This window comes from Bidens hawaiensis, unplaced genomic scaffold (genome assembly GCF_021521415.1).
Source record: "Bidens hawaiensis isolate Kalapana, Puna unplaced genomic scaffold, B.hawaiensis_p1.1 tig00027401_1, whole genome shotgun sequence".
In the NCBI taxonomy this organism is placed as follows: domain Eukaryota; kingdom Viridiplantae; phylum Streptophyta; class Magnoliopsida; order Asterales; family Asteraceae; genus Bidens; species Bidens hawaiensis.
The window spans coordinates 224,467-284,559 of NW_027494441.1; the positions used below are offsets into that span (position 1 = coordinate 224,467).

At 35.9% G+C, this 60,093-nt stretch overlaps 3 protein-coding genes and 1 pseudogene across 3 annotated transcripts; 3 read left to right on the forward strand and 1 right to left on the reverse strand.

The window, feature by feature from the left end:
- Positions 1 to 13,345: 13,345 nt before the first annotated feature.
- LOC143575448 (uncharacterized) lies at positions 13,346 to 13,552 on the forward strand. The gene has a single exon (XM_077059825.1). It carries the CDS (start codon positions 13,346 to 13,348, stop codon positions 13,550 to 13,552), a length of 207 nt encoding a protein of 68 aa, XP_076915940.1.
- Positions 13,553 to 16,452: 2,900 nt separating this feature from the next.
- On the forward strand, positions 16,453 to 19,309 carry LOC143575434 (polyubiquitin). The gene is made up of 2 exons (XM_077059816.1): positions 16,453 to 16,526; positions 18,024 to 19,309. The coding sequence occupies exon 2, from the start codon at positions 18,024 to 18,026 to the stop codon at positions 19,167 to 19,169; it is 1,146 nt and encodes a 381-aa protein (XP_076915931.1). The 5' UTR covers positions 16,453 to 16,526; the 3' UTR covers positions 19,170 to 19,309.
- Positions 19,310 to 37,133: 17,824 nt separating this feature from the next.
- On the reverse strand, positions 37,134 to 39,174 carry LOC143575449 (vesicle-associated protein 4-1-like; annotated as a pseudogene).
- Positions 39,175 to 44,717: 5,543 nt separating this feature from the next.
- LOC143575436 (lysine-specific histone demethylase 1 homolog 2-like) lies at positions 44,718 to 47,903 on the forward strand. Its single transcript, XM_077059817.1, has 2 exons — positions 44,718 to 46,245; positions 47,126 to 47,903. The coding sequence occupies exons 1-2, from the start codon at positions 44,718 to 44,720 to the stop codon at positions 47,821 to 47,823; spliced, it is 2,226 nt and encodes a 741-aa protein (XP_076915932.1). The 3' UTR covers positions 47,824 to 47,903.
- Positions 47,904 to 60,093: the final 12,190 nt, after the last annotated feature.

A 60,093-nucleotide genomic window follows, 5' to 3' on the forward strand; every position in this document is an offset into this window, starting at 1 on the left:
AGTACAAAAGATTATGAAAATAAGTCAAGTAAACTCATTAAGGTTAAAATACCTGCTCAAGGATGGGAATTGGAGTATTCAGGTACTTCTCCCCCACCTCAGCCATGTCAGCGCAGACAACGTCGAGCAGATAAGGATAGTCGGATGGATTCTTCTTTATCATGTCATATTCATAGCCATCCTTAAACCCTTCAGCTTGACCCACCAAGCGCGACGCTGCATTACAATCCATCACAAGGGTCTGAAACTCGTCTGAGTATTTCATCGCATAAGCGCAACGAGTCACACCCTGTGAAATTAGCCATTGACGGTCCTGTGCAAGGGAAGAAACAGACGTCTCAAGAGCAGGAATCTGAGAGTTTAACAACTCAACAGTTTCCTTGGCTTGTTTTAGCTCTTCTTTGTCAGACGCTGCTGCCGCCAAGGCTTCATTCTTTTCCGCTCGCGCAGCATCGAGCTCTTTCTTCAGGCGCGCAACCTCACTCTCCAATAAGGATTTGTCAGTATTAGCCTGCGCAATAGTTTGGTCACGCGCCTCTGCTTCCAACTCCAAGTCACGCGCTCGACGCGCGTACTTGGCTGCGTCTGCCTCTGCCGCCTGCAGCTTCTCTCGCGCAGCTTGCAGCTCATGTCCGCGCTTCACAAAAGCAGCGTTGGCACTTGCCCGGTTCTCGCTAAGTTCTGCTTGGAGTTTCTCAGCCCTCTCTCGGGCATCAGAAAGATTCCAAGCAGAAACCTTAGCCTCTCGCTTGGCCTCCACAAGGGCATCACGCACTTTTATATAATCATTGCGAAGCTCTTGGGAGGCAGCAAAGAACACAGACCCAGCAAAAAGGTGGTCATTAAGCAAGTCCACGCGAGCGTGGTCCTCTTGAAACCTCCTTTCAGCTGGGGGAACAGAGTGAGCCCAAAAGTCTTCACATACGCCCATGGATTGGAATGAGCTCTCTTCAGTGATATTCCAGCTCGGGCGGTATATGTGATCGGCTCCCTACAAACACAAAGCAACGCAAAAAACGTTTTAGTTATCTAAACACTAATTTGGAAGTCTGCGCAGCGGAGCAAAACAAACTTATATCTGCGGAGAACCAGCAGAAAGGTTAGCGCCAGCCGATGGGCTCCTGCCTGCCCAATGGGAAGAAGGCTGCGCCATGAAATCTCGTGGCGCTATAGGGCTTACGCGGCCACCATCAGAATCTTCAAAATTGACCTCCTCATCATCCTCTATAACAGGTCTCTTCTCCTGCGACTTGGAAAAATAAAAAACAGTCTCACGAGGAGGGCTGCGCGCAGGAGGAGGTGAGGGAGGTCTTGACGCTGTTAGATCAGCGCGTAAAATAGTCTCCTGCTCCTTAGTGATCCCAATGAGGGGAGATTCAATCCTTGTCGGAGCAGGAGCTGAACTAACGGCGCCAGCGCTAGCGGTGTCACCAGCAGCTTGTGTGCCAGCTATAATTCCTACGAAAAAGCCAACAAGGAGAAATGATTCATGACTTGGAACTAAAGAAAAAAAAGAACCAGGCAATCAAAGCGCAATAAATACCTTGGCGCACCGCAGTCCGCGAATTAAGCATCGCCATGAAGTCCATTTTCCCCCTTTTTGAGGGTAAAACAGGGGACTTCAAGACAACCTTCGGCATAGCCTGGGCACCTTGCTGCGCCTGAGGTTGAGCCACCAACGTTGCCGGCTCTACAAACATTTGAGTAAACAAAGCTTTATTAATAACTATCAGAATCACGCTCATAAAACCACAAAATATAAACAAAGTATACCCGCCTTAACATCGAGCGGGCGCATTTGAGTAAACAAAGCTTTATATATTTCTAAATTTTAGTTATTGAAGGGGTATGCACCCGCCTTAACATCGAGCGGGGCGGGTCAACCCACAAGATATAGACAAGAGGCTTGAAATCAGGATGTCATGAAGACACAAAGCCAAAACCTATGCGCGTGGCGCATATCACATATGCTCACGCATCACATATGCTCACGCATATCACATCTGCGCGTGGCGCATATCACATATGCTCACGCATATCACATCTGCGCATGAAACATCTGCGCGTGAGAATAAAGAGAAGACCTCGCGCATCCCCAGGATAGGCGCATATCACACATGCACACAATCAACCACGTCCTTATCCAAATCAGGATAAGGACAACCATGATTGTGCTCATCAGACAACCTTCCAGAAGGTATCTTTTAAGGAATAAAGAATATGCTGATGTTGACAGCTGCCAATGAAGGGTGGACAACTCAGCAAAGCCCATGTGCTACCACGTGATGGCACATGGGTCAGGTGAAATACCTTGGTCAGAGAATAATCAATAAAAAAGCACCAGGTGTCCTAAGTACACGTGGCGCGAAGCAATAGGAGGAGGCCTAAAAGGCCCTAATTGGGTCTGAGCCCAATCATTGGAAACCCTAATACTATAAATACCACACCACCTCCACAGTGGGAGGTAAGCAAGAAAATATATTCTAAGTCCTTACTCATTTTCACATTCTCATTATCTTCTCCCACAATATCTTATTCTCACACCGGAGGGTTACCCCAAAGAGGATCCCTCTGTTCCTTTCTGAGGGGTAAGTTCACGGTGCTGTTCGTTTTGTAGGTGGAAGAACTCATATTCCGGAAAACCATCGGTGATATAGCACACTCACACCCGAGGAACGTAGATCGAATACAAGTAAGTCGATCCACGCTTCTTCAGTTATAATTAACGATGGATAGTTTAAAACTTAATCAATTTTAAGCAGGGAACAAAAAGAACCGCACGACCATATGTACTTGTTTTTCTTGACGTGTTACATACGATGATTATATAATCGCTTAGCTATTTATTTTCTCTCTCATTACATCTATCAAAGACTATGTTAGTATAACTGGATTACTCTCATAGTTTGCTACTTAAATTTGATAATGTATTAAACATGTTCGCTAGTCTATATAGTTTTTATATTTTTATATTGTTTGTTTTAATCTTAAATTATTTTCATATAGTTCAAATTTCAAAAATTAAACCTTAATTCAATAAAAAAATACATTGAATTGTTATGTTTACTTATAATATTAAAGCAATACTATTTTTTCATATGTAATTCAACTAGAGTAACTAACTAATACTATTTTTATTTATATAATTACTAATAAATTTACAAATATAACTTTAAATGTTGTATTAAATGAAGATTTTAATATTTATGAATTTTAAAAATTTATTTATCATTATTTATAACTTACAAATCCACTGGGATATAGCCCGTGTGATACACGGGTGGTTAAAAAATACAACAAAAAAGTTAAACTAAATAATATGTATCATAACATACTTTATGAATTCATAAGATATAAATAATTTTCTAAAATACATATATTAGTAAGAATAATTTGTATTTGCATTAGAAAATAAAAATGGAAGGTTGTGAATCTTACCAATTAAGAAAAAGAGAATGTTACTATCAATTCATTTTAGTTGAGTTGGTAAGTTACAAACATTTTAAAAGCAAGGTAATAAGTTTGATTTTCACCAACAACATATTTTTCATTTTATCATTCATAAAGTGGAAATTGTAAAAATGAAAACTTGTACACTTGACAGTCTACGTGGAAGGTCTAGTTGAATGACATGTAGAAGGATTACGTTGCTTTAATAATATAGGTAGATAAGGTATGTTAGTACGTATATTATTAAATTTAACTTGTTTGCTGTATTTTTTAACCATCAATGTATTAAAGGGCTATATCATAGTTATCCCATTAAATTGAAATTATTATTAAATTTAAAACCAGGATATTTTGACAAGTCACTAAATTTCGACAAATTGATCGTATTACCGTTGACAGGTTCCGGCAAATTAAGGTGCAAAGTCCGGTAAACGAAATTAAAAAAAGATTAAAAGAAATGGTATTTTGAAAAATAAAGAAAAACAAAGAAAAACCAACCAAAAGATGACTGAAAAGACGTTTAATGTTGAATCTTTAGATATCGCATTAAAAGCACCCAACACAAAATTTACGACCCTCAGGATTTATGAAACTACCATTGAACCCTTGATGTTTTAATACATTGTCAATATAGTCCGATTACTAATTATTGTCTTCTAAAATATGGATTAAGTGCAAAACACAAAGACCTTATTTTCTAAAATATCAAAACGTGTTTAAAATCAATATTTTAAGGTACTAGATTTTATTTCATCATATAATTATCCACACATATGATGTGCAACTCAAACATTATTTTAAATGTAAATATATTTAAAGTATCAAAGATTAAACTGAATTCAATTTATTATTAAACACCGTTATTTGAGGAAAGAAAATTTATGGCAAGCGTTTATAACAGACTATTTGTGTAAATTCCATTTGAGGTTTGTGACTAGGTTTCCAGGAGACATATCTTTTCAAAGAACTTATGATAATATTCAATCAACTCTTAAATAGCTAAAAGAATGATTGGAGTTATTAACCTGGGTAGCATAAGATTTTAAAATAAAATATATATCTGTATTTTAAAATGATAATTATGCAAGCGTCTATAAGAAATTCGTTATACAATTAAAAAAAACTCGACTTTCAATAATTTAATTGTTCATTACCGATGTTTTGATCGAAAACATTGTTTTTTTCTATTGTTTTATATTCTTCGGTATTACCCCAAAATATACCCCCGACACACATCATTAAAACCAAATGAGTATAGAAAGGTTCAAAACTTAATATATTTGAAACATGATTTCGAACAAAACACACCATGTGATCTAAGATCATATACGCATGCAAGACTTGGATTTCCTTTTTCAGGATGAAAGGACACAACACTAAACAGTGATGGTCATCGAAGATGTTTACATAAGAAAGGTTTGAAGAAGGGTTTGAACAAGGGTCTCTTGACCATCTTGTGATGGTCAAATGCCATGATTTCATGAGGTAATATGACACTTCAGGGTCTATAAAACCAATATATGTGTATTTGTGGCTCATCACCAAAATCAGTTCCGAATCCCATAGCATAGACGAAAATTAGAGTGTACCAAAGTTTATATGCATTACATATTCAGCTAATGACAAATACATCAGTGTCATATACTTGCACCTTATGCCCTTAAGTAATTCAAGTCATGGATCACCACCTTGTTTTGAGCTTATTGGATGTGGGTGAGGAAAAAACTTGGTAATCAAACATACTCAAGTATGGGTAAACCAATAATTAATGATCAATAAGAAGTCTTCATCCAGGCAACAAAAAACAAACATGTGAGTTCCTCACAAACAAAGGGAACAATAATGGCTGGTACGAGAACTCGATGTCATAGATGGTATAAGAATCACCCTTTTTTTGTTAATTGTTATTTTAAAATAGTTGGACAACCACCACAACCCTCGTCAAAGGCGATGACTACCAATTGGATGTGTTTGTGGTATTTTAAGCAAATTACACATAGTTTTGTTATATCCATAGTAGATATATCGGGCCATAAGAAATGTCACCCCTTGAATATCTCCTATGCGTTTTGAACGCAATGGTTATGGATGGTATGATATGAGAACTCCCGAGTTAAGAGCGCTTGATTGAAGGTAATCTAAAGATGAATGACCTCTGGAAAATCTCAACTAAAGTAATTAAAAAAATCGTGAGCTCTTCATGGCAAAACAACAAAATTGAAGAGTAAGAGAGACCGAATGTTACAAAGTGTATAAGAGTCAATCTTATGTTTATATGGTGAGACAAATCTCATTGTGGACGATGAGTCCCAAATGAGGTGTTTTTGAGGCCTTAAGTGAATCACATGTTGATATGTCCATTTGATATGAGAAATACTCCGACATAAATAATATCATCGAGAGGTTTTGAGCACATTAAGTATAAATGAGAGAGGAATTCCACATATTCCGTGTATAGAAAAAGAGAACAATATTTTTTTTATAGTTACACCCCAACATCACTTATTTGAAGGTTAAATTCCAAAGTTTGGTATGTCACCTCGCTCCATTTTTGATATTTTATTTCTTTTGATATATTTGTCAAACTTTCACAACTATTAAACCGAACAATGTTTATGACTTTAACGAGAATTTATATACGTTTTATAAATATGAATAATATATATTCTCAAACTAATATATTAAAATTTTTAGATATTATATCCATCAATCCATGGCTTGTTTCCTTTTCTTGAACATCTATTCCATAGATTTCATTATATAAAACTTTATAGGTTTATAAATGAAATATAGTAATATACACTAGTGGTTGTTATGAAAGCATTCATTATTTCATCATAACTTGCAAACTAAAACATTAAAATGAAACGGTATTTAATTTCATAGAAAATGATGTTTTTAAACAAGTCAAAATTTTGCCGGTAAAATGCCCAATTGTGTGATACCTTTATTTGCGAACTTAATTTGACTTTTTGGTCTCCAAATTTGACTTTTCTAACCCAAAAGTCATTAAAATTTTAAACCGAGTCTCACTCAAACACAACAGAATGTGGCTTTAAATATTGCATATTCAAAAGTCTTCTTTAGAAACTTTAAAAAAATATATGTATACTATAACTAGGAACTAACTAGGAATTACAAATATAACCCTCAGATGACAGAAATCTCAGCTTGCATAAACAGCCCCTATGATTTTCTCATGCAAATTCACCCAAGATATACATCATATACTTACTTATGACCACTACCCCCCGGCCGCCACCATCTGGCGCAAGACCGACAACTTTCCACGCAATCACCATGTGCAAGTGACAATAAAATTTATATCAAAATGGTCCCTACTAGGGACACCCAAACACCCCCCCCCCCTATACACCCTGTATAGCCATATACGGGTGATGGATTTTTTTAGCAAAATGAGACGGTGTCCCTAGAATTCCCCTATCGAAATACAGACAAATAAACGTATTTCCACACATACGATGATACGAATATATGATATGTCTACATCTCTGTCGAAACACGAAATGAAATCTGACCTGATCCATGACGATGTTCCCACGGATTTTGAGATGAACGAACCACGTCTTGATCTTCTTCTTCAGCTGCTTGATACCTGCAATGGTTTTTCGGGGGTGTGGAGGTGACTGCTAAGAAATCCTGAGGATCTCTTGTTTACAGACACAAAAAAGTGGTGGTGGCTCTTGTTGAGCATGACCCTCTAATAAGGAGGTGGAGACCTCCTTATATAGAGAGCCTCATGGCCACCATCATGATACCCTAATGGGCCTAGCCCAGTTAGGGTTACCTCCACAAAACCCCCTCAGCCCAATAACATTGTATTAGTCCATGTAATAAAATAAGCCAAACATAATAGATTTAGGGTCGTAGAACCGGGTTTTAGTACCATACCCCTACAAGCCCCCCAAGTCCAGCGTTGCTCCTGGGCGCGCAAGCGTCTAGGTGGAACGCTGGACTTTATAAGGTGTGAGGCAGTTTTTTCCCTTTTCTTTGGCCTTGTCTTTATTGTCTTTTGAGTTTTGGGAGGTTTTCTTCATGATGGTGACATGTTGTAATAAAAGCCTGCGCGCGAGGCGACTTACAAGCTATGAGAATAATAAAGCTTGCGCGCGAGGCGACTTACGAGCTATAAGAATAATAACAGCTTACGCGCGAGGCGTCTTATGGGCTGTATGAATAATAACAGCTTGCGCGCGAGGCGTCTTATGAGCTGTGAGAATAATAACAGCTTGCGCGCGAGGCGTCTTATGAGCTGTATGAATAATAACAGCTTGCGCGCGAGGCGTCTTATGAGCTGTATGAATAATAAAAGCTTGCGCGCGAGGCGTCTTACGAGCTATAAGAATAATAACAGCTTACGCGCGAGGCGTCTTATGAGCTGCATGAATAATAAAAGCTTGCGCGCGAGGCGACTTACGAGCTATAATAATAATTAAGCTTGCGCGTGAGGCGACTTACGAGCTATAATAATAATAACAGCTTGCGCGCGAGGCGTCTTATGAGCTGTATGAATAATAATAACAGCTTGCGCGCGAGGCGTCTTATGAGCTATAAGAATAATAACAGCTTGCGCGCGAGGCGTCTTATGAGCTGTAATAATAGTGGAGCTTGCGCGTGAGGCGGCTTACGAGCTACTTTATGTCCCGCGCCACGCGCAGATGTTGCATGCGCGTGCGCGTATACTTTGGTTTTGTGTTATGCGCCACGCGCAGATGTTGCATGCGCGTGCGTGTAGGCTTTATGTCCCGCGCCACGCGCAGATGTTGTATGCGCGTGCGCGTAGACTGTGATATGTGTAAGCATGTGATGCGTAAGTATGTGTAATATGCGTGAGCATATGTGATGCGTGAGCATGTGGTATGAGGATTCCCAACTTTTAAGTATGGCGCGTGTCCATATGGAATATTATGAGGATTCTCAACCCTTGAGTTTGGCGCGTAGCCATATGGGATATTATGAGGATTCCCAACCTTGAAGTCTGGCGCGTAGCCATATGGGATATTATGAGGATTCCCAACCGTTAAGTTTGGCGCGTGGCCATATGGGATATTATGAGGATTCCCAACCTTGAAGTCTGGCGCGTAGCCATATGGGATATTATGAGGATTCCCAACCTTAAAGTTTGGCGCGTAGCCATATGGGATATTATGAGGATTCCCAACCTTGAAGTTTGGCGCGTAGCCATATGGGATATTATGAGGATTCCCAACCTTGAAGTTTGGCGCGTAGCCATAAGGGATATTATGAGGATTCCCAACCTTGACGTTTGGCGCGTAGCCATATGGGATATTATGAGGATTCCCAACCTTTAAGTTTGGCGCGTAGCCATATGGGATATTATGAGGATTCCCAACCTTTAAGTTTGGCGCGAGGCCTGATGCGCGCATGCACGGCGATGGAGTGGTGACTCGTGAATGCGCGTGCATGGCGGAGGTCTCTTGCGCAAAACCCAGATGGTGGTTTCCGCGGCGGCACATGCACGGCTGCGGAGTGAGAATCCGCGGGCGCGCGTACATGGCGGCGGAAGTCTGGTAATTTCTGGATCTGCAATTTTAGAGTCAGACCTGCAACTTTAGACCTAAAATCCAGGTCTGTAATCTAGATCTAGATCTGTAAATCAGATCTAGGTAGATCTGAAGCTCGGAGCAGATTTAAAACCATCACAGATCCGGAGATCTGATCATTCGAATCAGGTTGTTTCTTTTTGTACTGATCTGGAAGCCTCTTTTAGATCTATGGATCTTTTTGAACTTTAATAGAACAAGCCTTGAAGCCTTTTTCTGTAAACTTCCAGATCTGGGTTTTTCCTGGGAGAGATCTGACAGCCGAGATGAAGATCGAAGGGTAGTTCGTTGCCGTCCCACGGATGGCGCCAATGTCGAAACACGAAATGAAATCTGACCTGATCCATGACGATGTTCCCACGGATTTTGAGATGAACGAACCACGTCTTGATTTTCTTCTTCATCTGCTTGATACCTGCAATGGTTTTTCGGGGGTGTGGAGGTGACTGCTAAGAAATCCTGAGGATCTCTTGTTTACAGACACAAAAAAGTGGTGGTGGCTCTTATTGAGCATGACCCTCTAATAAGGAGGTGGAGACCTCCTTATATAGAGAGCCTCATGGCCACCATCATGATACCCTAATGGGCCTAGCCCAGTTAGGGTTACCTCCACAAAACCCCTCAGCCCAATAACATTGTATTAGTCCATGTAATAAAATAAGCCAAACATAATAGATTTAGGGTCGTAGAACCGGGTTTTAGTACCATACCCCTACAATCTCCATGTTCAACCGCTGGTATGGTTGCTTTCTGAAATCACTAAAGTACTATAAAACATATTTTACGTGGAAGGATTGTGAAACTTGAAGGTGCCAAATGAATGAATAAAAAACGGTTAATATTTGTTTATTTCAAAACTTATCCAGTCGGGTTGGGGAAAAGCCAACATACATTTTCTCGAAATTTAATAGTAGTTTATCTTATTAGATAAAAATATAATAGGATGTTATTTATGCATTAAAATAAACCTCGTGCCATTAGGCGTGCCCTTTTTAACTTTTACTTAAAAGTAAAGCATACACTTTTGAATGAACGATTTATAAATAACTAGATTTTATCTCTTGTATTACGGGAGTTGTTTTATATTATTCGTTTTTAATATATATATATATTTGGATTTTAATTTTATTTATTGTAAGAAAGTTAATAATTAATATACTTGAGGTTTGATGATAAAATAGTTTCACAAATAAATGATATGTTATAATATGGTTTAAAAGCTATATGGGTTTGGTGATACTCATTACCCGTTTATTTTCTTTATTATAAAATTGTTTCTTAATTATAAATAATATCTTTTTTTAAAAATAAAAATAGGATATTAATTTTTAGTATATCCATATTTTATAGGATTTTCATATCAAATATTTGATGATATTAATTTTTAATATAATGAGATGTTATAACTCGTTTAAGAGCTATCTGAGTTTGGTGAGACATTTACCCGTGAATTCGGGTCAAATGCGTGAGAAGCCTTCATTTACAAATAAAGCAATCTGATGGCTTGAGAGAATGGTTATTTTACATTTTTCGTTTTTTTAATATTTATTTTTTGGATTTTAATTTTCTTTATTGTAAGAAAGTTAATAATATACTTAGGGTTTGATGGTGAAAGGGTTTCATAAATAAATGATATGTTATAACCCGTTTAAAAGTTATCTGGATTTTAGTGACCCATGACCTGCTTATGTTTTTTACTATAAAATTGTTTATTAATTATAAATAATATCTTTTTATTTTTAAATTGGATATTAAATTTTAGTATATCCCTATTTTATAAGATTTTCATATCAAATAATTGGTAAGATTAATTTTTAATTTAATTAGATGTTATAACTCGTTTAAGAGCTATCTGGTTTTGGTAAGACCCATACCCATGAATTTAGGTTAAATCAATGAGAAGCATCCATTTAAAAATTAAGCAATCTGGTGGCTTCCATAAAAAGGAGGGGGGAGGGGAGGGCGACCACATCACGACACGTAGGATTTAAGGGATTTCATTTATATATATTATAGATATAGATATATGATTTAAAATACACCTTTGACTTTATGTTCGTTTGACTCTTTTAGGTAACTAGCACTATTTACTTTTAGGTTGATCCTTTTTTTTTTTTTTTAATTTTTAGTCTTTTAGTACTAGCTGTTGTAGATAAAGACCATTTATAAATAAGTGAATCAAAACACCAAGGTTTATTGCACACGATATGGGTGTTGTAGGGGAGTCGGGTTATTCAGTTATTGATCTTAATGTTGACGATGAGAGTTTCACCAATTTGAGGAGACGACAAGACCACAACAAAAAGGAAAAAGCCGTCATAATTACACTAAGAAGAGTTGATAAAGATCATTTCTCATTTTACCACTTTCAGTTCCAAGGAAAAAAAACAACTAGAGCGAATAAGTTGTGCATCAAGCAAAAGAAGCTACAAATTAGAGCATGCATGTGACAAACACAAGAAAAGGTGTTGCAAGAACAAAAGGAAAAATATATGGACTTCTTCCTAAAAACGCACAATCACTTGATGGGAGTGATTGCAGGCGGTGCAAGCGCGTAAACAAATATTAAAAATAACATACACAAAAAAAAAAAAAAACATTGAAACAAGAAAGTGAGAATTTGATTTCACCAAGCAATTTTATCCCTAAAAGAACAATTAGGGTGGGCTATCATTTAAAGAATCCTATATTACACTAGCCCAATTAGGATATGCAAATGGGCCCATCACTCTAAGATTGGAAATAGTAAAAAGTTTGTTTGGTCAATTTATTGGGTTCCCTAAAGTTCAATTTATTTAGATGGCTGGTGGCTTTAAACAAATTACAAGGGAGGCTTTGGAAATGAGAGTACAAGTAACCTCCTCCTTGTGTACGTATTGTGGACTGTGGGGTAACCAATGCGTGAAATGACAGAGCACATCATATTAGTTCATGGGCCTTAGGTATTCATCTGTTCACATATAGGTTTATTCGATTTTGATTTTTTTTTTGCCCTAAACAAAAACTGAATTGAGACGAACTAAAATGTGTTTAACCGAACCAAATTCAACCGATTTATTTGGTTTATTCGGTTCGGTTAACCGATTATAGATTATTCGGTTTATTTGATTGAGTTTAATTCAGTTGTCCGAATAAGTAAGATTTGTGGAACCGATAACCGAATTCACAAATCGGATATTTAACCCAGATTGATCTTGTCTCAATCTAACATACAAAACAAATAAAATTATATCAGAAGTAATATTATTATTTTTCAATATTATTTGTTTATTGAATTGAAATATTCATACATTTCAACATATTAACGGTTAATTTTCTTTTTTTTTTTTGAAATAATCCTTACCATAGTCATACAAACTCTAAAAATGATGATTCCAACATATACAATGACCCAATAGTAAGCATCCCTTAAAAGTTATTAACATGAGTTATCCCATTCAACCATTGGGACTTTAGGAGTAGAGGTGTACAAAACCGATTTTAAACCGAACCGGTTTGGTCAACGGATGGTCAAAACCAGTTTGACTCAAATCGGTTTGGTTTATAAACAGATTTAGAAGCAAGCTAGACCGGCTTTGTCCAGTTCAGTTTGGTTTAGAACCGGTTTAACCGGATTTAAACCGGTTTTTCTCAAACCGGTTTAGTTGATCTTAAGGGGAACCAGTCCTGGAACTGGCTGTTTGGGAACCGGTTTTATTGTCAAACCGGTTCGGTTCAGTTTGCATAAAACTGATTCCCAACCGGCTTTTTTACATCTCTATTCAGGAGTTTAGTCCCCATGAATGACCTATTAAACTCCATTTCTTCTGGTCCAACATAAGAGCATTCTCATCCTGCCCTGCTATCCCTAAACAAAAAATTACACTAAAACTCACTATATTTTCTCTCTCCATTTCAATTAAATATACTTTTTATAACTTTTATCATTACCTTTTCTCTTTCCTTAACTCACAACAATTCTCAAAATATATTAAAAAATTATATGGGATGAACAGTAACTTTTTAAATATACAAAAAAATCATTGCTTTTTCTAAAATATAAAAACTCTTCACTCACAACACACTGAATCATTCTCTAAATTATAAAAACACCACTCATAATAAGTGAGGGGTTGGATGATAATGCTCTAAAGCATCATTTTTGCAACATCATAATACTATTTTGGCCCAATCCAATTTATCCCATCAAAACATTGTTGTAACACTCATTGCACTCTTCAAACATCAAAACATATTCTTCACTTCACTCCTCTTGTATTCTCTCTCTACTACCTTTACCTCTCTCTAAACATATAGATAGATACACATATATGGTGGTGTTTTGCTTTCTAGTGGATCAAAAACGAATGGTTAAAGGCACAAAACCAGTCGCAGGATCGTGCTCAAGATGCCGACGAGGAGCCAGTGTCGCTGACATCAAAACCAAAACAAGATTCTGTTGTGTTACAATTTACTGGAGATCTCACAAGGCTATTATTTGCACATTTTGTGGTGCCACTCTTAAAACCTACCCATGATGATGATGACCATCATCATCATATTACATAAATGCATGCATCATATATAGATGATTATGATTACGATGAATCTATGTGTTTTTGGTTTGAAAAGCATTTAGTTAGTTATTTAGAAGAATTGAATGTTGTTTTCGAATATCAACCTACCCCATGTTAAATAAACTGTGACATTATGAAAGCAAGTAAGTTATATTAAATGTTCCATCTTTTTACTGTTCATTTTATCATAAAGGTACTGTTAGGATATGAAACATAAATACGATTCTAGTACTTGAACTCGAATATAAAGGATCTTTCACCGCAAAAATGTACAACATCAACGATGTTTTTGCTGATACTATAAATTTTCGTACCATGATTGTCAATTTGTCATGTTACTTTTGGAAATAATTTACAAGATAATTTAAGAACATGGGTGGGATTTAGTTAGATGTCTATTGGAAATTAACAAAAGTAGTGCTATAGTTAATGCCTTGTTGGTTATTGCTTAGGTTATTAGGTCTAAATTAGTTATTTTTCTTTCCAAAGGCTAAACATATATTGTGAAGTTGTGACATCCTCGGCTAGCTTTCACCAGCACCGAAGGCGGTTATTAGATCTATCGGTTGAGCACCCGATTCTTCATTTGGGTAGAAATTAAATCTTTAAGGTGAAGTTAATCTCTTTTACATGTTAATTTATCGGTTTAAGGATCAATGTTTTCGAGGTTTAAGAAGGTTTCTTCGGTTCTTATTTCCTTGTTTCACTACACTGTTCTTAAATGCACTTTGCTTGCATCATCTTTGTAATTACCAATCATTCAAAGATCAATATGTTTCTTAAATCTCTAAGGTGAAACTAGCCTCTTTAATTATTATTATTATTATTATTATTATTATTATTATTATTATTCTTTCTAGTTAGTATAGGGATCGATTTTGAGCGTCATGGTTTCATGTAAAACTAGTGTTTTACCCGGCGCGTTGCACCGGGGCAAGTTGGTAAAACATGAGCTGTGATAAATCGAAGTGTTGTAGGTCCTGGGCGGTGAGTCGATGCGAAATCGGACACTATATGTTACGAGCCTGAATGTATAACCTAAAAACTAAATTTGTTAAAGTCGCATATAAAAAGTTTAATACATAAACAAATAAATTTTCAACGCTTGTTAGTCCCGGGCATTAAGCTAGTGACTCGACACGATTTCACTAGAAACTAAGACAGTGAAAAAAATATAAAAAACAAGGGCAGACTAATGGGGTGGCGTCGATTAGTAAACTCAGGCATTGGTAAATTCTCGAGCCTTGTCGGTCCCGGGTGTTATGGCTGTGAGTCTATGCGAATTCGGCCGATTTCCGTTATTTCATCATGGCACCGGAATTAAAATAAAATAAAAACATAAAATGGCATAGACCAATATGTCGCCGCCAAGTAGCCCAATCGGGACTTAGCAACCCTTAAAATAATAAAACCATAGAATTTTAAGTACACTTTTCAAGACTAATCTATCAAATTCTCATTGACTAATTAATCTCCTTCGTTAATCTGAATTTCATACTTCCTACTATATAACTTCCTATAGGAATACTGTTCTATATGCAAATTGATAGTTGTCAGACTTTATCCGAGGCAATACTATATCATGGTTTTTACGAACACGCTTAACTTTGAAAATAAGAATCGTCTCTTTTCTTTGTCAATCAATTCTATGGTGATACACAATATAATATAACAAGTTTGTACCTAAGTAAGTCTTCTTGAAGTTTTGATCAAAGTTATAGAGATTGCCCTTGTGAATACGTCTCATTGAGTCATAATACTCCTCGGGTTTTTGAAGATTTTTTATTGCAAGAACTTCTAAATATTTCATGGAGAATATTGGCTAGGTGTGTAAAATATTGTGTATATTTTGGTGTTTATTAAAATAGTAAAAAGTTCTTATATATTGGAATTAACCCCCAACAATGAGTTGCTCGCGTTTAGGGGTGCAAATGAGCCGAGTTGCTCGCGTGCTAGTTGAGATCGGTTCGTGAAAAAGCTTGATCGAGCCAAGCTTAAACAAGCCCGAGCTTCACTTATTGAGCTCGACCCGACTCGCCAGCCTAAACGAGGCTTATCATCTGCATAATTTTTATAATATATATACATATATATTTACATGTATATATATGTATATAATAATTGATAAATTACAAAATAACTAAATAATATATATTATGTTATATATTGAATTTTAATTGAAAAAATATATAAACATAATTAAAAAAATATAAAAATTAATTAATAAATAGTAAACGAGCCGAACTCGAGCTTGAAAAACTACTCACGAGCTGAGCTCGAGCTCTATGTAAGCTAAACGAGCCGAGCTCGGGCTGGACTGGGCTCGTTTGCATCCCTATCCATGTTTAAGACAATAACCCGCTTATGGTACATGATTCTGCAACAATGGTGTTTCTGATTCGAGTATGGTACCCGATGACGCCCCTTTCTTTCTTGAAACTTTCTATAAACAATATAATTCTAGGTTTTTATACAACCAAATTCATGTCAACTCGTATTTATACTGTGCGGGTTTTACTAACCGACTACACATCGTTTTATATATGTTTTTTTTTATAAACTATACATGTACTCATACTATTATATGTTTTCGCTCTCCTGAGTTTTTTCTTGTTATCGTTAAAACTTAACTCAAATGGATCGAATTTAACGATGAGTTTTGTATCTAGTTATATTCCGATACAAATAGAAGACGCCAACCCAGAATTCAGCACCTCCATTCAACATCGTTATCCATCAACGCCTCTTACTCTAACACTTTGTACACGTGTCAAACTCTCATTCAACGGTTACCTAACAGCGCCTTTAACGTGCACCACCAATCAATATCTTCTTATCCTATTTAATTAAACTCTAATAATTCACCCTCTTTCATTCATCAAAACAATTCACCAATTTCTTCATCAAATTCTCTGATTCCTTCAATTCACTCAAGGTAATATCGTTTAATCTTCCTTAAAGAGTTATATAATCGTCAGATCTGGTTCTAGTTTGTATGAATTTGTACGAATTAACTTCTGATTCGATATGATTATCAACACCGGTTGACGTTAGGTTTAGATCTAGCAATCCTATAGATTATTAATCTGTTTTAGAGTTATGTAATCGTTAGATCTGGTTCTAATTTGTATGAATTTACGTCTGATGATGAACGACGGTTGACGTTAGGTTTAGATAATTAGATCTAGGAAGCGTATGGATTATTAACCTGTTTAGAATTATGTAATCGTTAGATCCGGTTCTAATCTGTATGATTTGATCTGATATGAACAACGGCTGAGTTTAGGTTTAGATCTAGCAATCGTATGGACTGATAATATGTTAGAATTATGAAATTGTTAGATCTGCTGTTATTTGCACGTTTTTATGTCATATTATACAATTTTACATCTAGTTTGATCTGATTATTATTATACAACGATTTAGTGTTAATTTTGAGCAGTTTTGTTAAGATATGTGATCTAATTGATTATGAATCAGTTTTTTTGTAAGAAAGAAATTCTGTTAGATCTAACGATTACGAAACGATCGATGTGCTATCATTTTGATTTTAAGTTATTTTTTATGTTATGCTTAGATCTAGCTGTTGAATCGAGTATTAATATGTTTTTGTATCAAATTTCACCGGTAGGTAGCGTTCGCGTTGTGCAATTTTTAGTCTAATTCGATATGATTATACACAACAATTTAGGTGTTGTTTTGTTGATTTTGAACAGTTTTATTCAAATCTTGTGATCTAATCGATTCTAAATCTGTTATCTGTAAGTAAAACGGTTAGATTTAACGATTATACAACGATTTATGTGTTTTGGTGTTGATTCTGAACAGTTTTTATTCAGATCTTCTGTTCTAATCGATTATGAATTTCTGTTATTGTAAGAAAATCTGTTGATCTAACGGTTGCATAACGATTGTGGTGTTTTGAACTTGATTTTAAACAGTGTTTTGTATGGATCTTGCAATCTATTTGATTACATAACGATTGAGGTGTTTATCATGATGCTAAGTTGCACTTTTGTGAATTAATTGGTTCTTGTGTCTGATTTTGGTAATTGGTTAAAGTATTGTATTTTAATTGTATATAGGTTTAGTGAATTATATGAATCTCTGTGTGTATTGTAGTATTAAAATTTAGATATTGCTACTTTATAATTATATGTGAATTATACGGATCTCTGTGTATTGTAGCATAAATAAAAATTTGTTTAGATATTGCTACTTTATAACTATATTTGAACTATATGGATCTCTGTGTGTATTGTAGTATAAATAAAAATTTGTTATAGATATTGCTACTTTATAATTAGTTATTGTGTCTGTTGGTTATAAACTATAAATTAACTGGATCTAGCTTTAGCTAATTATGTATATTGTAGTAGATGAATTTGTTTAGATATTGTTACTTATTCTTGTTTTTATTGTTTTTGAGCAGATGCAAATCTTTGTTAAGACTCTTACTGGCAAGACCATCACTCTTGAGGTCGAAAGCTCGGACACAATTGATAATGTCAAGGCTAAGATCCAGGACAAGGAAGGAATTCCCCCAGACCAGCAGCGTTTAATCTTTGCTGGAAAGCAGCTTGAAGATGGCAGGACTCTTGCTGATTACAACATTCAGAAAGAGTCTACTCTCCACCTTGTCCTCCGTCTCCGTGGTGGTATGCAAATCTTTGTGAAGACTTTGACCGGAAAGACGATTACTCTCGAGGTTGAAAGCTCAGACACAATTGATAATGTTAAAGCCAAGATCCAAGACAAGGAGGGTATCCCACCAGACCAGCAAAGGCTGATCTTTGCTGGAAAACAACTTGAAGATGGCAGGACTCTTGCTGATTACAACATTCAGAAAGAATCTACTCTCCACCTTGTTCTCCGTCTCCGTGGTGGTATGCAAATCTTCGTGAAAACCTTAACCGGCAAGACTATTACTCTCGAGGTTGAAAGCTCGGACACCATCGACAATGTTAAAGCCAAGATTCAAGACAAGGAGGGTATCCCACCGGACCAACAGAGGTTGATATTCGCCGGCAAGCAGTTGGAGGATGGCAGGACTCTGGCTGATTATAACATCCAAAAGGAGTCGACTTTGCATTTGGTGTTGAGGCTTAGGGGAGGTATGCAGATCTTTGTTAAGACGTTGACTGGAAAGACCATCACTCTTGAGGTTGAAAGCTCGGACACGATTGATAATGTCAAAGCAAAAATCCAAGACAAGGAGGGTATCCCGCCGGACCAACAGAGATTGATCTTTGCAGGTAAGCAGTTGGAAGATGGCAGGACTCTGGCTGATTACAATATCCAAAAGGAGTCTACTTTGCATCTGGTGTTGAGGCTGAGAGGCGGCATGCAGATATTTGTGAAGACGTTGACTGGGAAGACGATCACTTTGGAAGTGGAGAGTTCGGACACCATTGACAACGTCAAGGCGAAGATTCAGGATAAGGAGGGGATTCCCCCGGATCAGCAGAGGCTGATCTTTGCTGGGAAGCAGCTGGAAGATGGACGCACGCTTGCTGATTATAACATCCAGAAAGAGTCCACCCTTCACCTTGTCCTTCGTCTGCGTGGTGGGTTTTAGATGGGTTTCAAGTGTTTGTGGTGAATGTTATCATGGGTTTCAAAAGTGGTTCTGGTGAAGGGTGTTGGGTATTCGGGACAAGTGTTATGATACAATTTCTATGGTTTGCTTTGTTTGAATAAATGGTACTTTTCGGTTTATTTTCTGTCATTGTTTTGTTTCTTTGGTTTATTTGGAAAAAACCTTTTGCTTTATTTAGTCCAACAAAGATTCAAATTAGGTGATCCAGCTGCTAGCGATAGTTAGTCTTGATCTGGTTTAAATTTGATAATTTGGTTTTTGTTTACTACGATCAAAAAATATTGGTAATGGTTTGATCTAGTAATTCTTATGATAAGACTTATTTCAAAGCTTCTACTTTGTAGCTAGATCGGCGTTCCACAACTGTAATTTTTGGTTAATCGGTTATGGCGGCTTAACTGAACCATTACTTAATTGTTCAGTTCGGTTCTTTTAATTTGGCTAGGTTCAGTTACATCAGTGAATTTGGGTTTCGGTTAACAATTAATTGAAGCTGGTTCGGTTTGGTTAATAAAGCATCAAAATTGAACCACAATTTGCAGCTTATCGTATCTTTACCCGAATTATCAGTTGATTGCTCGATTTGGTTAACTCGGTTGCTTTTCGGTTACGGTTCTTTTTTGCTCATGCGAGCTAAGCAAGTAATAGATTTTTGGAATCATACTTGACATACCAACTATTAATAGAAGACAAAATTTAGTTCAACCCAACCCAAGCTAAACCAACCCGTTTTATCCAGTACCTACACGTTTTGACCCGAACCCATTTTACCTTGTTTCAGCTTGCAGAAGGCTTGATTGGGACACTCTTTCGGTTGATATGAAACCCAAAACAAAATGCGCACTTATTCAAAGATCATGCAGTTATTCTTGGTGTAAAAGTTAGGGGTGTTTGGGATTGCTTATTTTCACCAACTTATAACTTAAATTAACTTTTTAAAAAGTAATAAGGTGTTTGGGATTGCTTATATTGTGAGACAAAAAGTTCAATAAGTTACACTTTTGTAACCTATTAACTTAATGAAAAGTTATAAGGAGGCAAAATAAGGAATCCCAAACACCCCCTTAACGTGAATGAAATTTTGTAGAGCAATACACAATTACACATCATCAAGGTGTGTAAAGTATTAATTTTATGATATCATTACTGTATGTTTCATTACAGCATTAAAAGCTATTGCAGTCACAAAATCCAAATTGTGTGGTTATGGTGAATTCACCGAATCCATTGAACCTCAAATGGTTGTATGTTGTTAGTTTATCATTTTATTTATTTTTTTTCTCAAACGAATTGTTTTTTATTTGGGTTGTAACGGATAAAAGGGTGGATCTTAACGGGGTATTTAGGATTTCTTATTTTACCTCGTTATAAACTTTTTTATCAAAAAGTTAATAAATCAGAATAGCAAAACTTATTAACTTATGAATCACAATATACTGACTTACCAAACACCTTATTAGCTTTTCTGAAAAGTTAATAAGTTAAATAAGAGCCTACATAAGCAATCCCAAATACCCCTTTATTTCTGGAAGTTTAATTAAAAATTCCTATGGAATGATTGCGCCATGTGATGGGTATGCTATGGGGAAAGAAAAATGGATGAAAGCCGTAGCAGCCCGTTTTTCTGCGCTAAGCCTCGTGGCTGACTCTGGGTCAGCTCTAGATGATATTATGAGAACATTCTTTCAAGGATTTTTTTCGTTCGCCTCAAATGGTTGGGGAAATTAAGGTATGTAGTTCGGTTTCTTGTTTTACGGGGCATCTAGATTTGCGTTTTGAAGGTGATTATCAACGTTTTGAAGCTTGGAGCATGATCTTTTAGTTATAAATTTATAATTCTATATTATTTTGTTTTCTACTCACTGGACTTTTTTTGTGAAGAAAATAAAATAAATGATGTATACACCTAAGTTATATACTTGACATAACGCATAGGGCTATTTTAATTTTTAAGCCAACTAAAAAAAATTGTGCAAAAGCCCATGAGGTAAAAAAAATTGATATATAAGGCCCAACAACGAACTAAATATAGACAATGATAATTGATAACAATAATAACATCAACAAGTTTTAAAATAATCAAATTTTGATAATATAAAACTTATAACTAAGGGTGGCAAAACAAACCCATTTGGGTTGTTTTGAGTCAATTTGGATAACTTTTAAAATTGAGATGGGTTAGGATGGATCAAAAGAATTTTGCAAGAAGCACCTGTTGTGAAGCGGCCTCCCTACAACTCCGTTGCAAAGCGTGGCTCACTTCAATCCTATTTAAAAAAAATCATTAAATAAAACTACCTCGCTGAAGATATGAAGAAATGCCAGATAGTAAAATTATAAAAAGTAAAAACACGATGCTCTTTTTGTTAAAGTACTGGAGTGAGACGTATTTCCAAAGCATAGTAGGGTAATTGTAGACTTGCATCGGTCAAGGTGGGTCCCATGGTTCAGTTATTTTGGCTACAGTTCATGTAAGTCTATTAATTCGATTTCGGGTAATCAGTTATTGAAGCTGGTTCAGTTAAGTTAGTTAAACACCAAAACCGAACCATAGTTTACAGTTTATCGATTATTCCTTAACCGAATTATCAGTTAATTGCTCGATCTGATTAACTTGGTTACTGTCGTCCTATGGTGGTTTGGTTAATTCGGTTATTTGCTCAGCCAAGCTAAACAATCAATATATTTTTGTAGACATACCAACTATTGATAGAAAAATTCCTTTTAATGGTCAAAATTTAGTTGACCCAACCCAACCCGTTTTATCCAATACCAAACCACACGTTTTGACTCGAACCTGTTTTATTCTTGGTGTAAAAGTTCAAGCGTGAATGAAATTTATAGAGCAATGCACAATTACACATCATCAAGGTGTGTATTAAAGTATTGTTTCATGATATTATTATTACTATATGTTTCATTACAAAATTAAAAGTTATTGCATTCACAAAATCCAAATTGTAAAGTTTACGGAGGATAATTCACCGAATCCGTTGAACCTCTAATGGTGGTATGTTATTACTTTATCATTTCTTTTCCTTTTCTATTTTTCTTTCTTTTATTTATTTATTTATTTTGTTTTTTTTTTTTGGAGAATGAACTGTTTTTATTTGGGTGGTAACAGATAAACAGGGTGCGAATCTTATTACTGGAAGTTTAATTAAAAATCCCGGAGGAAGGATTACGTCATATGACGGGTATGTTGTGGGGAAAGAAAAATAGATGAAAGCCGCAGCAGCCCGTCTTTCTACATCAGGTCTTAGGGTTGACTGCGGGTCAACCCCTGGTGATATATTATAAGAATATTCTTTAAAGGATTGTATCTCTCGCCTTAATGATTTGGGAAACAATTAAAGGTATGTAGTTTGGTTTCTTGTTTTACGGGGTGTTTGGATGTGTATTTTGAAGTGATTATTATTTTATTAACGTTTTGAAGCTTCAAGCATGACCTTTTAACTAGACTTTTCTTGTGGCATAACGCATAGGCTATTTTAAGCCTACTAAAAAATTTTACATGCAAAAGTGCAAAAGCCCATGAGGTAGTAAATGCATATAAAACCCCAACAAGGAACTAAATATAGACTATGATAACAATAATAGCATCAACAAGTTTTAGAATAATCGAATTTTGATAATATCTACATCTACAATATATATAAACGAAAACCCAAAAATTTTATGTGTCACGATGTGGTCGCTCCCCCCTTTCATGGAAGTCACCAGATTTTTTGATTTTTAAATGGAGGCCTCTCATTGATTTAACCCAAATTTATGGGTATGGGTCTTACAAAAACCAGATAGCTCTTAAACGGGTTAACATCTCATTAAATTAAAAATTAATCTTACCAATTATTTGATATGAAAATCCAACAAAATAGGAATATTCGAAAATTTAATATCCAATTTAAAAAAAAAAGATATTATTTATAATTAATAAATAATTTTATAGTAAAAAACATTAGCGGGTCATGGGTCACCAAATCCAGATAGCTTTTAAACGGATTATAACATATCATTTATTTATAAAACCTTTTCATCATCAAACCCTAAGTATATTATTAACTTTCTTACAATAAAGAAAATTAAAATCCAAAAAATAAATATTAAAAAACGAAAAATGTCAAACAATCATTTTTTCAAACCATCAGATTACTTTATTTGTAAATGAAGTCTTTTCACGCATTTGACCCGAATTCACGGGTAAAGGTCTCACCAAACCCAGATAGCTCTTAAACGAGTTATAACATCTCATTATATCAAAAAAATAACATCATCAAATATTTGATATGAGAACCCTATAAAATATGAATATAATAAAAATTAATATCCTATTTTTTATTTTAAAAATGATATTATTTATAATTAAGAAACAATTTTATAATAAAGAAAATAAACAGGTAATGGGTATCACCAAACCCAGATAGCTTTTAAACCAGATTATAACATATCATTTATTTGTGAAACCATTTCATCATCAAACCTCAAGTATATTAATTATTAACTATCTTACAATAAATAAAATAAAATCCAAATATAAATATATAAATATTAAAAACGAATAATGTAAAACGACCCTCATAATACGGAGGATAAAATCTAGTAATTATATAAACTTACAACTATTTAAAATGAAGTCGAGCAGGGGATGAAACAATTAGAGGGAACTTTAAAATGATTTTCCACTAATTACGTAATATATATAACAATATTTATAAAACTAGGTCCTAATTTACACACTTATCAAATCCTTATTTAGGCGGGAAAGTGATGTAATCATGGTGTTAATATAGCAGACGTGGCAGAAAACATCTTCATTTTCTCTTTGAACGTACCCTTCTCCTTATCACCCTCTCAAATTGGATTAGAGAATAAGGTAACTAGAAAGATTTTTATAATCGTTTTTTTGTAGAAGGATTATCTAAAAACGAGTACTATGACTTGTAGAACCATAGTCAAAACCTATGTTTTGTTTGTTTGCATAGCCATAAAATTGACTTGTCATGTCACATTTTTTTAACATAAAAAGTATACCCAACAAAATATTCAATTGTAAAAGTGCATAACTTGGCAATAAGTTTCGTCGTCACATTTTTTAAGTGTTAAAATCGATCCTATTGTAAAAAAAGTTATAGTTCGTTGACGTCGAAATAAGTTACTGTGCACGACCCGCTGAATTCTTTTCGGAAACGTAATAGCTTCGGAAACAAAGAACTCAAATGTATCAAAAGCAAGAGAAACGAAAGCATGTTAATTCTCGACACATGCTTCTCATGCTTAGCAGTTTTACATGATTCCATACACCCCACCCATATTATTTATTGTTTTCAACTAAACCAATTTTGATTAAACTATTATTATTGTAAACGTACAATGATTGTTCAGCAAGCAAGCTGCTGACAAACACAACCACACATCTATCATGCAATAAGTAAACCTTTAATGGGCACCAAACACATCTTTTATTGTCTTACATGTTCAGTTTCAATTTCTTAGTTAAAATTCATTTAATCGTCAAGCATAAGATAATGTTATATATCACGTTCACCAGTTCACATCTAGTAGTAGTAGCAATAAAAATAATAATAATGGGAAGTTCATGGACATTTTAATCTTAACATGAGAACACAGGAAATAATACCAATTTATAAAATAAATGAAAACGTAAGAAACAATACCGGCTACAATACCAATCTATATAAACAATGATTTATAATAACAAAGAAAAAAGCCTAAAAATTACAACCAAATAATAAAATCAAGAACAAAATAATACCAGCAAATACTTATAACAGCAAAAGAAAAAATCTAATAATAACAACAAAATATAAATTAGCAAATACTTGTAACGTCTCGTAATTGAAAATTAGCAAATACGAACGAAAAATAACAGCAAACACCTATAAAAATAAACTTAATCAAAACAGCAAATTTGTTCTCACTGTTTTCATATTAAACAAAATGTATTTTATCTTGTTTCATAATAATAATAATAATGCTATTCTTTATTTTTTTCCGATAATGGAAGGATCAAGATGCAATGCGTTTGAGGTATGAGGGAAAAGATGTAACAACGTATGCGTTAGAGTTGCCTTCTTTTTAGTCCTTCTTAGAGTATTCTCATCCTGTTTTCTATCCTTATATTCATATATATCATATAATTACACTAAAAAATACTATATTTCTCTCTCCTATTCAATTAAATAATATTTTCTTATACTTTTTCATTACAATTTTCTCTCTTTACCCTATAATTTACAAAAAATCACTACCTTTTCCCCAAATTTATAAAAAATCACTACATTTTCTCTCTCCACCCTATAATTTACTCTCACAACCCCACCCTATAATTTACAAACCCTCCTCACATAATTTTAGGGAATGGGTTGGGAATGCTCTAACTAACTATTCATTTTATGGTGATGCTTGGCATTACAGTTGCTTTATTTTTCTATTGTTTCAAGATTTGAAAAAGATCAAGTTAAAAACTATAGATTGTGGGGTTTGCTTTGTACTCTTAATTCGTTTTGGGTGAGTTTTAGGTTTCCATTTCAAATACAAACTAAGTACATACATTGTTTACCATCATAATCCACTTGGAATCAAATTGTGAATGTCCGTCCATCCTGCACGCGATGATTGATTCTAATGGATTCAGGTATTGTGGTAAATTGGTTAGGAGAGTTCCTGGATGCTAATTCAAATACGTGTGGTTGCTTAGAGTGGAGTCATTGCCAGTTTGTATAGAAAGTATCATAATTAAGCGAAATATATAATTGACTTTTGAGCTAAAGTTATATATTTCTTCTAATTATGTGAAGTCAAATGCATGTATCTAATCTTACTTCATATTAGATTATTTTTTTAAGACCAAAGATGGTGGAATTTTATGCCATGTGAGTTAAGAGAGTAGAGTGGCAAATGTGACCATTCAGGTATAATAACTTAAAGATTTCGGTTTGGACAGCAATAAAATGAAATTTGAATGTTTTATAAAATTAGTTGAGATATCTTGGAGCTTAAGTTCCGTTAATTTAATCAAAAATAGGAAAGAATTGGCAAAACTAGTCCCTGTAGTTCCCGAAAATGCGATTTTTAGCCGTTTTAAGCGATTTTAAAGGTTTCTAAAGATTATTTGGCATAATTGAAAGGTATAAAATTATAAAATAAGTTAAACCAAGTTAAATACCAATAAATACAAGTTTTAAATAGTTTGAAAGATCCAAATTACGTTCCCGAATCGGTTTAAACTTAAACGAATACAAATACGAAAAATCCGATATGTTACAGTCTCCCTTACTTTAAGGAATTTCATCCCGAAATTAAGGAAAACCAAAACATAATCGTGTTGAAAATAATTAAATTTTTAAGGAAAATATCATAACATAGAACTTTTAATAATCAAAGCAACGCTTCAAATGACAATCCGATAAGGGCACTTATATATGGGATGTACATCGGCGTATCCACCATGTCCTTATTATCTTAACATTTGTACCGTTACTCAAACTACTTTTGGTTCTAGATTATGACACACAATTGTACGTATTATGATTTTCATGCGAGGACTTTGGTAATTATGTGTCAACCCATAATTACTTAGATCGTCGGATGGTCCGCATAATCCGTTACACCATGTGGTTTACAAAACATTTAAAACCATCATTTGGAAATAAGCAAACGCTTTAAAAAAATTCAAATTCAATAGACATTTAATAAATGTTCGAGTTTGATTAATAAAATAAGGTAAGTTCTAAAATATCTTTTGCTTATGAAGTAAACTAATTTCGTGAAATAAATGTTATTTATGAATCATGATAATCGAGACTAAGGAAATTAAGGTATAGGTATAAGATTCTAATAAGTCTACCTTGATGAAAGGAATTTTATTCAGGTGATAAAATGCACAGAAGTTAATTTATAACCAGTCTTAAAATAGTTAATAACATGTGGAATCTTTAAAGATCGTATTCATTAGAATGAAATTCTTAAGATCGAGAGTGTAAGTTTAAACGAAGATTTTGGTGAGTCGAGTTTGATTAGTTCGAGAACTTATGGGATTTAAAGATAACTTAATATAAAGTTATATCTTTTCAAGTTGGTAATTTTAAGATTAGATTAATTCGATTAAGATATTCTAAAATATTATAATAGTTAGTAATTAATAATTTAAATATTAATGATAATGCGAAAATATACATATTTGAATTAAATTGTTAATAGATTAAACTGGGAAGCGGATATTCCCGAATCACCGAGATAGTCTTATTCCAATTAAATCCTTAAAATTAGATAAAATATAAAGTAGGTAATTGAAGATATTAAATTAGATTAATTTGGGAATTCATGGATTATATATATATATATATATATATATATATATATATATATTTACAAAATCGTTATAAATAGTAGGGAATAAGTAAATTGAGTTATCGATGATTTATAATAGAAACTCAAGTAAATAAAAAATTTTAAATTAATTGTGATACCAAAAATAAGATGTGAATTAACATAATAAAATAAGATAAACGCGAGGCTAGAAATGCATGAACCACCATGACTATTCTAACAACTACGAATTCATCATTAAAACGTTCAAAATTTTCAATATATATCAAAAATCAAAGTGGGGAGTTGAAGTATTTATGAATCATCGCTTAATTTTAACTAAATAACGAGCTTAATCAATAAATAAAGTGAGTGATGGTTTTAATAGAGATTTATCAAAAAATCAATTTTAATGGTAAACGTTAAATTAATCAATGGAAGATTTTTAATTTAAAAATGGAAATTGAATTTATAGAATACATAATAAAAAATTTACAACAATTGAATTTTAATAATAAAAGATTTATAAAATGGAAAATAAGTTGTGAAAACCATCATGAGATTGAGGAAAACAAGAGGTAATAAAATATTTATAGTTTTAAAGTTGAGGGTAATGATTGAAATATACTTGGTAATTTATAGTTTGAGAATATGGAAATAAATAAGAAAAGATGATTTAAATAATGTTTTAATGGATATGAGTTAGTATAAGATTTCTTGTTCGAGGTGTTTTAGTTTTGTAGAAATTGGCGGTCGTATGGTTAACGGAATACAGCAGCAAACTCCTTGTCGATTCTAGTAGTCGAATGGCAATCACGAGAAGCAGGCGAACGACGTTGATTACGATGATTGATTCTTAGGAAAGACATTCTATGAGGACCAAAGACGAAGCTTTATAAGATGATGGATAAGTTGTGGGAATGAGTCAATATGGAATAATAGGGATGCGTATGTATACATAAATGTATGTATATGACTTAGTGCTAGTGAATACTCGAGGTTGAGTCGGGATTTAAAATAATATGTATAAGTTTGCAGCATTTAAGTGAATGAACAATGTTTATAAAATTTTCCAAGAATAAAATAATAAAGCATATCAAACTAGTTGACCTCCCATGAGCTTTCCATGGCAATTTGAATGGCCCAACTAAATAAAAAAACATAAGGTTTGTGAATTGGTCTCCCATGAGCGTTCCATGGCATTTTGATGGCCTAATTCAAATAACATGTAATAAACAATTGAGTTGGTCAGCCCAAGAGCGTGTATATGGCGTTTAACTGACCCAACTAATTAACGAATTATCGAATCAATGGAGTTGTTTGAACCATGAGCGTTACATATCATTTAACCGACCCAACTAAATATCGAATCAACGAATTAAATATGAGCAGTTGGTGTATCTCGGGAACCACCCCGGACGATACGTTCCAACCAAAAATCAAATTGAAAATGGTTTTAAGAAATGGACAGTTTGAGTGCCCATGGATTTCCATGGATTTTTCACCCAACTAAGCATTTAAAGTAATTTAAAAACACAATTTGGAAGTATAACCGTTTAGCCGGTTATGTTCCACTTAAAATTATGGTTGTACGACATTTTTCATACTCCCATGTTTCAAGGTGAAGGAGAAAAACAAAACACGGGAATTCTTAAGGAAATTCTCACAATAAAAGGCAATCTACCAAAAATAAAAGATTTAGACTAATATTTTGAATGTGAGGCATAGCCTCGGAATTTTTGTGTGTGTGCAATAAATAGATAAGATACAATATAATAAAATAATTAATCTAACTAAGCTGTAAAAAATTAAATAGCACATAAGGCAGTTTAGATAAGCACGTATAGGGTTCCTAACATATGTTTAGGACAATTTCTAATGACCTAACTTATAACCTTCGGCTCTGATACCAATCTGTCACACCCCAACCTAAGGCAGAAATGTCGGGGCATGATATGATTGCTCACAGCTCGAAGATATTATCAAAGTTAAAAGTGACAATATCTAATTATTTATTTTATTTCAATTATACACACAATATCTAAATACAATAAGCAATTTAAACATACAAATATAAACTCAACTAAAGGTTAACTTGATTATATCCTAATTTCTTGTCTACATATCCAAACTTCAATCTTCAATACAAGCAACCTACATATGCGTATAAAATGGAGTTTTGTCAACATAAAGTTGAGTGAGAATATCACCAGTTTTGACACAACAATATAAATAAGCATCACGTGATAAGTGCGGTAAATATAATCAAACCATAAAGAAGTATGTAGACCGTTGCCAAGCGAATCGGGCATTGGTCACCAGCAGGAACACCCGCTATGCGATTGATTGAATAGTAATTCCAACATGCGATTGATTGAATGGTAATACAAGTAAGCAAGTAGCACGTATGTTTGATTAAATCTCTTCACAGTAACACGTATGCATTTGTTTGAATATATATATATATATATATATAGTATGAAATACTAATACGTACGCATATGTCCCCAAAACGTTTGACAAATTTGTAAAATAGGGGAATGATAAACTCACCTTAGATTAAAGCCAAGTGAATACGAATACAAATAAACGAGTTAAAGTTTAAGCGAGTCGTCCACTACGTGTCAAACGAGATTAATGATCAGAACCTGAAACTTTGGGATAATATAATATAAGTAAAGAAGAACTAAATACCGCTGGAATCAATCCAAAAGGATGAGTAGAACTCTAGTTGTGTTAAATTAAACGTTTAAGCGAGCTGGTACTGACCAGAATCCGAACAGCGATTCGGAAGTCGGGTTTTGTTCAGTAGCCTTAAAATTTCGTTACAAGAATAAAAGTCTTCTGGACCGAACGTTGATTCCGACCAGAAGTATAAGAAAATGTTAAGTCAAACTTGTTAACTATTATGCCCTTAAACAAGTTTGAGTCCAATTGACCACCGAGACTCCCTGAATCAGCAAAATTGATTGAGGTCTTTTGTTCTACAGATAGAAATCTACAATATTGAAGAAGACAACTTACCCTAACGATGAATGGAACAAGAGATAATCGAGGTCAAAGGGTCTTGAAGCTTGAAAGTCAACGAAGGCGAACTTGAAGAAATTGAAGAAACCGACAATGGTGGAAGGGAAATTTCGTGGATTTTAGACGTGGTGGCTGGTATTGAAGTAATAATCTTGGGTTTTATGATATGCCTTGTTTAAATATTAAGAGTGAAGGCTTGTTATTAGGAAATAACTATTTTAGGAAACCGAATAATTAATTAATGATAAAATCGGGTATAATAACTTAAAGATTTCGGTTTGGACAGCAATAAAATGAAATTTGAATGTTTTATAAAATTAGTTGTGATATCTTGGAGCTTAAGTTCCGTTAATTTAATCAAAAATAGGAAGTAATTGGCAAAACTAGTCCCTGTAGTTCCCGAAAATACGATTTTTAGTCGTTTTAAGCGATTTTAAAGGTTTCTAAAGATTATTTGGCATAATTGAAAGTTATGAAATTATAAAATAAGTTAAATCAAGTTAAATACCAACAAATACAAGTTTTAAATAGTTCGAAAGATCCAAATTACGTTCCCGAATCGGTTTAAACTTAAACGAATACAAATACGAAAAATCCGATATGTTACATTAATGAGGGGGTTCTGAAATTGGTTAAAATGGGTTGAGATTTCAGAAATCCCTAATTAAAAAATAAAAAAATAATAATTAAAAAATTATAACTTGAAATAGAAATCAAAAACTAAAAAAACTAAAAAGTTTCCTCCGTTTTTCTCATTATATTAAAAAAAACTCAAAAAATGTCAACCCAATTTAACTCGTTTCAATCATATTTTTTTAAGTAATATTGGCCTCATATAATACCAACTATGGCCCATTGACAAATATAAGGACCAACTATCGAAATGGCAAAATATAATCCCAACTACGCATGTGGATGGAAAATTAATGGGAAGTTAACCTTCCGTTAGTTTTTGTGACGTAGCGGCTTAGCTGTCTCATAACCCGCTGACACAACTGCTGACGGGGATGCTGACGAGGCTATTAATTATATAAAAAAAATCTTAAAACCACCATCACCATACATCATCATCATCCTCTGTTTTTGTTTATATCATACTCACCATCACCAATCCACCATCACCTGCTTTCTTTCCTCCGCTCATTCTCCGGACGACGATTACTTCCGATCCTCATTCTCTAACTCTCCAGTAACATCACTAGCTTCTAAAGCCGATGGTAACGGTGACGCTGACGGTGATGGTGCTCGGAGTAACCATGGTGGACGGTGGAGGTGGGGTGAAGTAGCTGATAATGATGGTGGTCGGAGCTGGTGAGGCGGTGGCCGGAGAGATGGTGAGGTGGTGGTCGGTGCAGAAGCAAAGATAACACGTTGTTGTTCTTGAGGATCACCCTCATCTTTAAACCCTAGAAAATCAGCCTCAAACTCATCATCAAGATCCAAAGCCTCAGATCGGATAGGGTTCTTCAAAAAATCAGGTTTCCCGAGAAGGTCAGCGGCGGTCCAACGGCGAGTCTTCCTTGCCGTAGGACCTATGAGGTCGGAGATGATCGCACCACCACACATAGCTCAAAGTTGTTAATTTCAGTAATTGATTGATTGATTGTTGGTGTTTTGTTTTAGGGTTAGGGTTTTGTAATTTGTGGAAAGATTTAGTTTTGGAGTGTGTATATGTCTACAAGAAAGGGTGTGAGATGATGTTATTATTATTATTATTTTATTTTTTTTAAATTAATGACAAGTCATCGTCCACGTCAGCGGGTTAATGACAACTCATCGTCCCCGTTAGCTGGTTAAGAGACACGTCAGCGGCCACGTCACCAAAAACTAACGGCTGGTTAAGTTTTCGTTAATTTTCCACCCACATGCGTAATTGGAATTATATTTTGTCATTTCGATAGTTAGTCCTTATATTTGTCAATGAGACATAGTTAAGATTAAATGAGGCCAATATTCCTTTATTTAAAGTAGGTGTAAGTGTATATATGAAAATAAATGTAACCCCTATGTTTAGTTGTCCATAGTATACTTTGCTTTTAAAAGCTAAAATGGTACAATAACTTACCTTTTCAGTATATTTCCCAGCTTTGGCCTTTCAGATTGACGAGTTAACTTTTTTATTTTGGTTTCTTTTTCTATATTGGTTTTTGATTTTTGAAATTTGTTACTCAAAGAAAATAAGCAAGTACTTTCCAACTTTTTTTTATTTAAAGTTAGGTGTAAGTGTATATATAAAAATAAATATAACCCCTATGTTTAATTGTCCACAGTATACTTTGCTTTTAAAAGCTAAAATGGTACAATAACTTACTTTTCAGTATATTTCCCAGCTTTGGCCTTTCAGACTGACGAGTTAGCTTTTTAATTTTGGTTTTTATTTCGATATTGGTTTTTGATTTTTGAAATTTGTTATTCAAAAAAAATAAGCAAGTCTTTTCCAACTTTTTTTTATTTAAAGTAGGTGTAAGTGTATATATGAAAATAAATGTGACCCTATTTTTAGTTGTCCACAATATACTTTGTTTTTAAAAGCTAAAATGGTACAATAACTTACTTTTCAGTATATTTCTCAGCTTTGGTCTTTCAGACTGACGAGTTAGCTTAACTTTTTTATTTTGGTTTTTATTTCGATATTGGTTTTTGATTTTTGAAATTTGTAACTCAAAAAAATAAGCAATTACTTTTCAACTTTTTTTTAAAAGTTAGGTGTAAGTGTATATATGAAAATAATTGTAACCCTTATGTTTATGTTAAGTTGTCCACGGTATACTTTGCTTTTAAAAGCTAAAATGGTACAATAACTTACTTTTTCAGTATATTTCCAAGCTTTGGTCTTTCAAACTGACGAGTTCAAAAAATTGGTTCATATTCGCGAGTGGTCACTATCCCATGTCCTTACACACTACATTACACAGGTACCTTTAATTTTTTTTTTTTCAAATAACAATTTTTTTCACTGTCTTTGGAACCTTACATTTGTAAGAATTTAAACCACCTACCTTATTTTTGTGAAGAGTGACACCGTACCACAGGAGAAAAATGGAACATTTTAGTAAACCAAATTGCTAAATGCACTGTTATTAGTTTAATAAATATAGATATATATCTATAAATAAATATAGATATATATTGTATAGCAGTAAGTTGAGTTTTTTTTCCCCTAAAGTGTGGTGTAGGAAAAATATTTACTAAAATAGTGTTCATTCAAAATTCAAAAGTATTTACCAAATTAGTGTTTTTTTTTGCTTTTCTCACTCCTAATATTATTGGATAACCTTTAACTTTATAATATTTTATATATTTTTTTATTTAATATGACTTTTTATTTTATTGAATGTTGATGATGTACTTTTGTTATGATAGTGATATTGTATTTTATTTATCTGAACGATGGTTGACCCGACCCGACCCGACCCATCTGGGCCCGAAAACTCCAATACCGGAAAAAAACGATCATAAAAAAATCCCAAACCCATAGAAAAAAGTTTTTGACTCTCCCAATGAGTACTATACACACAATTTTTATTGTAAAATTATTATATTGCATAGACCGACTAGATTTGTAAACTACAGAAATAGTCTCAAAATAAACTTCATTAGCAAACAAAAACACATAACATCCCAATGTCAAACGTTAAGATACAATTCAATAGGTTTATTTGATGCTAGTTGCCTTCTCACATGTTCAATAACGAACGACATGTCAAACTCGACCTCGATAGTAAGGGATACAATGAGATGCTACATCAAGATAATCTTACTAGAAGTAGAAGTTATAGATCAAGATGTATAGGAATGATGATGCTTCTTACTAATGATGTACGGACCTCCCAAGCCTTTCAAATACTTTCAATGTTCTATAAATTGCTGGATTAAAAGAACGATATTATGGTTTTTATCAAGTTGGCCGACCTCCTTACCAAACAAGCTAAGTGTGCCTACTAGTCTGACACATTAGGCACAGCCCATGCCCAGTGAGGCATTGCCCGTGGTGGTCCCAAAAATCCGCTCCACCGATCTTGTCATCAAGTACATGTAGGAAAGTTAACCACGGGGGAGGGGCGTGTTTGGTAAGACACGGGGCATGTTCACCTCATCGAGGGGACATTGTGGTTTTTTCTTCTCAACTTTGCTCGTTTACTTGTCCATTAGCCCGATTGTTCTTGGAAATTCATTTTAAACATATAAAGCATAAATTGTAACTATAGTTCCCAAGAACCAATATAGAATGGAGTTTAACTTATGTATAATTAGTGTGCGTACATCAAGGGTTTTTTTTATTGTTTATTTGAAATTCATATTTTATATTTAATTATTATTTAAATTGTATATGTTAATTGGGTCATTGGCCAATTTTTAAATTGATATTATGCAGTTCTCTTTAATATAACGTTTGTACCAATTGCCCAATTCAATTGGGTTTGGTATTTAATAATTCGTATAGTTTCTTTAAAAGTTTTATATAAAAAAGGTTATTTATCAAAAAATAAAAATAAAAAATAAATAAGAGAGAGAGATAGAGGGAGTTAATTGCATAAATCTCCTCCATGATGAACACCGTTTTTTAGGAATCAACCCCGTGGAGGATTTTTCACAGGTATCAACACTCTTTTGTAATTGGAACCGGCCGTTAGTTCCAAAGTTAGTTTTCCTGTGAAAAGACTCTAATACCCTTGCAATCTGCAACCCTATGGTATGTTATATGCAATTTGCACCCTATTTATGTTAAACGTTTTCCCTCCAAATGTAACAACTAAATTTTGACTTTCATTGTTTGACTTTCTATGACCCGTTGACTTTCAATTTAAGTTGCTTATTACACTCAAATTAATATAAACAAAACTAATGTTGATTATCTAAATGGTTAAGTGCTTAAGCATATTAAACACACGGTTTGACTATCCTAAGTCAAACTGTTTATTTGTACAAGACACATTTACAGGCACATACATACACATACAGAAGCATACACACTCATACGCTTACAGAAACAGACACATACACACAGTCACACACATACATATACATACATAACAGACTCATATATAACACACACATGTGAATCGATAGTTATGCCCCTGCAGAAATGAAAAGACACGCACCCCCTCACATACACACACGGACACATACACACACAAACACATATATGCATACACGCACAGTCATACACAAGCATGCATACATATATTATATACACAGGCATATAGGAGCGGACATATAGAGAAACAAATAGATACATGCATATATAACATACACATTGAGTACCCCATTGATCACATTGACACCATTACACAGTCAGACATACATGTGAAAAGACAGTTATGCCCCTACATATATACATATACAAACATTGCTTACAAAGTCAAACGGTTGACTGTTTTAACTTAACTAATCAGTTTGTTGACGTTCTACCAATGTGAAAAGACACTTATGCAGTTATGCCCCATGCACAAATATGTACTAATTATACATAGAAATTCATACTAATTATACACACTGAATTATACATACTGTGTGTGTATGTATGACTAACTGTTTTATGCTACCAAAGTCAAACATTTGACTACTTAACTAAAGAGTTTAGTGTTGTTCTACTATTGTGAAAAGACATAGATGCACCGGCACAACACACTCATGCATACACACACTTAGACAATGTCACCATTTATCATCCTTATACCTACAATCGTATATACAACTGTAGATACAATCTCTTAAGACGTCTATATACACTATACAATCATACATACATATATACAGATCATAACATCAATGCAATTCAAATTCATAACCATTAACCAATATTGGCCACATAACATCCACTTCTAGTGAAAAAGCAGCATATAGGGGCGTTGTGAATGATGTTTAATCGGGAAAGTTTAGTTTTTTTGTGCTAACGTCGTTGCAGTTTACTTGTCAAGTGACCCAATATATTATTTCTCGTTTTAAGAACAAGTAGTTTTTGGGACAATCGGGTGCTTCACAAAGTCGGATTTTGACAATTTTACTAATATGAAGTAGTAGTGTTTCCGGAAAGAATCTGTTGTTAAAATCAATGTAATCTGAAGTAGAATATATTGTAAATTATATGTTTTAAGCAGCAAAACACTTACCTTAACATGCCTATAACTGTTCACAGTAATATCCACTCTTTATATATCCTAAACTCTATATTGGGAATAACTGATACCTTTGGTGAAATGCATTTAATTTTAGTTATGAAAGTAACGAGTTAAATGACAAGCTGCATACACATACAGGTACCTGCTTATATCTCTGTCTATGCGTGCAGCGTGCTTATCAATAGGCTGAATTGGCATAATCACAAGATGAGAAACAAAATAAGATGTCTCTCAAACAGAGCTATTTTCATTACTAAAGCAGAACAGTATATATATATATATAGATATATATTTTGCATAAGCTAACTAGGCAGAATGCGAAACTAAACAGACTCATCCAGAAAATCTGAAAAACAACATAAGACTGACTAACGTTGTTTCACAAGATACAAGTCATGACTAAGTTGGGGTCGACTTTTCATTCTCTGCATGAAGTTTTCAACATGAATGTCTCGGACGAGAAGTATCAGCGCATAGCCTCTCTCTGGTGATGGATCCCCTGGATTTGCCCCAAAGGCAAAAGCGATGAGACCTGTTTGTAAGTTAGTTTTCCAACATCTTCATCTTCCCCTACACCTGCTGCCCTCATCACAAGATCCATCAACACCGAAAACGAGTTTAAATCCGAAGGGATCTCTAGCGGATATGCTCTTTCACCGATTCCCTCATACTCAAATGCATTGTATCCTGATCCTTCCATCTGCCCCCAGTGTGAACCAACAACCGTATCTTCTTTTCGTCTTGCATTATCTGAAAAAGAAGAAAGAATATTATCATAAAAAATAACCACAAGAATATAAGAAACAAGTGCTGGTGATTACCTTCTGCTTTTTAGTTTTCTATTTGATTTTGATTATTTGTCATGTGTGTGTTTGGTAGCATATATATAAAAAGAGTAAAAAAAGTCATTTTAAAAATCGATCACTAACTTACCGGGGTAGAGCGATCCACATTTAATAAAATAACTCTTGAAATCCTCTCAATAACTACTTCATCCTTTTGCTCATCAAACTGTAACAAGATTTTAAATGTTAAAAACCTGATCATAATTCATAAAGCTTTTTAAAAACAATAAAATGATGTTAAAATGAACAAATAATAAAAAGTTACCAATTCACGCACAAAGTCTGTTCCTTCTTTCACCTTGAGGCTCATAATCTTGAACTTCACCTTACTCCTTTGATCCGACTGTTTTTTGTTCTTATCCGGTAGCTCAACACGCTTGAAAACTGTTATCAGTTTATGTCAGTCAATTAACCACACATATGTTATGAATTATGATCTATGCAAATACAAAATCATAATCATTACCTGTAGCAATGGGGCTTTCGCCAGGAGCCAGAACACCACTGGGAGGTCGCATATAGCAGCTCTTAGGTGCAGTCGTTTGAATCTAAAGGATCTGAAACAGAAAATACAACAAGATAGTTTATTTCCTGATGTCATTTCATAAATCAATTGGCTTAGAAATTGAAGTTAAACTGTTTGAGAATTGAGAAACCTTGAAAGCAACATGAGAATTGCTATGGCTCTTAACCGAACAGCACTCCTAACCTGTTTACCAGTCTCATCTGCAACACCAAAGACTATGGCAAAAAATCAGATCAGTGTAATTTGACGTGTAAATGAGCCAAGCCGCTCGCAAGCTACTCGAGATTGGTTCGCAAAAAACTCGAATCGAGCTGCGCTTAAACGAGTTTGAGCCTAAAATAAGTTTGTTTAATGATCGCGCCCGAGCTATCCCTATCGAGCTTGAGCCGGCTCACGAACCTAAATGAGCCTATTATTTATATAACTTTTATATAGTATGTTTAATATATATTTGTTTAATAATTATAATTATGCATAAAGATATGATAAATATAATTAAATATTACATATTGTGTTATATATATATAATTACAACTAACTCAGCCCTTGCCATCAAGAACACTTTTGCTGTGTCCCAACAACAATGGAATGAAGTGCAGTTAATAGGTATCAAACAATACGTATGAATATCCCACCGCCTCTGCGAATTTTTCAAATTACTTGCAGAAACCAAAACTGAGCTTGCAGAACTTACACACCATATCTATCAATAAGTAACCTAGGTAATACAACTCATCATTGATAATTATCATCTAAACGCATAGACATATACTCCTCCTATTTAACAACATCTTGCAGGGATGTCTGATTTCAAATGCTACTTAAGAAAACCAAGGTTAGGGATAGTTCCGTAATTTGACATCTAAATCTCTAGTTTCAACATAAGCTTGCAACAAATTTTAATTATTTTAATCAAGCAGTTTATTCAATGCTTCTTCATCTCTGGTATTGGTTGTAATGCGAACATAATTTCAAAATATTCACCAGCATCACTAGACTTACCTGTGATACCTAAGCCTCTTAACAACAAATCTTGTATTTATAGCCATTTGATTAGACTATAAAGTTGGCTAGCTCAAACTCTTAACTGACTTCTAACAGCTATTAACAGCATTAACTGCTGCTGTTAAGTACATTTCATTTTTGCTTAAAATATTCACGCTCGAGATGTTAAAATAAAGCTCGAAACAATCGAGCCTGAGAAGTTGAGCCTAGTTGAATCTACCAGAGCTTAAACAAGCTCGAGCCTAAAAATAAGCTTGTTTAATAATCAAGCCCGAGCCGGCTAGCAGGCTAGTTAGTTAACCTAAAGGAGCACCTATTATTTATATAACTTTTATATAGTCTGCTTAATATATATTTGTTTAATAATTATAATTATACATAAAAATATGATTAAATAATACATAGTGTGTTACAGGCCTAACATTGTTCATAGTTCATCCCTAAGATCTAATAACAACCGCTTGATTTTCAGCATTATCAGGAGGCATTAATATCATAATAAAATAATATACAATCAAATCAAATAATATTTGAAATGACGTCGTAAATTTTACGAAATACTGACACGTCGGTGGCGTCTGCTTGGCAGAAGCCAATATCATCCTTGAGGTTTGATCAATTATGTGACGTTAGTCTCAAAAGTTTTGTTTTTGCAACTGAACCATCGAGGTTTCCCACTTTTTGCTAACTTTTCACGTTAAGTCAGGGGTAATACCGTCTTCTCAATTTATTTATTATTTATTACTTATTTAAAGCTTTAAACAAAAACTTAATTAAATTATATTACCCACCCCCAACCCGTTAGCCTTCTTTCCAGGCATACAACCACCGTCTCTATTTCTTTTCCGGCGAGCTATTTTCCAGCCTACCCCCACCAGTTAACTCCCAATCAGTGTTTGGCGGTTTTAATTGCAGATGGAAGACAATTTTCGTATAAAGCATGATTCCCCAATTGTACATGATTCCTAGTTGTTAGCATTGTTAATGATGCGCAATAGTAACCGGAGTTAATGAAGATGGTGAACAGGGTGTGTAGTGGTTAAAAACTAATAAAATAATAAATAAACTGAAAAGACTATTTTACCCTTTACTTAACTATAAAATTTATTTGGACGTAACTGGCAGAACGTGAGAAACCTCGATGGTCCAGTTACACAAAAAAAAAACTTTTTGAACTAAAGTAGCATAATTGACCAAACCTCGATGACAATTTTGGCACTTTACTCTAAAAATTATGAGGGAGCATGCCAAAGTATTAAAACTATGTATGAAGCAGACCAAATACGAGAAAATGTTGATGGAAAAGTCCAAACCTTTTCAAATATTGAGGGTGCAGGCTAAATTGTTTCTTAACTTTTCTTCTCAAAGTACAGTCTCCCAAGACTGTTTTTTTATATTTCCTACCTGGGCCGTACATATTTTAAAATTCTAGGAACATGGGTTTTTTAAAATTCATCTTGAGAGACGCATTTCAAAGACATTTGTTCTTAGGAGACGAAATTATTGTATTCCTTCTTATAAGTTGGATTTATTCTAATTCCGTCCACTCCGGTAATATTTATTTAAATTCCGTCTACACCGACATGATTTAACTTTCATCCGTCTACACCGGCAAGATTTTAATTAATAACTTTCTTTCCTTATTATATTTTGTTACATTGTTTATCATCCTCTTCTTCATCTTCTTACTCAAATTCTTCAACCTAACTAGACATGGAATTTGATAATGTTGTGGTTTGTTGTGGTGGTAATTGGCAAAACAATAATGGAATCTTTCACTATGTTCCAATAAACTGTAAGCGGGGTGGTGTCACTCTTGCTTCAAACGTCAACCACTCGAAGCTGATGGAATTACTTGAAGGTCGGTTTAAGGTAACACACATTTCACGATTATTATACAAGTTCTCATGGTACTCATATCCAGTTGATATATAAGATGACAATGACTTGTCGCTTTTCTTAAAACGGCATGAAAAGGCCCACAATTCTAAAATAGTGTTCGTGTATGTTGTTGGAGAACATGGTGATTGTATGCCAGAACCTATCGATGATTTGAATGTCCCTCGAAAACGATTTATACCATATTTGAATATATCAATTTATGAATATGGTGATTTTGGTGGCAGTGGATGTGTAGATCAACAATCTATTGATTTGAATGATGGTGGATGTGAATATACTAAACAATCTATTGATTTGAATGATAACCCACCATTACTTCTTGAAGATAGTTTTTCTAAATCAAAGAAAGGAAACAGTAGTAAATTTGTTTGTTCATCTTCGGATCCTTTTTTAAGGAAAGTGTTTATGAACAAAGACGAGCTGCAAGTTGAGCTAGGAATTGTGGCACTAACCGAGGGGTTTGAGTTTATAACTTCTAGATCTAATAAACAACGATTAGATGTGTGCAGTGGCGGACCCAGGATTTTTTGCTAATGGGGTCCCAGTTTTTTCGGTTTACAAAATTTTCGGGTCGGTCGTTATTTGGGTCGGGTCGATGCAAGGAACATAATAAAATACGGAAATATGGTGTCATTGGAAACAAGTAAGTAGAAAGAATCTATATTAGAAACTAGATAGAACATAGACTTTTAATTCATTTTTATTCATACCCGGAAAACATAAACATAAGTTACACACACACACACACACACATATAATCTTACATAAAGGACGAAAACATGAAAAACTAACTCTAACACAAATAAATGATTAATTATAGTATACATAAACAAGATAAATAATAAAAGAATATGCAAAATCCACGTTTATATATGTTGTATGGTGATAATGACTACACGGGAGAAACTAATGAAAGATATAAATGCCCTAACTAAATAACTAATATTGACAAGTATATAAAAAAAATTTAAAAAGCAACAAGAATAGAGCATGATGAGGCTTGAACTTGCAACCTCTCAAATGCAAAATAAGTGATTTTCCACTAGACCAATTCAACCTCTATTGTATGGGTTCCAAGTATTAATTTTTATGGGGTCCTTACAAAATTTAATATACCGTCTCTAAATAATTTTAAAAAACATTGGTGTTCCGGAAACCCGATAGGATCTATGTGGGTCCGCCCCTAGATGTGCGATGTAGGTCTGAAGGGTGTGAATGGTTTTTGCGATCACGAAGCATCAAAGATACTGAAGCATTTAATATAACGTCATTTAATGACGTTCATACATGTTCTAAGACGGAAATGCATCGTAATCATCGCAATTTTTATAAAAAAGTGGTGGCTCGTTTCATTAAGGATTTGATTAAGGGCAGCCTACGTAACCTTAAAGGGAAGGATGTTGTGAACATTATTGGTCAAATATTCATATCAAACTTATCATACAAGCAAGGTTGGAAAGGTAAAGTTTATGCCGAGAGTCTTTGTATTGGTTCCTTCGAGGATTCATTTGGTAAACTTCCGATATAGTGTCACAATTTAGAAATTGCCAATCCTGAAACTCGGACTCATATCTTAATAGATTATTTAAATTGTTTTGAAATGCTATTTATTGCCATTGGTGTTTCTATAAGTTATAAAATGCATTTATTAAATGTTTCTTATAAATTTAATTTTAGGTTTTGTTTAAGATGCATGTACATTTTTTCGTTTCAGATAAGAAGTTTTATTAGGTGTTTGCGTCCCGTGATTATAATCGATGGGGCGCATCTAAAGGGCAGTTTCAAAGAGACAATGTTTTTGGCGATCGGTATGGATGGTAACCACAAAATTTTTCCCATAGCCTACGGTGTAGGTAAGAAGGAAAGCGGTGAATCATGGACATGGTCTTTTACAAAACTAAGAGAGTGTGTCGGTGATCATCCAAACCTGGCAATAATTTCAGATTGGGCTAAGTCTATTGAGTTAGCGATAAGGAACGCGTTTCTGCTTGCGTATCATGGTTTTTGCTGTCGGCATTTTATGAGTCGACTGATGTAAAATTTATTTCGAAATGGTGATTCAAATGGATTGATTTTCGTTAATTGGAAATTCAAGCACCCAAATCGAAACATTGTTTCGTCGTTTGGATCACCATTTCGAGATAAGTTTTACATCTGTCGACTCGTATCCTTCTTCCGATCAAAAGCCCTAAAACATCGATTTGAAACTAGGAAAAAACTTAACGACGTTAAGTATTATTTAACGAATGACCATTGTGACAAAAATAGTTGAAAGGTGGGATCACTGGTAGTGATTTTCAAAGGTGTGATTATTATTGGGCAATACACAAAAGGTGAGATTATTAATTTCCAATTTTCCTATTTAAAATACATATAAGCTGATTCAAACTAATTAAAAGCTACTAAAATTGATTATGGCCTCATGCAGTAAAGCGGATGATGAAGATTCAGTTTAGGTATGTATTGACGAACACAACAAAATCCACCCTTAGGTGGGTCTACGAGGCATTAATCCACATCGCCCCTACAAAATCATAAAAATAACTGATTTAGCTACGACCATTACTTGGATTATTCTATTAGCAAACTGGAATTTAACAACCGACCAACGTTAACGAGAATGGCAGTTACCTGAGACAGCGTTGGTGTTGACAAACAAGTCCATTATTCACGCCATTTTGAATTGATGATGACGGTGAAGACGGGAATTAGGGTTGTAACTTGTTAAAAGGAGGGGGGTTTCTCGATGCGCCCCTCACTTTAACGTAAAGAAGTAACGAAGATGGATGGTTGGTTCCAATTGCAAAAAAGTGTTGACCATCGGGGTGATACCTTGAAAAATCCACCACGGGGTTGATTCCTGCAAAATGGTATTCACCACAAGGGTGATTTATGCAATTAACTCTTTTCATAATCAGTGGTTTCGATTTTTTTTTAATGATAATAGGTTCGTTCACGTAAAAATATGTGAGTTAATTCGTCAAATACGGTAAACAGAAATTAGATTGACACTAGCTCATGGTGTCATAACACCACCTATTTCAGCAACATCTGTATTAAACTCCCACGGATACGCATCACGTCAAAAGAGAAATAACTGACCCCCTCTTCTATCACACCTAGTAACATTTATTATCTAAGTTATTACACGCAATATAGAAACAAGATCTATAACGATCTACTCTTTCACTCTTAAAAAATCTAAGCAATTGCCAACAAGTCGTACATTCTCGCATTTCATTTAAAGCCATCAATAACTAATTCACACATTTTGGCATATCATGATCGCACCAAATTGCATGTATAAATCTATTTACGTCTTGGTATGCATACGCATGATTTAACGTTTTTATGTTTATTTTTTATCTGGTTTAACAGTCCCGTCGCAAAACAAACCGATCATAAACTCTCTATTTTGGGCCATCTATTCCAAAGCCCAATAATAATAATACCTTTAATTTCCCTCCAAATAACGAACGATATACATTCCTTCCAAAAAAAGCCCTAATTTTTCCCCCTCAACCTTTCAAATTGCCGATAACGCGATTCAACTTCCGGCACGTATTATCCCAATTCTTCTCTATAATCATAACCCTAACAAAGCCATATTAGAAACCCACTTAGCTTATGATTCACCTATCTTTTACCTTCAATTTTGCCGCCAATTAGGGCTTTTTTATGTGCCAATTCATTGCATTCATAACATTTACAACAAATTCGATCTGGGTTTATTGAAATTTGATCTGGGTTTGTGTTTTTTAGTTTGAACTTGATGGAGACTACCCCGGGTTCGGTATCGAAACGGTTGTTAAGAAAGAAACCGGCTTTGAGAAGCTACGATGAGAATCTGATGGATGATTTTTTAGAGAAACAGTTAGGCGGATCGAGTAGGAAGCGGTTTAGAACGAAGAAAGAGTTGGAGAAAGAAACCGAGAGGGAAGCGATGATAGCGCTTTCGTTAGGGTTTCCGATCGATGCGTTGCTTGAGGAAGAGATTCGGGCTAATGTTGTTAGTGAGTTAGATGGGAAGCAGCAGAACGATTATATCGTTGTTAGGAACCATATTTTATCGCGGTGGAGAGCTAACGTGCACGGGTGGCTTTCGAAAGGGCAGATTAGAGAAACGGTGAGTAACGAGTATGAACAGTTGATACATTCGGCGTATGATTTTCTGTTGTTTAATGGGTATATTAACTTTGGGGTTTCGCCGCCGTTCAAGGCGCAGATGCCCGAAGAAGCGACCGAAGGGTCGGTTATAATAATCGGTGCGGGCCTTGCGGGGTTGGCTGCGGCTCGACAGTTGTTAGCTTTTGGGTTTAAGGTGGTTGTGTTGGAAGGTAGGAACCGACCCGGTGGGAGGGTTTATACGCAAAAGATGGGGCAAAAGGGTAATTATGCTGCGGTGGATCTTGGTGGTAGTGTTATTACGGGTATTCATGCGAATCCGCTTGGTGTTTTGGCTCGTCAGCTGTCGATCCCGCTTCATAAAGTTAGAGATAAATGCCCGTTGTATGATCCAAAAGGTCAACCCGTTGGTGATGAAATTGATTCGAAAATAGAGTTTATTTTTAACCGGCTTTTAGACAAAGTCACGGAATTTAGACAAATTATGGGCAAATCAGCTGCTGATATATCGTTAGGCTCGGTTCTTGAAAAACTTGGACAGCTGTACACCGTCACAAAAACTCATGAGGAAAAACAGTTACTCGATTGGCATTTTGCGAATTTGGAATACGCGAACGCGGGTTGTCTTTCGAATCTTTCGGCTGCGTATTGGGACCAAGATGACCCGTATGAAATGGGCGGTGATCATTGTTTTCTTGCAGGCGGGAATTGGCGGTTAATCGAAGCATTATGTGATGGGGTTCCGATTTTTTATGAAAAAACTGTTCAAACGGTTCGGTATGGTAACGAGGGTGTTGAGGTTGTTTGTGGGGATCAAACGTATCAAGCGGATATGGTGTTGTGCACGGTTCCGCTTGGTGTGTTAAAGAAACGGGTTGTGAAGTTTGAACCTGAATTACCAGAAAGGAAACTTAAAGCGATTGATAAGTTGGGATTCGGGTTGTTGAATAAGGTTGCGATGGTGTTCCCGAATGTGTTTTGGGGTGAAGATTTGGATACGTTTGGGTGTCTTAGCGAGAACAGTAATACACGGGGCGAGTTTTTCTTGTTTTATAGTTATCATACGGTTTCTGGTGGTTCGGTTCTTGTTGCATTGGTTGCTGGTGAAGCTGCAACATCTTTTGAAACGACTCATCCGTCTACTTTACTGCATCGTGTTTTAAGCATCCTTCGAGGTACTAAAAGTTCATAATTACTTGCTCAATGGGTCAACATGGGCTCTCTTGGGGGGCTAAGTTGGGTTGACCCGCAGACACTTTTTTGTTCATTTTTCAAAAATATACATAGATTATTAATTTGTTATACTTGATTACCAAAAAAATAACATTACAGTATCATGATGATAATCTAAGTTTGTATGTGTTAAAAACAGACTTTGTCTAACTGAATCGAATGCAACTGATTAAACCAGTTTATTCGGATCAGTTATTTGGTTAAACTGGTTATTATTCGGTTTATCATGTTGAATTCGCTTCGGTTTTCAGAATAAGCAAGATTTGCCAAGTTGATAACCGAAAACTGAACTCACAATTCGGGTACAGTTAAGAACCAAACCAAAAACCGAATTCACAATTTGGTTTGGTTTTCAGTTTTTTTGGATTTCCCTAATTTGGCTCGTTAATTTTAGCTAAGTTTTTGTTATTTGACCCATCTAAGATAAACACAACCACCATTGACCCGCTATAAGTAAATAGAGAGAACAATTTCTAAGTTCATTTTTTGACCTCTAGAGGTAGCAAGATTGTCGGGCCCGGTGAGTCGGGTAACTGTCAAAACGGATTTGGGTTGAAACTTGAAATGTGTCATTTTTTAGTACCTATTTTGGGGGTCAGTATTCAATGAGTTATTTTTTATTACAAATCATAGGATTATAGTATTATGCTAAATCTTCGAATAAAACAATAAACGAGGTCTTATGCATCGGAAGTAGACATCAGGTGACCTTCAACGTGTTGGCCATGTTATTTTGGCTATGGTTTTATACCCGCTTGAGAATTAATAAAGTGGTAATCTTTAAGTTTGTTAATTTTGCGTTTTTTAATATTTTTTTCACAGGCATATACGGTCCAAAGGGTATTGATGTACCTGACCCCATCCAATCCGTTTGTACAAAATGGGGAAACGACCCTCTCTCTTACGGTTCATACTCTCATGTACGTGTGCACTCTTCGGGTAGCGATTATGACATACTCGCAGAAAACGTGGGAAACCGACTTTTCTTCGCAGGCGAAGCCACCAACCGCCAGCACCCTGCCACCATGCACGGTGCTTATCTAAGCGGCTTAAGAGAAGCTTCATGCATTTATAGAGCCACACGTGGCAGCACTAAACAAACTCATTTTAAGAAAAACAACCGAAAAATCGTTGGCGTTTGTGATATTCTTGTAAACCTGTTTAAATATCCCGATTTAAATTTTGGGAGTTTTCATTTCGTGTTTGACCCGTCAAATGTAGACCCTAAGTCATCTGGGATTCTGATGGTTACGATCGATAGTAGTTCAAAAGAGACGTGTAATGATAATGGGAAAGTCAACGATGGTCAACCTTTGAAGCTTTATACGGTTATATCGCGTGGACAGGCGAATGAGCTGGAATCGGTTGAAGGTGGTGAAAGTCGGATGGTGTATTTGTATAAAAGCCTCGGGTTGAAATTAATGGGATTGGACCGTTTTGCCCTCCAAGCAAATTCTTTGATTTCTAGTATTGCTTCGAAAAGAGGGAGGGTGAGAAACCGGCTTGTTTCGTACACATGATACACAAGCTTTGAGTCTTCTTGTTTGTTGTAAGCACACATGTTGTTTTGAAGTCAAACTTTTTAAGGTTTGACTTATGTGCGACGGGTTGTGACTTGTGACCGGTTTGGGTGTTTTGAAGGATGAATCGACATGAGCGATAGCGTCATTGATATGACTGATGGCATTGAAATGGTGGTGGTTTTCATGTATACTGTCTCATGGATTTTGTTTTTTTCTTTTTTTTGGTTCTCATCAACTGTAATCATCCTTGTAAACTCTTTTTTTTTTCTTTTTCATCCTGTGAAAACATTTGGATGCAAAAAAAGAAACAAATTAAACTAGTTGTTGACATGTTTTTATGTTATCGGTCTAGGTTTCGGGTATTCTCTCGGGTTTGCACAACCCTAGTTTTGAAGAGAGAGAAATGAATATGGTTTTGACGGTTATGTAACCTTTTATCACTTAATGTTTACTTTTAAAATAAGAAGTAAAAGTGTTTATATGATTCTCATAATATTAAAATTGGCTTTATACGTATGAAATTTCAAATTAAAAAATCTCGTATTTGAAGGTTTCAACGCTTTAGTAACTTATGAAACCAAATCTTTTCTATTAAGCTATTAACATAGGTAAACATTTCATAATGACGAGGTAATGACCAATGTGGTTTACTGTTGTTCAGAGATTAGGATGGTGGTTTAGATGAGAAAATATATTCTCCTTAAAAAGAACCGACTAGCTTACCGGAGTTATGAACATTCTGCTCATATTAATATTGTTACAAGCATACGATTTAAAGGGAAATAACGGGATATGTTGATGTGAGTACTTGCCCCTAATCATACAAGGAAAGCGTAAATCACCTTGTATATATAAACCCTAGAACAAAATGAGATGCAGTAAACCAAATTTATTTAGATTCAATTTATGATGATTATAGAAAAAAATATATAAAGACACAAAATAGATATTTGGATTCAACAATGTATGAATATATTTGGATTAAGGGTCTCTTTAATCCGTATTAAGGAAAAGTGAAACCCTAATAACTTCTAATAAAGATCACGTGTATGTTATATACCTAAAATAGTAAACTCGAATCGCTATTAAAATATAAAGATTATAATTACTATAATAAGATTTCTAATTTAACTTTGCGAGTTAAAAAGCTATACGTTTAAATCTTCTTGTTCGTAGTTGGATTACCAACCACAGCAACCAAATTGATAATTTTAAACGGAGTTTGTTTTTACAAAAATTAAACATGTCTTGCATTAGAGGCTACCATGTTGTGAAAGACACGTTTGGTGGCCAAACATGTCGTCGTGTTTAGGCAAACATGTTGTGAAAGACGCGTTAAGGCCAAAAATGTTGTGAAAGACGCGTTGAGATCAAACATGTCGTCAAAGACGTGTTTATAAGGGACATTTCTGAAAACTTTTATTTATGGGGACAAAATTGGAATCTCTCTCTATTTATAAGACATTTTGAGAAATTTCCCTTTTTTAAAGCTTGGCTTGTCAGTTATTTTTTCAAGCTTGGGTTTGGCTCGTTTATTATTTATTTATTAATTTATATATGCATTTAATTAGTTTTATATATTTTTAGAAAAACTTTAAAAAGCCACAACTTGGCTCGAGGTCATGTACTACCTTTAACGAGTGTAACATCTCGAGAATACCCTGTTCAATTTTGGACCAAAAGTGACAATTCTGAAACATAGAGGGTTAAAAATGAAAAATTTGGTTTTCTAGACCCATCGCGTTACGCGATACCCCATTAAGTAATCGGGGCCACGTGGCCAACCATGTGTCAACACGTGGCATCACCTCATCAATTGCGGCGTCGCGCTACGCGACGGCCTAAGGGAAAAGGGCATCGCGCTACACGACGATCCCTAAAACTCAACTATAAAAGGAGGGCTACGGGTTGAAGCTCATTCATCCCTCATTCACCATCACTTTCACATAGTTAGCATTGGAGTACGTGCCCGAGTGCTGTGTAGTTCCGAGGCTCTATTTTCTTGAAGTTCGTGCAAGTATTGAAGTTATAACGAGCTGTAGAGCAAATAAGCGAGTTAGAAGTGAAGTTCTGCCAATTAAGCAATCATTCTGCCTTAGCATAAGTATCCCGAGCATTCACTAAGGTAGAATCTAAGTTTAAGTTGTTTCAATTAGACTCAGTCAAGGCTATGGCCTTTAACCTTGAAAGTATTCTCAAAAGCATTCATGAACAGATTTCAATCAAACATTATTTTTATAAATATAATGTTATACAAAACTATATTTTGACGGGCATGTAGTAACTGAAAAGGGGATATCATTAGTAGACTCTTCTTGCCTAAGGTAAGTAATTCGTACACATCCCAATCAACCGCGGGACCTGTTTACTTACCTGGAGAAGTTTGCCAACGTGATAAACCCTATTAGGCCAAAGCATGCTATACCAAACTTCGCACTAATACAATCATGATTTCAAAACATTCACAAACCTAATCAAGGTTAAAAACCAGACTTAAAGTCTGTAGTCTAATCAAGAAACACCATCAAGGTGATCATTCAAACCTATTTGTTTATAGGTTGACAATCATTCGCAATCAAGAAAGGTTTTCAAACAATCATATCATCGATACAGGTGAATACGTTAAACCTCTATAAACAGTCAAACATATTTATACTCTATAAGATAGACAGGTTGTTTGTCTTATTAAGTCAGTCAAACATTTGCATGAGATTACGCGATCTCTAAAACATTGTAATACAAGTTAGAGAATAAAACAACTCAGACCAAATTCACATGTGTCTGGATCCAAACATAACCGTTAAGCCTAAACAGTCAAAAGCTACGTGGCCGCAGGCTAATGGTCATATATAGTTTCTCCGGTATGGGCTACGTGGCTCGGAGACTTGTGTGTGTAGGGCAGTGTTACAAATACCAGGTATAGCAATATATCTGCTGAGCTTGTCAAGAAAACAATATTTGTATTATGATTGTTATTTAAATGCTTTTAGAGTCATAACGATTCACCAGCACATAGCTGACGTATTTTAATCCCACCTGCAGATAACTAAGTTTGATGATTACTAGATACAAGGATTAGAGACATCCCGGAGATTGAAGTCTGCTTACTTTTTTTGATATACAAATCATTGTAATATTTAATAACAATATTTTCCAACTTGGGTATTTAAGTCCCAAGTAAATTTTCAATGTAAATTAATATTATATTAAACCTTTAAGTCTTCTGTTAAAATTAACCCATAACTCTGATACATTTACAAAACAGGTACCAACTATTGGTCACACTTCTAGGCCCTAAGTTGGGGTGTGACAATGAGCCAAAGCTTGGCTGGATAATGTAAAACCAATACACAGAAGTCTTAGAGAGGGACACCTTAAAAACACACAAAGCTTGAGTTCGGGCTCGATAACTTAACGAGCTCTATTTGAGGCTTGGGCTCAACTCGAGCTCGCAAAAGCTCGGCTTGTTTTGAGTTTTTAGCATCGATCTGAGCTTGAGTAGCTCGTGAGCGGCTCGGCTCATTTACGCCATACTTTTTTTCCCCTAAGAACGAACTCTAGCTAAAGTTATAATTAATTCGGTCGTTGCGGTTAGTAATCCAGCTCCAAAGTTTAAATTTCCTCTTTGTTCCCTTACTAACCCGTCATTGCCGCTATGTTAGATGTTCGAAACGACATGTTTCTAAACTTGTCATCTCACTGCTATGTTAGTTCAAAACACGTCGCCTCCCCGTCATGTTAGCTCAAAATCCATCACCTCCCCCCATATTAGCTTAAAATTAAATCTAATGAATCTTAGTTAAAAATATATATCTAAACAATGTACACATAAAATAATTTTGATGGTATTCATGAATTTTCTTAATCATATTATTATTCAAAATATAATACACAAGAACTTAATAAACCAATAAAATTAAAAATATTCAAATATTTTTAAAATTAGTTAAGGATCCATGTTTTTAGTAAGGATAAGCTAGAATCTTTTATCTAACATAGCGAAGAGTTATGAGCTAACATGGTTGAGAGTCAACATGTTTTGAGCTAACATAGCTAGGATGCAACGAGTTTAAACATATGTCGACTTAAACTTCTAACATAGTGACATCGACGAGTTAGTAAGGGAAATAAAGAGAGAATTTAAATTCTGAGAGGATATATTTGGAATCTATTTCTAAAAACTGTCGTGCTCAAAACGCTAACAAGTCATAAGTCTAAACGAGCCGAGCTTATAAAACCCATTCTTTTAACTTCCAGTTGACAAAGCTCAAAGTTTTATTTGAGCAAAAATGAATGCAATCTTATCCTTCACTACAACACCCACAGCCCACTTCAAATTCAAAGCAATAAAAAACCCGATACTGCCATTACAATCAGCCTCAAGAATCACCACAATACACAACACCCACCAACACTCAACTCCGTTGTTCGCCCCAGAGGTTCAATTTGGAACCCATTTTGTCTGATTTGCGAAACTGGCAACATAAATATAACTGTGGGTTGTTTAAATTGCAGGTTGAAAGTGCTGTTGATGCATTGTATCCTGAATTCAGAGCCGTTGATAACCTTGTGGCGTGTAATACGTCTAGAGTTCTTAAAGCGTTTCAGAATGTAAAGAAACACTAATCGACCCCGGGCAGATTACGGATAATCTGGGGGTTAAATAGATGTTTCCCACGAGGGGTTAGACCCAGCAAAGATGGTTCTTCTGATAACCTGCAAAACAGACACCGTGAGCTCGTCACTGAGAAGGGGGGGTACCTCCTTGTGACCACCCTCCGGCGTGAGAATCAGACTAGATTGCTCTTGAATATAAGTGTATATTAAGAGATTGCTAGAGCAGATATCAGGTATAAGATGTAAGATACAAGATAAGATGAGATGATCATACCATTTGGGGTATTTATAGCCGAAGGTAGGTTTCCAAGAGGGTATAGCCGGCTGAATAGTATTTCTGTTCTACCAACTGTGGCCTACGCACGTGCCATGCTGGCAGTTGGTGGGTAGGCAGCGGCTGACAATGACCAGGCCTGCTGTGCACTATTCCTTTTCCACCAACTGCAGGCTATGCACGTGGTATGACAGGAGTTGGTGAGTAGGTAGCGGCTAATAGTGACATACAGTACAAGAGCATGCTGCTCGCCATACTGTTGTCAATGAGCTGTCGTATCTTTGGTCAGATCTTTTGCCCATACCTCGTCAGGTACAGTATAAAAGATCTTCCAGTATCGTACGGACTGGCTCATTTGGGCGGGAGTATTCCCCCTCCCGCCTTTGTGCGGGAGTGTTCCCGGCTTGTTCATTCCTTCAGGTGACATTACTGAATTATTATGAGTTAAGTACCTTGTGCGTGTAGCCTTGCTGCGCGGGTAGCCTTCCTTGATGGCTGGTATCCGTAGCTGCGGGAACAGGCGGAGTACTTGGAAACCATTGGGAGGCTTTTCCTGCGGGAACAACTTGCGTACTGCGCGTAAGGACGTCACGTCTCTGAGCATGGTGGGTCATGCCGATCCAGTTGGTTTCTGCGCAGACGTCTCTCTTTGAGGTGAGTCTTGCGAGTTCAACTGGGCTCTGCTGGGACCTACCTCTTCAAGTCCCCCCAGTCCAATGTTCTTCTCATGAATGTTTAATAAAGTGAGGTGAACTTTTGGACTTAAGCAAAGGGTTTTTGAAAAGGGTTTAGTTTTAAGGTTTTCCATGGGGATTCTTCCCGCGGAAGTCCTAATGTCACTTGCAGAAATTCCCGACTTTCCTGCTTGATCTTTGGGTATGATGCGGGTAGGTCTGTAACCTCCTCGCAAGTCAGGAGCGTTGAGTCCTAGTTGTGTGGATTCTCCATGAGGTTTTGGTAGTTTTGAACATAGTGATCAATTATATTAAAACCACCAATTCCATCTTGAAGCTTCAAACAATCTAGTTCTCGACGTTCCCGCTATGCGGGATGTTATTCCCGTTTCCGCAAGCATGGCCCAGAAGATCCTTCTTGGTTTCATTTCCCTGCGGAGTGCTAGGTATGTGAAGGGTTTTGCCTTGACACTGTACCCGCACTCGTCTTATAGTTACTTTACTTCCAAGGTATTCCTGGCGTCAAGTCCCTGCAGGTGCTAGGTATGTGAAGGGTTTTGCCTTGACACTGTACCCGCACCCGTCTTATAGTTACTTGGTTGCCGAGGTATTCTTGGCTTCAATTCCCTGCGGGTGCTAAGTATGTGAAGGGTTTTGCCTTGACACTGTACCCGCACCCGTCTTATAGTTACTTGGTTGCCAAGGTAAGGGGTATTTTCCCGCTTACTTTTGAATCTTTGGGACTTACGTTATAAACGTTACATGACTTGCGCATGCATATTTTAGTTTTAGCAATTTTCCCAGTGTTTTGGATAAGTTAACCGTTCGACGCGCGGTTGTTAATAGGTTAGTGTTCAGTTTCCTCTTATCATGATTCGTGCGGATAGACCGGCACTTTCATTTAGTGGGATGACTGAACTTTACCTTTAACTGACCTGCGTGAAGGTTTGCCGTTTTTTGGGTTTATGCGGGTTTTACCGCCTTCCCCACGCAACGGCTTTCTTTCACACTTATGTATGCAGTGAAGACCGGCATATCCGCGTGGAAAATTAAAGTATAAATGTAAAATCATCAGCGTCGATGTTCTAAGGAGAATCATTTCCATAGAAGTGGCTCTGGGCCTTTATAAATTTGGAATTGATCTACATGTAACATTTGCGTAATTGAGCTCCGTTCCATGTTCGTGGGACAGGAGTGCCATCGAGCCTTTCGAGCCGGTATGCGCCCTTTCCCAGAACTTCTTTGATAACGTACGGACCTCCCCAGACAGGGGCCAGCTTTCCTGGGCGCTCTTGGTTCGAAGCCTCGTTGTTACGCAATATGTAGTCTCCTACATTGAAGTTGCAGAGTTTTACCCGCGTGTTGTAGTACTTTTGCATTTGTCGTTTGTAGTTCTCTTCAAGCGCTGCGGCCAAGTCTCTGCGTTCCTCGGTTAGCATAAGGTCTAACCGTCTTTCCGCATCATTGTCCTCTGGTTGAATCATGACCCTTGGTGAGGGTAGACCAATTTCGACCTGGACCATGGCTTCAGTGCCATAAGCGAGGCTGAATGGGGTTTCTCCCGTACTTGCCTTTTTCATCGTTCTGTGTGCCCAAAGTACGTGTGGAACTTCGTCCACCCAGCCGGATCTATGCTCCAATAGTCTTCTCTTTATGCCGTCGACGATGCTCCTATTTGCTCTTTCCACCTCACCATTACCCTGCGGGTGCGCCACTGAGGTAAAGGTGTGGGTGATTTGAAGTTCTTTAAGCCACTGTTGTAGCTTCTTGTCAGCAAAATTGGTGCCGTTATCGCTCACCAAATTCTGTGGAAGCCCGAAACGACAAATAATAAATTCCCAAATGAATTTTTTGATATGTTTTGCGGTCGTTTGAGCTAAGGGTTTTGCCTCTATCCACTTGGTGAAGTAGTCAATGGCGACCACTAGAAACTGGACGTTCCCTGCTGCTGTGGGAAATGGGCCTGTCACGTCGATGGCCCACTTCTGAAATGGCCATGCAGAGGTGACTGGAACAAGTTCATTCTTCGGGCGATGCGTGTTGGGTGCGTAGAGCTGACAAGACCTGCACTTTCTGATGTATGCCAGCGCATCCGTATGCATCCCCGGCCAAAAGTATCCCGCGTTGTTTAGCTTAGCTACAACTGCGCGTGGACCTGCATGTATCCCACAGATGCCTTCGTGTACTTCCCTTAGGAGGTAGTTGGCATCTTGGTCGTCAACGCATCTGAGGAGGGGGCCAAGAAAGTTTCGTCTGTAAAGGATGTCATCGATGAGTTGATAGTTCAGTGCTTTACAGCGTAGTTTTCTTGCCTGTGTTTTTGACTCTGGTAGTATACCGCCGCAAGGTAATTTATTATTGGTGTCATCCACGTTTCTGTGCCGGTTTGGATGACACAGACTTCCTTGTGTGGGACTGATGGTGCTCCAAGGAGTTTAATGCGGATGTCCTTTCCCAAGTGGGTGAAAGCCAATGACGCAAGCTTGCTTAACGCATCCGCAGATTTGTTTTCGCTACGCTTGACGTGTATGACTTTACAATCATTAAAATCGCGCATGAGGGTTTTTGCTTGTGCGAGGTACAGGGCCATTGTGTCGTTCACAGGCCGTGTACGTCCCGTTTATCTGATTGGCTACTAACATGGAATCCACATGGGCTTCCAAGTTCTTTACTCCCATTTTACGCGCAATCCTTAACCCGGCCAAGAATGCTTCATACTCAGCTTCGTTATTCGTACTTGGAAAGTCTAGTCGAATAGCGTAAGTGTATTCTTGGCCTGCTGGGTTGGTTAGTTTTAACCCTGCGCCTGAGCCCTCGTTGCTGGCCGCTCCATCAGTGTAAAGTCGCCAGACATCATCGATGTCTTGTGCTGGAGAGGGTTGAGCCTCGTCCTGGCATTCTTTCTCCCAGCGATGCGGGACTTTAGCAATAAAGTCGGCCAAGACCTGGCCTTTTATGGCTGGCCTTGGCTTGTACTTTATCGCGTATTCTCCCAATTCTATTGCCCATTTGGCTAGGCGTCCCGACAGTTCAGGTTTGCCTAAAACGTTTGCAAGTTTAAAGTTGGTGAGAATAGTGATTGGGTGACCTTGGAAATATCGTCTTAGCCTGCGTGAAGCCTGTACAAGTGCTAAGACTAATTTTTCCAGGGTAGAGTACCGAGTTTCGACGTCTGTTAGGAGACGGCTAACATAGTAGATTGGCATCTGGATGCCTTTTCGCTCGACTAACAGGACGGCCCCCGGTTGCTCTATCTGTGGCGGAGAGGTATAGGATTAATTCCTCTCCCGCTTCTGGTGCTGTGAGCGTCGGAGTTCTGTCACCACCCTCAAAATCCACTAACGGAGTTTTACCGTCAGAGGGTGTGAACTGGCAGGATCGGAATCATTAGTTATAATCAAACCAAAGAAAAACGTTTAAATGTAAATAAGTGCGGAAGCGTAAAACCTTAATTCAAAAGTTGCGTCAAGCAGGACGACTTAAAACCAAATGTAACTGTTAAAAATTAAGTTTGCAGAATAAAGATGGTTTCAATTAATGCATGCTCCTAAACCGCGCGCCCGCCTCGGCTACCTGAGAATAACATACTAAAAGTGTCAACACAAGGTTGGTGAGTTCACAAGTTAAATAAGATAAATCGTTTAGCGTTTTGCGTAACCTCGTTACGACGATTCAGTGTTTTGCGTAACCACGTTACGACGTTTAAGTGTTGCGTAACCACGTTACGGCGTTTAAGTGTTGCGTAACCCCGTTACGACGTTTAAGTGTTGTGTAACCACGTTACAACGTTTAAGTGTTTTGCATTACCAGATAGTGTTATGTCAAATTATATATCGATAGGTAGCTAATCTATACAACAAGTATCGCTAAGTGGTTCGCGACCGAAGCTGACTGTTTATCAAGTGCCCGTCACCAGGTCAATCCAGACCATGGTAAGTGTTAGCCAAAATTACACCCACTCAACCTCCAGTTGAGCTTAACGTCGGGTGGGGTTTGTCAAACCCAGTAGTACTACTCAACAGTGACTCGCTATTCCAAATATTAACCGGTCCGATGTGTGGACTTCAAATGTTACGTTTGCCGCTTAGCCTTTACAAGTGATATATAATTTATAACAAAATCTTAAATATGCGTTTATCTCAGAAAATGCGTTTATCGGAGTATGTTATCTCCCCCAAGTGAAAAACGTTTGAAAACAGTTCAAAGAGCGGGGTAAGTGAAACTCACTGTTTGCGAAGAATATCCCGATCTAGATCACCAAGTGATGTGCGTCGTAGAAACTCTCTAGCGTTCTAAATAACAAAGAGATTTTTCTAAGTATCGGTACGTTTAACGAGTCTCTAGACTCGGCACATAATACCTATGCACGTAACAGATTTCGTGTTTCGTTTGTGAATTGTGTGTGACTTAAATAAGTACAATTGTGATACGATACATGAGTGAGCAATTACTTTCGTGTCACGTACTAATAACATACTTTACTAGCAATTATTCCCGTAAGGCATTTTGGTCAACAAACAAAGATTAACTAACCATTATTCCCCATAAGGGCAATTTGGTCAATTCATGGCAATCAACTAACAACTATTCCCCGCAAGGGTATTTTGGTCAAAATACAACAATTATACAAAAACTATCATATTTCATGCATTCCTACACAACTCAGCAGCTAGTTTCGTTATGACAGAATTTCTACTTGAAAGATTGCACTAGTTCACCGATCATAACGTCTCAATTAATTCACCAAAAATCACCACAGAAGCATACATATCTTAGGTTTCCAGAACATATTTTATCTATTTTTATTCCACATATTTTTCCTATAATGACCAAAACATTACAGCAAACTCATATCAGTCAGATTCATGTGCAACAGAATGTTATTTGCAATTCCCATTAAACGAAAAATCCAATAAATGCAAGACCACTTGAGTTTGGTTCCTAACTCAATGAGTCAACTTCCAGAAGTGGAACCAACCCAATTGGTCTCGTAGTTCATGAGATATAACATTTACAACATAACCTAACAGCAGGTCTAACAGCTCAGCTTTGCATCACGTTTTTGTAAAATCATAAAAGTATACTTCCACTTATCCAAAAATTACGATTTATACTTTATAGAAACTAGACTCAACTAGTTTACTGCAGTACCCACAATCTCAATCAATTTTCACGTTTACACTTCGTTACATTCACTTAAACATCGTATATACATTCTGTCCAGAATCTGTTCACATCAAACTCAACATAATAACAATCTATGAACTATCATGCATCCATATAACCCTCTAGACACTATAACTACTATCCATGCATATCAATTACACCATACATACAAGATTAGGGTTTGTGTTTTAACTCAAATCAAAGACAACAATGAATCATGCAACAACATCAATCTAGTTATCAATCCATTATCCAACTAACAACAATCATATTAATCACATACATGCACATGATCGGTCCGATTAGGGTTTATACACAACCCATTAAACATCAAAATTAAACAACAAAGAGGTAAGAGGTGATCAAGTATACCTTCCTAGCACCTAGTTCTTGGATTAATCACTTGATTTGATGGTTGTGTGAGGGTGTTTGTGGACGGCAGCCGTGAGGGAGCAAGGAGGGAGAGAGAGGCCGATCGGGTGGGGGTGAATAGGTTAGGGTTTTATGAATAGGTTATATTTATAATACTATAAGTTACACTCTAGCCCCTAATCTTTCAAGTGTTACATCTCTAGCCTAAACTAGTTGGTTCTTGTTTCTTGTTTAACATTCCACATAACAATCAAGTAACACACATATATCTAACACATAATACTCACATAATTAGTGTTTTGACGTTTGTCGTTTATTTATCAATCGTTCGCAGTCAACTCGTTTGCGTTTCGGTGTAAATCCCGAAAGACTACACATGTAGTAAGTGTTAAGCGTCATTTAAACCCTAGTTTAAATGTAATGAAGTGTGCGTTATAGATTCAACGATCTTAAAGTTTGAATTGACGGAGTTGAGTTAACGGGGTTAACCTGAAATTGACGATTGTCACAAGTTCGATCAAGCGTGACCGAATTTCCTGAAAAGCTGCTTCCGCTTCTGGTGTCCAGCGGAAGTGGGTTTTCTTTAGACAGTTCTCAGCGTCGACACGAATGGGAACGACCTATCCGCATGATTTGCCAAGAAGCGGTTAAGTGCAACTAGGCGTCCGTTCAGTGTCTGAGCTTGCTTGATGGTAGTAGGTGATTCCATTTTGATAATGGCTTCGACATTTTCAGGGTTCGCTCTGAAGCCATCTTTTGTAACAATGACTCCTAAGAACTTCCCTTCTTCCATCCCAAAGGAACACTTGCTCGGGTTGAGCTTCATGTTTATCCTTCTGAGTGTGTTGAATGTCTTCTTCGATGTCTTTCAACATCGCTTCTGGGTCAAGGCTTTTGATGACCAGGTCATCCATGTATACTTCCAAGTTCCTCCCAATTTGGGCATGAAACTCTTTGTCCATTAGGCGTTGGTATGTGGACCCGGCATTCTAAGTCCGAATGGCATCATTTGATAACAAAATGTGCCATCGGGCGTCCGAAATGCGGTTTTGTCCTGATCGTCAACGGCCATGTGGATTTGATGGTACCCTTTATACGCATCAAGGAAGCATTTAAGGCGAAACGGTGCTAACGAATCTACCTTAAGATCAATTTCGGGTTACG

Excerpts from the sequence above, each read along its gene's own strand:
- LOC143575436 (XM_077059817.1), top strand. The coding sequence starts at position 44,718 with ATGGAGACTACCCCGGGTTCGGTATCGAAACGGTTGTTAAGAAAGAAA. Across the intron at positions 46,246-47,125 it reads TGTTTTAAGCATCCTTCGAG|GCATATACGGTCCAAAGGGT; the intron begins GTACTAAAAGTT and ends TTTTTTTCACAG.
- LOC143575434 (XM_077059816.1), top strand. The coding sequence starts at position 18,024 with ATGCAAATCTTTGTTAAGACTCTTACTGGCAAGACCATCACTCTTGAG.
- LOC143575448 (XM_077059825.1), top strand. The coding sequence starts at position 13,346 with ATGGTGGTGTTTTGCTTTCTAGTGGATCAAAAACGAATGGTTAAAGGC.